We start from the raw sequence: 61,058 nt of genomic DNA on the forward strand, positions 1-61,058 counted from the left end.
GAAAACCTAATATAATGATTTTCTAGGTCCAATTAGATTCAGTCACAATGTAGCTGGTTACTCATGTTTAGTTAGTGAGAACTGTAAGTTCTCCAGGGGGATGACTGTGTCATACAGTTTTTTAATTCTCCATACTTAATCCTAGTACTGGCACTTAGTGCTTAATAAATAATAAAAAATGAGGTTATATTCCATCTTTTGCACACTTGATTCATACTCAGGGACAACTTCTATACATACATTATTCCCTCTTAGTCTTATACCACTATATTTTTACCACAATATTATTTACTTTTACCACGATATTAGAGAGATTTAATAACGTGCTAAAATCCCAAGTTAGTATGACTGAACCCCAAAAGTCTTTCTCTAGAACCCATGCTATCAACCACCTCACTTAATACCTCTATTGTTGCCAAGTGAACAACAAAAATAATAATGTTTCTTATTTGTCAATTGCTTCCTAGGCCAAACTCTTCATATGTTATTACCTATTACATAATAATTAGGCAGCTTGAGTTTGTAATCCCTGGGCTCTTTGGGGCTTCCCTTGTGGCTCAGCTGGTAAAGAATCTGCCTGCAATGCAGCAGACCTGGGTTTGATCCCTGGGTTGGGAAGATCCCCTAGAGAAGGGAGAAGCGACCCACTCCAATATTCTGGCCTGGAGAATTCCATGGAATATACAGTCCATGGGGTCCCAGAGAGTCAGACACAACTGAGTGACTTTCACTTTCACTTTCTTTCACTCGGGCTCTTTTGATTGAGGACTTTCTTGGGATTTTGACTTATTCTTTTCATGGCCTTCCAGCTGTTTAAAGGCCTCTGTGCTCTACATCAGGAGGTCTAAGCCAGGATTCCCCAAAAGTCATTCTACTGAACAGTGAGCTCTGCAATGTTTCTTGATAAAAATATTTCATGTCCAAATAAGTTGGAGAAATATCTTGTTCCCCTGTTAGTGCTTTACCAGTAACAGAAAAGAGCAGAGGGAGGGAGAGAGGGAGGGATGAAGTGTTCTATGACTTATTTCTCACGTAATCCTTTTTCTGCTTCAAGTAACTGATGTTTCTGTATACTGCTCTGTGTTGATTCATATAATCTTGCCTCAATGTTCAATCCATTTTCTGAGTTTAATTGTTTGAGTGGTTTCATTACTCTTTTCACACTACCAAGGTCTCGCTTATTAATCTGATTGTAGGCACCTGGGAAGAGCAATTTTTCTACTGTCTTTGAAAGTACCTAGCAAAGTTCTCAGCACATAGATGATGCACAAACACTTTTGATATAACAACAGATGATTGAAAAACAGTGGCACCTAAATGTAATCAAATCCATACTATGCACCAAACTTTGTTCCATGCATTTGGTATTGGTATTAGAAAGAGGAAATGTAGAAATATAAGCAAAGTACTAGATCTGTCCCCATTTTACAGATGATAAAACCTGAGGCTCTCAGAGACTGTGAATTGTCAGAAGTCCTAGACTGCTGCTGCTAAGTCGCTTCAGTCGTGTCCGACTCTGTGCGACCCCATAGACGGCAGCCCACCAGGCTCCCACATTCCTGGGATTCTCCAGGCAAGAACACTGGAGCGGGTTGCCATTTCCTTCTCCAACGCATGAGGGTGAAAAGTGAAAGTAAACGTGAATTTGGACCTGAATTTGAAGCCATCTAGCTCTGACTTTGAAGCCAGTGCTCTTTCTATTAATGTATAGTTTAAGGCTCATAACAATACTTTAGATATGGAGTACTTATTATCCCCATATTTAATGAGGAAAAAGAGTCAGAGGGTAAGAAATATGTCAGCCTAAATATTCTTGTGTACTTTAAAATATACCCTTCATATGCTGGGTACAGTGTTCTATGGATATTCAATAGATATTCAATAGAACTTAACAGAACTCAGTGGAATTCCTTTCTTTGCTCTTCATTCCATTCTGTGTCTCCAAATTTCCATCTAGCAATATATACAAATAAATAGTAATATAATATGAATAAAACTTTTCACCTGAAAAATTACCTTCTATTTAGTTGAAGAGAGAGTTAAATAATAAACTACTAAATGGCAAAGATTAGAATCAGTGGGAATAGGAAGAGCAAGTGTGGACAGAACAAATTGTAATGCTAACGCTCTGGTGGATGCTCATTTAAAATATTTTCTCAGACTTATGCCTCAACTGAGAGCTTGAGGACCAGCCAGTAATCATTTAAATTTTTATTTTTACTTTATTTTACTTTACAATACTGTATTGGTTTTGCCATACATTGACATGAATCCACCACAGGTGTAATGCGTTCCCAAACATGAACCCCCCTCCCACCTCCCTCCCCATAACATGTCTCTGGGTCATCACCGTGCACCAGCCCCAAGCATGCTGTATCCTGCATCGGACATAGACTGGCGATTCAATTCTTACATGATAGTATACATGTTACAATGCCATTCTCCCAAATCATTCCACCCTCTCCCTCTCCCTCTGAGTCCAAAAGTCCGTTATACACATCTGTGTCTTTTTGCTGTCTTGCATACAGGGTCGTCATTGCCATCTTTCTAAATTCCATATATATGTGTTAGTATACTGTATTGGTGTTTTTCTTTCTGGCTTACTTCACTCTGTATACTCGGCTCCAGTTTCATCCATCTCATCAGAACTGATTCAAATGTATTCTTTTTAACTGCTGAGTAATACTCCATTGTGTATATGTACCACAGCTTTCTTATCCATTCATCTGCTCCAGTAATCATTTAAAACTGGCAGAAATGACGATTTTTAAATGAATGGTCCTAGGCCAATGAATAACCACAAGGAAAAGTGGGAAAATGACTTCCATGTCATACCATGCAGAAAAAGTTATTCCAGAAAGATCGTACAATTCAACATAAAAGGGAAAACAATAGCCTTTGGAAAATAGTATGAAAGAATAGTTTCAAGTATTTGAGGACAGGAAAGGTATTTTTAGGGCATAAAATGTGTGAAACAGTTGTAAAGATTAACAAATTTGACTATATAAAAATTAAGATATATTGTTTATCAAAAGACACCCTTAATAAAAGGAAAAAGTAAACTGCATATGAGAAGACATAAATAAGTGATGAATGACCATATATAAACATATAAATAACTTCTAGAAAGATAGATACTCAATAGAAAATTGAAAATAATAAATCAGCTCTTCAAAAAGAAGGTATCCAAATGATCATAACATTTGAAAAAGATCTAACAGCATAAATCATAAGATAAATCAAGTTAACACCACTAGCATATTGTAGCACACACCTATTACAATGGCCTAAATGTGGCTCAGACAGTAAAGCATCTGCCTACAATGTGGGAGACCAGGGTTCGAACCCTGTGTTGTGAAGATCTGGAGAAGGAAACGGCAACCCACTCCAGTATTCTTGCTTGGAAAATCCCATGGACGGAGGAGCCTGGTAGGCTACAGTCCATGGGGTCGCAAAGAATCAGACACGACTGAGCGACTTCACTTCACTTCAAATGGACAATACTGACAAATGGAAATGTAGACTAAGACAGGGAGCTACTAGAATTCTCAGAGTCCCTGAGTAAATCTAGTGCAACCACTCAGGTAGGCTTGGTATTGACATTGGTGGCACCAGAAGTCTCCTAGTACTTATGCCCTGTGTAGTCCCCTCCACATCAAGTTCATGGTTAGCCATGTGACTTGACAATGATATGTCAGCAAACATGACCCAGGGGTGAGAAGTATTCCTGCAACTTTCACTTCCTATTAATATAAGTGAAACTGAATGTGAAAGCAGGACAGGGCTGAAATGGGATTAATGCTGAGAAATCACCTGTTGCTTCTCCAGACCAGTGAAATCTGTCGCTTATATCAGGCACCAAGAACTAATTCCGGAAACAGTTTAGTCTTCCTGTGAATTACATGTAATGAGAGTGTGCTTATAAACTGGAAAAAGTTCATTTCCCTATCCCCTCTTCAGAGGTTCTCTTTTCTTCAGAAATTAATAGACAGTTTCTTTTCTCTAAACTTCTAAATGTAGATAAAAGTCTAGGGTCAAAATAAAATTACTGGCAGCTTTACCACTCAGAGAAGTCTCCAAGTGTCTAGGCTTCACCCCTATTGAAAAATGACCACCCAGAAAGCTAATGCTTCAGGCTCCCTAACACTTTGGGAGTTTAACCTAGGTTCAGTCTTGGCTAAAGCTATTTCTACTTAGGGAGATAAGAAAAGTTTTATATTATTCTTTCAGATGAGAGAAATTAACTGGTAGCTACCTCAATTGTCCAGCGAGATTAGGGTGAACTCTGTAAAGGAAGGCATGGGAAGTTCTGGACGTCATCGCAAATGGTGCTGCCCCGCACTCACTGGAAAACGGGATGCTGTTGACCCAGGGAAACATGTCACATACCAACTAAAACAGTGCAAAAGAATCTTACCTGTTCGGCTGTAGGAAAAGTGTAATATTTCATGCTACTTACTAGTCACTTTCAGTCTACTTATATGCATGTACTTAATTCTTTTTACCCTAAAATGAGATAGTCTTCTTTCTTCTGCCCCATTTCTGTAGTGTAGTGGTTATCAGGTTCGCCTCACTTTCATAAATTTTTAAATGTGAATCCAAACAGAAGATTTCAATGGTAAATTAAGTGGAAGATTTTGTTCATGAGGGTGATTGTATGTTGATAAGTCACTGTCATATCAATATGTTTAATGAGCTACTTTGATAACACTTCTCCAGTTTTCAAAAGGAAACAGATTTTACCTCATATATCTCACTGTTGACATAAATGGCCAGGGTTTTTCGTGACTGGCCAAAAAATCACCAGATGCATTAGGATCATCTTTCTCTTTGCTGATGTTAACTGTGTTAACTAGGCACACAGTTATATTGTGGGGATTTTGACATTCCTCCTTCTGAACGCAAAATACCCTGATGAAAACTCTTCATCTGTTTAGACTGGAAATTCTAATTCATCCCATCTCTTCCCTTGCAGGCAAGGCAACATGGCCTCAGAGGCCCAGATGCCAGGCCCAGAATGTCTCATTGAGAACATTAATGGGTGACTGCTGGTGAATCCAGAAGCTCTGAAGATCCTGTGCCATCAGGTAGCCTGTTGTGGTGGTGGCTATCGTGGGCCTCTACTGCACAGGCAAGTCCTACCTGATGAACAAGCTGGCTGGGAAGAAAAAGGGTGAGTGACATGGGCAGAGCCCAGCCAAGTCCTTTCTGTCCACCCACACCCCCAGCGTGAAGCACAGTGATGTGAGGAGAGGACATGAGAGACCTGGGAGGGATATTGAAAGCTACCTTTCAGTCCACAGCTATGTTCTTATCGTCACTATGACCTGTATCAGATCACAGCTCTTTGCACTTTGTCTTCGTTTCTTTTTCAAAATCACAATTTTTTCCTTTCCTAGAAAGACAGATGTGATAATAAAAAATAAGTGATGTATGTAATAATAAACCACAAGACATTTACAAAAATATTCATGTAGTGGGAGCATTTGTATTGATCTTTAAGATTTAAAACATTTTAAATCTGTATTGTTTATTCTTATTTCTTTTCTTATTTTTAACTGTTGTTAAGTTATACATGGGCTTCCCCAATGGCTCAGCAGGTAAAGAATCTGCCTGCAATGCAGAGATGCCAGAGACCCAGGTCTGATCCCTGGGTAGGGAAGACGCCTGGAGGAGGGCCTGGCAACCCATGCCAGTATCCTTGCTGGGAAAATCTCATGGTCAGGGGAACCTGGTGGGTTATGGTCCATGGAGTTGCAAAGAGTCAGACACAGCCGAAACGACTGCACATGCCCTCATGCAGGATACACATACATAAAATTTACCACAAAATTTACCATTGTAACATTTTTTAAAGTTCTGTGGTATTAAGTAAATTCACACTGTTGTGTAAACATCACTAACATCCATCTCCATAAATTTCCCCCAACAGTAATTCTATATCCTAATAAACAAAATGCCCCAGCCTTTGACAACCACAATTCTATATTATCTATAAATTTGACCAGTCTTGGAATCTCATGTAAAGAATCATATATTATTTGTCCTTTAGTGATAGGTTTATTTCACTGAGTGTGATATCTTCAAGGTCAAACAATGTTGTACCATGTATCAAATTCTCTTCCTTTTTAAGGCTAAGTAATTGTATGTGATACCTGTTTGCTTATCCAGTCATCCAGTTTATGGACATTTGGACTGTTTCCTCATTTTGGCTACTGTGAATAATGTTACTAAGAGCATGGGTGTTCAAATATCTGTTCTATCCCTGCTTTCACTTCTTTTGGGTATACACCAAGAAGTGGAATTGCTGGATTATATGATAATTCTATGCTAAGCTTTTTAAAGAACTCACCATATTATTTTCCACAGAAACTCTACCATTTTACATTCCCACCAGAAACACACAATGGTTCTAATTTCTGCACATTTTTGCCAACATTTGCTATAGTTCTTTTGATAAAGGCCATCCTAATGGGTATGAAGTAGTATCTCATTGTGGTTTTTTAAAGTAAAATATTTTTTAATATTATCAAATTCATTCAGTGTCAAATTTTCCAACTTCATTATAAATATCAATTAATTTTCATGATTCACATAAGCTGTATGCTATGTTTTGTTGCCCTTTTTTTGAAACACAGTTGATTTACAATATTGTGTTAGTTTTAAGCGTACAGCAAAGTGATTCAGCTATATACACATATATATTTTTTCAGGTTATTTTCCATTGCAGGTTGTTTTAATACATTGTGGTTTTGCTTAGTACTTCCCTAATGACTAGTAATGTTGAGGATCTTTTCATGTGTTCATTGGTCTTTTGAACAATTTCTCAGGAGAAATGTCTATCAAGTCATTTGCTCATTTTTTAATTGGGTTGACCTTTAATTTATTTGTGTTAAATTGTAAGACATTTATATATTCTGCACATGAATCCTTTATCAGATTTATGACTAGCAAATATTTCCTCCCAATTTGTGTGTTATCTATTGAACTCTCAATAGTGTCCTTTGATCGGAGAAGGCAATGGCACCCCACTCCAGTACTCTTGCCTGGAAAATCCCATGGGCGGAGGAGCCTGGTGGACTGCAATCCATGGGGTCGCTAAGAGTCGAACACGATTGAGTGACTTCACTTTCACTTGTCACTTTCATGCATTGGAGAAGAAAATGGCAATCCACTCCAGTGCTCTTGCCTGGAGAATCCCAAGGATGGGGGAGCCTGTTGGGCTGCCATCTATGAGGTCGCACAGAGTCGAACACGACTGAAGCAACTTAGCAGCAGCAGCAGCAGCAGCAGCAGCAGCAGCAATGTCCTTTGATACATAAGTGTTTTAATTTGGGTGAAGTCCAACTTATATATTTTTATTGTTATTTATATTTTTGGTATTATTTCCAAGAAATCTTTGCTGAATGCAATATTGTGAAGTTTTTCTCCTGTATTCTCTTCTATGACCTTCATAGATTTATTAATAGCTCTTAAGGTCTTTGATCCATTTGGGTTAAATTTTGTAGAAGGAAAGCTTTCTCTCTTTCATTGTTGAATATTATGTTGGCTGTGTTTTTTTTATATGACTACTATTATGTTGAGATTTTCCTTAAATTTCTAGTTTGTTGATTGTTTTCCTCATGAAAAGGTTTTGCATCTTTTTAAGTATTTGATATTCTAATTTCCCTGTTTCTCTGATTGTAAATAAGATTAATACTTGTTGTGGTTTCAGTTCTCCTAAACTTGATTCTGTTAACTTGCATTCCAACTTCCAGAACCACCTGATAGTAGAATTCCACCCTCTCTTTTCCCCATGCCCCCTTGAAGGCTTCTCTCTGGGCTCCACACTGCAGTCTCACACAAAGGGCATCTGGATGTGGTGTGTGCTTCATCCCGAGAAGCCAGACCGTACTCTAGTTCTACTTGATACTGAGGGCCTGGGGGATGTGGAGAAGGTAAGGAATGAGGTTCCAGTTTGGACTAAGCCCTCGTGTCTGAATGTCCTCTACACTTTTAATTTTCCTTTAAATAAGACCTTTGTTTAACCATGTTTTTTCATTTCTGTTTATATGCTATGAAACCAAGCTAGGAACCAGGGGTTAGGAAAATATTCATAAGGCAGAATCCTAGAGGAAGAGCATAGTGGTCAGTAGACAGTATCCTAATTAATAAAAAGCTATAAGCTAAGCCAGTTAACACAGATGCATAAAGGGAGTACAGATAAACTCAAAGGGATGAATTTTATCCTGCAAAGAACTTTAGTTAAGGATTTAGGTTCCAAAGCCCCATACCCTTGGCTTTAAATTTAAAGTCGGTCAGTAACTCAGTGACTTTTGTAAATTATTTGACCTTTTTAACCTCAGCTTTCTGATCCGTAAAACAGGTGTATTAGATCTACATTTGCCTCATAGTATTGTCTGGAATATTTATAAGATAAGAAACGGGAAGTGTTAGGTGAACAACAATATCCAACTGAGATAGAAACAAGTATTAGTACCCTAATAGTAAGACAATTTTTCTGTAAAAGTAAAGAGAAAAATTAAATTTAAATTACATTTAAGACCTTTGACTGCCCACCCACAATGACTATTTGCTTTGCAATTATCTACCAATGATCATAAGAGGGTCTAGTGAGAATCAGGGTAAAACAAAACACATCAGAAAACTATTCAGTCATTTTTGCTTGGATTTGGTTTTCTTTGTCACCAGTCTTGAAAGAAAGAAAAAAAAAACCTCAAGTTAAATGAGCATCCTTTTACTACTGCTGATCAGGAAAGTGCCATTAAGAATGAAACACAGTCCTGGTAAAATATGTTCTGATTTCCAGGGTGACAACCAGAATGACTCCTGGATCTTTGCCCTAGCGATACTCTTGAGCAGCACTTTTGTGTACAATAGTATGGGAACTATCAACCAGCAGGCCATGGACCAACTGCAGTATCCTTTTGGGATCCAAACCACATCAAAGTCAGAGGGGAGACCAAACTTTAAAAAACAGCTGACTAACCATGAATCCTGGTGAAACAAACACGAGAAATATAAAAAAGAATTCAATGGCAAGGGGAAAATCCTATAACCTACCGAAGAATTGATACTTGGGATATTTGGGTTAAGAACAAAGGAGAAACAAGGCTTTGTATGTGGAACTAATATAGGATGAGGGGGGTACTCTTTATTCATGCGAGTTTTCCTTATTTTGCTACTCAGCTATGTGACAGAGCTGACAGATAGGATCAGGGCAAGATCCTCACCTGATGTGGATGAGGTTGAGGATTCAGCTGACTTTGTGAGCTTCTTTCCAGACTTCATATGGACACTGAGGGATTTCTCCCTAAACTTGGAAGCAGATGGACAGTCCATCACAGCAGACGAGTACCCAGAGAATTCCCTCAAGCTTAGGAAAGGTAAAGGGGACTTAGAATTGGTAAACAGATGACAAAACACTAAAAACTATTGTTCCTTAGTTTTCTGTCAACAGTCGTCTTCTACTTACAGTTTCTATTTCTTCTCAAGGGGTGGTTACTAAGAAGTAATGCTTGTTTCAGTTCAGTTCAGTTGCTAGGTCGGTCCAACTCTTTGCGACCCCATGAACTGCAGCATGCCAGGCCTCCCTGTCCATCACCAACTCCCGGAGTTCACCCAGACTCACGTCCATTGAGTCAGTGATGCCATCCAGCCATCTCATCCTCGGTCTTCCCTTTCTCCTCCTGCCTCTAATCCCTCCCAGCATCAAAGTCTTTTCCAATGAGTCAACTCTTCACATGAGGTTGCCAAAGTCCTGGAGTTTCAGCTTTAGCATCATTCCTTCCAAAGAAATCTGAGGGCTGACCTCCTTCAGAATGGACTGGTTGTCTTCTCCAACACCACAGTTTAAACGCATCAATTCTCCAGCACTCAACCTTCTTCACAGTCCAACTCTCACATCCATACATGACTACTGGAAAAACCATAGCTTTGACTAGACGGACCTTAGTTGGCAAAGTAATGTCTCTGCTTTTGAATATGCTATCTATATGAATAATAGATTTGGCTTTAGATTATTTTTCTCCCTGTTCTAAGAATAAATTTCTTTGCCTTTCACCTTGCCCTGTGCTGTGATTAGATTGATATCTCCATGCTTAGGGCTTGTGGTGCTGTAACTAGCCAAAGAGTAGGAGTAGAATGGTCATTTATTTGAAGAAAAGAAATTCAAGCATGATCCATGCACAGTTCAGGGCTGGTAAAGGATTGCCACAGGCAAATATTGTCCAATCTAGCCTTCCAGCTGGTTTTTTAAATATGATTTTATTGAAACAATGTCATACCCATTCATTTAAAGTTTCTCTATGACAGTTTTAGGCTACAATAGGAGACTTAAGTACTCAGAAAAGAGACCATCTGGCTTGCAAAGTCTAAAATATTTACTGTTTGCCCTTTACAGGAAATGTTTGCAAGACCCTACATTAGGCAAACTCCTTTTTCCTTCCTCCAGGTACCAGCCCAAAAGATAAAACTTTTAATCTGCCTCAACTCTGTATCTGAAAGTTCTTCCCAAAGAAGAAATGCTTCATCTTTGATTGGCCCACTGATAGGAAGAAATTGGGCCAGCTTGAGGAACTGTGTGACGATGAGCTGGACTCTGAATTTGTGCAACAAGCTGCAGTCTTCTGTTCCTACATTTTTAGCAGTTCCAAAACTAAAACTCTCAGGAGGCATCAAGGTGGATGGATCTCATGAGTCCTCTTAAAGTATTCACTCTCACTATTAAGACTAGAGGATGGTGTGATAACATCCATGTAGCTTCAACTTTGAAAAGTGCACATCTACTGCTATTATCGTGATAAATTCTAGGTGGCACCAACACTTCTGATAGGTTTTATTAGTCAGACTTCATAGTTGAGAAAAGACACAAAAGGCAAAGAATAAAAGCTTTAAGAGCTGACAATTGTCCTAGTAAACTGGATCTGCCTTGTCCAACATGGCTGTCCCTAGACAGGTATGCCTATCTAAATTTAAATGTAGCTAATAAAAAAATATAGAAATTTAACATTCTGATCACAGAGCTATGTCTTAAGGGCTCATACCTACTGAGGCTAGTGGCTCCCACCCTGGACAGCACACACAGAATACTTCCAACACCACAGAAATTTCTCCTATAATGCTCTGCTAGAATAAGCAAAATGGAGGGCTCATTTTGATTTGCTCCACAAATATTAATTAAATGTTTTCCATGGACTTACTAGGGCTGATAATACAGACATAAATGAGAGAGATATGGTTTCTGGCCTAACAGTACCTGCAGGTGAAGTAAATGTACTCAATAAACACAAAAGTTTCTCAACTGTTGATGTATATATACCTACTGAGGATCTTGCCAAAGAGGAGGGTCCTAAGTCAGTCAAACTGGGGCAGAGGCTGAGAGTCTGAATTTTTAGTAAGTTTTCAGGTGATGCTGTAAAATAAATGGTTGGTAATAAACAACATTAGAATTAGACAGAATAGAAAGTTTCCTCACTCTGCCTACAGTAAACATCATTATAGTTCTCTGTCGTAGGTTTAGAGACCCTGGTGCAGACCTATGTCAATGCCATCAACAGTGGGGATCTGCCCTGCATGGAGAATGCAGTCCTGGCCTTGGCTGAGATTGAGAACTCGGCTGCAGTACAAAAGGCCATTGCCCACTATGACCAGCAGATGAGCCAGAAGCTCTAGCTGCCCTCAGAAACCCTCCAGGAACTGCTGGACCTGCACAGGGCCAGTGAGAAAGAGGCCACTGAAGTCTTCATGAAGAGTTCCTTCAAAGACATAGACCAATATTTCAAAAAGAATTAGTGGTAATTTTTTTCTCAAGTTTACACATGTTAGACTCTTGGAAAGTAAAGTATTACTAGAAAATGAAATAGGTGTTTATTTTGTGAAAAGCAATTTTTCTAGACAAACATTATTTGTTATCATAAGAGGAACCAATTTTATTTATGATATATTTTATTATGAAGCATTGAAACTTTTTTCTTTCATGAATAAACTAATAATCTTCCCTATAATTTCATTACATGCATACAGGTAATAATCAGAACTTCTAATCAAATCACAGACTCATTTTTATCAGGCCGATTGGATATTTTGGCCAAAAGCAAAGAATATTTTATTCTTAGTTATCATGAGCAGGTTTATATTGAGCTACATTTATTTCACATGCAATCATTTGTCCAGTTGGAAAATTAGGAGTTTTCTCCAAAGGTGAAGCATGTAGCTAGTAATCTCTGCTCCAAAGGTTACCCTCATGGAGAAAGAGGCCTCTGTAGAAAGTCAGGATCAGGAGGAAGGATATGATTTTGTTGCATTTCTGTGAGTTCTTCTAGTGATCACAGACATTTTTTGCTTTTATTTGTTTGAGAAGCTTTTCCAGAAATTTGGAGGTCAAGCTAACCTCTTTAAATTCTTCTGTTTATTAATACTTATATTTTACATTAAAGGCCAAGCTGGATAAAAAGCAAGATGACTTTTGTAACCAGAATCTTAAAGCATCAGAAGATCATTGCTCTGCTTTACTGAAGGATATTTTCAGTCCTTTAGAAGAAGATGTGAAACAGGGGATTTATTTGAAACCAGGGGGCTATCACCTCTTAATGGAGAAGAGGCAAGAGCTGAAGAAGAAGTATGTTCAGGAGCCCAGAAAGGGCATACAGGTAACCAAGTTTGATTCTGGGAAGCTACTGATGCCTTCTTGAGGTGACAGTGTGACCATGTGTGTTGTACACAGATGCGCAATTATAGGACCAACGTCATTCAGGCTCTCATTCTATAAACACGTACAGGGAGCCTGTTACACCAGGTATAACCAATGTGCTTATACAAGAGCATACCCTAAGTTAGCAATTGAGTTATCAACTGGATTACCAGATGTATCCAAAATTTCAAATAATGTCATCATGTATCTCTCTGCCTGTGGCTGCCCCCAGCCCTACACTTCCCTCCCTCCCATTCTCCCTCTACCCACTTTATTCAGATCCACTTTCTCCATGATGCCTTTATTCTCCAACAAGCTCACCCCATAAGGGACCACAGCACCAACAGCTCCAAAATCAGAGCCCTCAGTTTACAAGCACAGAGAATCACTATTTACATGTATATCAACGTCTTAAAAAGGATTCTGCTTGGGAGGGCGCCTTGCTTGGCCAGTCTGGAGCATGTGCTCAGCCCAGTGACAGGGAATCTGATCATCAGGCACACCAGGGCCAAGAGGAGCAGTTCCTAGAGGGAAAGGTGGAAAACATGAATAAGTGTTTACAGTCATTTCCTACTACTAACCCCATTATGTCCGGGTCCCAGGCTGAGGAGATTCTTCAGGAATATTTGAAGTCCAGGGAGTCTGTGACTGATGTAATTCTACAGACAGACCAGATGCTCTCAGAGAAGGAAAAGTTGATTGAAGGTGAGGAGCAAGTCAAGAGACTAGACAGCCTCAAAAGCTCTTTAAAGTTCTAACTAATTCAGCTAGGTGAACTGAGGAGCCTTAAACTATAGCAACATGAGAAAAGATGTCTCTTATTCACTAATATCTTTTCTGAGTAGGGTGTATGCAGCCAATAGCAACAGTGATAGATAACTTTAGATGGAAGTAAGAGGCAACTTGGTCTCCACATACATTTTTATTTTCCCCCTTCCTCCTGACAGTGGAACGTGTGAAAGCTGAATCTGCACGGGCTGCAGCAACTATGCTGGAGGAAATGCAAATAAGGAACCAGCAGATGATGGAAGAGAAAGAAAAGAGCCATCAGGAACATGTGAAACAACTGACTGAGAAGATGGAGAGGGAGAGGGCCCAGTTACTGGAAGAGCAGGAGAGAACTCTTGCTCTCAAACTGCAGGTATTTAAGTGCAACACCGTGAGGTTCCTGTTATTCTGTTTTCCCTCCACACTCCCTGGTCACAAAGGTGGCCCCGCAGTGAGAACTTGAAGCCCAGAAGAAGGACCTTGCATGCTTACTTGTCCTTTTCAATCCCTGTTTGTCTGCCTGAACTGGCCCCTGCAGTGTCTCGTTACTAAAAGACTTTACTTGCAGTTATGTCGCACCTAGTCTTTTATCACTGTATCTGTCAATCATGGTAGCTGTTATCTGCTAGGCATTAAAAAAAAAAGGTCTTATCCATATCAAAGCAAGACCTGTCATGTCCCTAATACTTAGGAGATGAAAGAGAGGTTCACACAACACTAAATAACTTTTATAGGGTCACAATGCATGGGAAGATATCTGAACTGTCTTCACCACTTAGAGAGATTCATGATTTTTTTTTTCTGTCACAACTGGTATGACCTTTAGCTATAAGAAATCCTTCATAAGCAGAAGGACTCCTTAACTCACACTGCTGTGTCTATCTGTCACTCCTACTGGTTTCCTATGTCCTGCTCCTAGTATGTGTTGAGCTGTGCAGAAATCCAGTATGGTCAAGTCTGGGACCCTGATTCCCTCACCTATATTTTGGTTCTTCTGCCACCAAGTTGTGGAAGCTTAGGCCAAATTTCCTGATCTAAGATTCAGACAATGTATCAGATTTTGGAAATCCTTCTATTTCTATGTTATGTGTGTATGCGTGTGTTATAAAAAATAAAAATGCATAGATAAGACTCAAAGACTCAAACATGTCATTAGGTTGTCCACAAAGGTTGTATACAAACAATGGGAGAAAAAATTAAGACTGCTAATTGAGATTTATCAACATATCAGGATGAGCTTATGTCAGGAGATACAAGTCAAAAATCTTTCTTAACTCAAGGAGACTCAGGAAAAGCAATCACAGAGATAGAAGACTTAAGAGAAAGTATAATGAAAATTAATGATAGAGAAAATTTCAAGAAGAAGTTCAATATTTTTGAATAACCTAGAAACTTACATTACCATATTTAAAATAGATGGCCAATGGGAATCTGCTGTATGGCTCAGGAAACTCAAACAGGGGCTCTGTATCAACGTAGAGGGGTGAGACAGGGAGGGAGATGGAAGGGAGTTTCAAAAGGGGGGGATATGTGTATACCTATGGCTGATTCATATTGAGATTGGACAGAAAACAGCAAAATTCTGTAAAGCAATTATCCTTCAATAAAAACTAAATAAATGAAAAGTAAAAAAACCAACTTCTTGAATGTGGAAACTAGACAGTAGGGAGAGATTCACTTAATGATATGCACTGCTCAATTCCCGTGTGTTTTTAGGAGCAGTCCTGACTACTGCAGGAAGAGTGCCCAGAGGAGAGCAGACGGCTCCATAGCGAAATACAGAACCTCCAGAAGGAGATGAACAAACCAAAGAAGGGGTGTGTCCTAGGCTAAAGAGTTAAAGAATAGGGCTTTCCTGGTCACTCTTATTCAAGGCACTACTCAAGAAGTTTAAAACTAAGAAAAGCATCACCATACTTTATAATATTTAGGTTTCACATTTTCACTACACTAAAATTTGCAAAGACATGCAGTTCTATAATTGAAGTCATGTGCTTCTTCCTCACAATATTGTAAACTGTGTAACAAGACACACTTTACCTCTGTGCCAGCACAGGAAGTATCATAAGCTGGTACCACCCAGGAACTTCTTCTTCCAGATGACCACTAGTTAGACAAGTGGATACTGAGCAAAGTCTTAGGTCAAAGTCTTGGGATAGTTGGTCATGAGTTTGACCAAATGCACAAGAGGTTGGGAAGAACCATTCTAGCTTCTAGTAAAGGCAGTATATGGTGTCCCATTGTTTCAAGACTGCACCATCTGTGAGTAGTGATGTGACTCCTGGATACCTGGAATGGGCAGTGCTTACTGGTGAATCCCAAGCTAAGGCAAATCACCTTGTATATTGATCTAGAAGGTCTACAGAATTTCCACAGGAAGATGGAAGAAACCATTAGCATGATTATAACCTGGATCATAAATAAATGGGCTGAAAAAGGAAACTTTTCAGTTCAGTTCAGTCGCTCAGTCGTGTCCGACTCTTTGCCACTCCATGAATCGCAGCACGCCAGGCCTCCCTGTCCATCACCAACTCTGGGAGTTCACTCAGACTCACATCCATCAGGTCAGTGATGCCATCCAGCCATCTCATCCTTGGTCGTCCCCTTCTCCTCCTGCCCCCAATCCCTCCCAGCATCAGAGTCTTTTCCAATGAGTCAACTCTTCGCATGAGGTGGCCAAAGTACTGGAGTTTCAGCTTTAGCAGCATTCCTTCCAAATAAATCCCAGGGTTGGTCTCCTTCAGAATGGACTGGATGGATATTATTTCAGTTTGGAAGTAAAACTGTAAAATGTTGAACTTTACGTTTCTGATTTTTTATAGTTTTTCACCAAAAAAGTATAATGTTTTAGTTTATATAGCCATGATTGGCTAATGTTTTCGTAAAATCTGCGATAGTAACTATTCATGAGTATGTCCTCAACTCTGCCATAAAGCAACCACAGATGATACACAAATGGATGGTATGCCTGTTTTCCAAGAAACCATTGTTTTAAAATACAGCTGGCACTCAGAAGCCATAATTTGCAGACTCTTGCTTTATATAATAGAAACATTCATCAAAGTTTTTCACATCTGCTTTATGTTCCTTGCGTTTGTAAGGAATATAGGGATTACATCACATATGTTAGCACTGTGAAAAAGATTATACAGTGTTTCAAAATATTACATGATGAGAGAAAAGCAGGGAAGGAGCTAATGCCACTGAATCTACATTAATAAACCTGCTTGTTCTGGTTGCCTTGGGACCCTTTTTTCCACAGAATCTTTCCTTCGTTTCCCATCTGCATGGAGAATGCCTCCTTCCACAGTTAGGCAAGTGCTGATAAGTAGTAGTTTTTTACTCAAACTGCAGTTTCATAGGGGACCACGTGAGACTCAAGCATATTAAGTGGAGTATTTATGTAAATTCACTCTGTAGTTCCCACACTGCACTGCAACAAAGGAGTAAACCAAATACATTTTTATTAGTTAAACTTCATTGTAGAAAAGAATAACTCTGCATTCAAAACCTAGTAGTGGTTTCTTTGTTAATCATTTAAAAATAAGAAAATTAAAGCTAAACAAAAGTAACTCCCTTTCTAATTTTGTAACATGAGTTTCTATACCAGATTATAAGCTATACCATTAAATAAACTAAACTCCATAATTGCAGAATTAATGTAACCCTTATTAACCTATGGGCTTCCCTGGTGGCTCAGAGGTTAAAGCATCTGCCTGGAATGAGGGAGAACCAGGTTCGATCCCTGGGTTGGGAAGATCCCCTGGAGAAGGAAATGGCAACCCACTCCAGTACTCTTGCTTGGAAAATCCCATGGAAGGAGGAGCCTGGTAGGATACAGTCCATGGGGTCGCAAAGAGTAGGACACGACTGAGCAACTTCACTTCACTTCACTTCTATTAACCTATACATTTTTATCTGCCTCTAGAAGATCAAGCAGGTATTCACAAGCAGAATTTATGAGAAGGCTGAGATGAGAAATCTATATTCCTATTTGCCATCATGCAGCACTTCCTTTTCCTTATTTGTGTCCATGTTAAGAGGAGGCCAATGAAATGGAGAAGCTGGCACCATACGATGGTGAACACTGAGTCATCACCTGAGTCCATTTCTGAAACAGCTTTCCAGTAGCATAGCAGTGAAGACTGTCTTGAAACCTCGTTTCAGAACCCATAATGAGGTCATGAATGCCCACACAAATAGACAGGATTTGTTAGACAAAAGAATTGTTTCTGTTTTAGTGATGTCCCTGTGATGCATAAGGGCTTCCTACGTGGTAAACAACCTGATTCCCTAATGAAGGAGACAAGAGCTCCATCTCTGGGTCAGGAAGATCCTCTGGAGAGGGGCATGGCAACCCACTCCAGTATTCTTGCTGGAAGAATCTCATGGACAGAGGAGCCCGGCGGGCTACACAGTCTACAGGGTCACACAGAGTCGGACACAACTGAAGCGACTTAGAATGCACACACGCACGTGTGATGCATCAAATGAAAGACTGAGAAAGCAAAGGACATACAGTGGAGGCGTGAGAACACTAACATGTTGGGGGTGAGCAGAGAAACCATACAGGTTTCTCAAGAGGCAGGTCAGGTGGTCTAGTATTCCCATCTCTTGGTGAAATTAGATGATCAGTGTTTTCTTTTTTTAAAAAAACTTTACAACATGTATGAAGTAAAGATAATTTTCTATTTCAACATTACCATTATTTCATCTTTTGACATTAGTCCACTCAGAGTCTGAAAGGACTTTGGGAATTCTGTTAGTTTTCTTTAGCTGCAGTTTATTTATCTCTAAATTAATTTAGCTAATCTCTAGTATTTGTTTGTACTTTTCCAATTTATGATATTAAAATCAATGCAGATTTTCAATCACTTAGCTCTAATTTGGCAATAAAAATATTTACTCAATATGTACCTCAAAGGGTTGCTACATATATAAGCTATTATAATGAATCTTCCAAGCAGTAATTGACATTAAACTGAAAGCTGTATTTCTTTTTTTAAAAACTATTTTAACACTTGGTATATGGTTTTTCCAGTAGTCATGTATGGATGTGAGAGTTGGACTGTGAAGAAGGCTGAGCACTGAAGAATTGATGCTTTTGAACTGTGGTGTTGGAGAAGACTCCTGAGAGTCCCTTGGACTGCAAGGAGATCCAACCAGTCCATTCTGAAGGAGATCAGCCCTGGGATTTCTTTGGAAGGAATGATGCTAAAGCTGAAACTCCAGTACTTTGGCCACCTCATGAGAAGAGTTGACTCATTGGAAAAGACTTTGATGCTGGGAGGGATTGGGGGCAGGAGGAGAAGGGGACAACTGAGGATGAGATGGCTGGATGGCATCACGGACTCGATGGACCTGAGTCTGAGTGAACTCCGGGAGTTGGTGATGGACATAGAGGCCTGGCGTGCTGCGATTCATGGGGTCGCAAAGAGTCGGACACGACTGAGTGACTGAACTGAACTGAACTGAACTGATGTACCCACAAAGATGGACTCTTTAATCTTTTAGTCAGTTTTTAAAAATCAGCACAAGTAAATGAGTAACAAATGTGATTGATTCTATATTGATTCAGTTCAATTTGACAGACATTTAATTGTGTAATTTTTATATGCTTATCCCTGCAATAGGTATAGACTGTGACATGGTCCTAGATATTGAAGTGTTTACAATCTTGAAAGGTGAGAGTTTTATAAGAAAAACATACAAAGGAAATCTGGTGGTGGTTTAGTTGCTAAGTCACGTCTGATACTAATTCAAATAATTAGTATATGAATATGTATGTGTTAACATGAATGTATACACATGAATGAGTATATGCATATAAAATTTCAGGAGAAAATTAAGAATGGTAACAAGTATATGGGTAATGGCCGTAGGAGGTAGCTATTCTAGCTGTGTTAGTCAGAAAAGGATTCTCTGAGGAGGTAACATATATAAAAGTTGTAAATAAAGGGACGGGGTAAGCCGTTTGAAGAGGTAGTGGAATAGTGTTGCAGGCAGGAGATTGGCAGGTTGCTGAGGTGAAAACAAGCTTGGTGTGCTCAGGAAACCATGAGATGGCCTGTGTGGCTGCCACGCTGATTAGTGTTTTCAATTGTCTTTATTTGGAATTATTAAAATTGAGCAATGCTATCTTTTGCCAGCAACACCTAAACTCTCATTTTACTGGTACATGTAACCCTGTGAGACCCTCATTGTCACTGGATATTTAAAGCAAATTTCTCACTCTTGGCAAACCTATACCTTGAAGGGGGCACATAGTATAAAATATGGTAGAAAGATAGCAGTGCTAACATAATGCTACAAATGAAATATTTGAATCTGTTTCAGAGCAATAGTTATATTTGGAAAGGTTATAGATGGTTTCAAAAGGAGGTGTACTTTCTTCTGGATCTTGAAGGGTGACTCAGATTTCATCAAAGGGAGATGAGAGGAAACGTGTTTTAAAGGAAGAGAATGAGCAAATATACAATGGCAATGAATAATGGCTACACGTTAGCCAGAGTCCACTGTAGCCAAAGGCTCATTGAAGATGAACTTGAAACATCAGTTGTGGCCTAGATCACAGACTTTCTTCCAAAGTCAGGTAGTCTTTGTAGATTATCACACATGCTCAGAATTGTGCTTGCTACATCACTCTGATGGCAGGAAAACAGGGAGAAAGAACTCACTTGGAGAAAGAGCTCATTTAGGCGGCAGTTGCTACAGCTTAGAAGACATGTTATAGTCCCTTCACTATTGGCTTGAGTGGGAATTTTGCTCCATGAGATCATTCAGGGATGCAGCTCCCTTGCATACTGTGTTCTCTGCCTATCAAGTCATTGTATTCATCTGCAAGATTAAAGCTTGACTGCTGCCACACCTGTGACCCAGGCAGTAGGAAGGAAAAAAAGGATTCACGGAGTCCAAGTTCAGAGTTCTCTCGCCAGACGCAGTAGTGATATACATACGTAATGCAACGTAACGTAACGTAACGTAACGTAACGTAACGTAATGTAATGTAATATGTGTGTGCTCAGTTGTTTCCGACTCTTCGCAGTCCCATGAACTGTAGCCTGCCAGGCTCCTCTGTACATGGAATTTTCAGGCAAGAATACTGGAGTGGGTTGCTATTTCCTTCTCAGGGGATCTTCACGACACAGGTATTGAACCCACATCTCTTGCATCTCTTGAGTCTCTTGCATCGGAATGTGAACTCATTACCACTGTGCCACCTGGGAAACCCTGACATGCATCTACTTTTGTTTATATGTCATGTGACGCTTAATCACTTGTCCATACCAAGCTGCAAGCGTAGCTAGAAAAATATAGTCTTAGTTGGATTGCATGAACTCATCTTGTGAAATACAATCATACAACATTAAGGGGTGAAAATTTTGTTACAACACTAAAAATATATGCAACAGTATATCAGAGACAAATTTCTTTAATGAATCCTGAAACAGTCTTGGCCATTTTGAGAGCTGAACCCAAGCTGGGCTAAGTATAGTGGCCCTGTACTTCCTGAGACACAGACATTAATGTAGAAGGAGGGTGGACACATGACTCAGACCTGAATAATAATCCTTTATCTCCTCACTGGATCCAAGAAGTCCTCCTTTCTCTCTTACGTTTTTGGCTTTATTTTTAATATGGCTTATTGAGACTATAAAGATGGGTTTCTAGAGAAGAATAGTCTAAGGAGAGGTAGTTGTTTTTGAATGTAAACAAGATATTTTTAATATTTAATAATGGAGGAAAAAATAAATTCAGATTATTTCTTCCAGATTCCGTGATTTTTAAATGTTCCAAAGAATATTTTTCCAAATTACACTTTAAAATTCAGTTATAAGAGTATAATATTGGTAAAGGAAATTTTTTTTAAATGGCTTATTAAACTGGTAGGATTTAATGGGGCTGCATTTAAGTGATATGAAATTTTTCATATTCTATTAGTGAATTCCAGAAAAAATGGTCTAGCATCTTGTTTTAGAAATTGTGGGGTTCTTTGAAACCTAGGGTACTCAACTATTGGGCCTAATAAAAATATTCAGATAGGAACAATCTCATTATTTAACATCCTGCTACACAAAGTTCGAGAAAGATGAAGAAGCTGACCTCCATCAGGTGCTCACAGAAAATATTAAGTGTAGGGCAGGAGGCATGAGGGAGCTGCCTTGGTGGGGCAGGCAGGCTGGACATTTCATGGTTTGAGGTTATGCATCTGTACCTAGAGAAGAGAAATGACTGATATTGTCACCAGGAGACTTGAGCTGAATTTCAGGTAATTGCAGCCCACCAATGGGATAGAAATAAGATCATAAAAAAATAAAAGACCCATATGATGCAGGTGTTCAGAGTCTGCTAAAACTGGGAGTGGAACAGTGATACTGAGAAAAACCTTTTGGCATTCCAGGTTTTACATAAAGAACCATATAATTGCAGAACTCCACTGGAGGAATTTGAGGCTTTATTCACTTAAATTAGCTACAGAACAAATAAAACCCATGTCCACCTGAACTACAACTATACTGAATCATCTTAACAGAAAAGAGATGTACCCATTTCTAAGCATAAATACTATTTCATTCCCAACTACTTTTTACACAGTCACCAGCATTCAGTAAAAAATTATGAGACACAGAAAAAAAAAAATGAAGTAAAAGCTATCCATTGTGAAGACATAAAGCAAGCAGCAGAAATAGAGATAGACCAAGTGCTGGAACCATCAGACAGCCCTTTTAAAATCACTATAATTATTATGTTAAAGGATCTAGTGGGAAGATAAACACAGTAGACAAATGTGAATTTTCAGTGGAGAACTGGAAACTATTAATAGAGTCAGATAGAAATACTGTAAGTGACAATTAAGGTGTCCTTTATAGCCTTGTGGGCTATAGTCCAGGGGGTCACAAAGAATCAGACACGACTGAGCAACTAACACACACTTTAATGGGTTTAGCAGATGACCGAATGGGTACACAGTGGAGGAAAGAATCAGAGAACTTTAGATAGGTCAATAGAATTTAAACTGAACCGTGAAGTTACTCAAGGAATGAAAGAACTGAGCATCCAGTAGCTATAAAACAATATCAAAAGATTTGCTATACATGTAATATTAAAAAATCAAAAGGAAAGAGAACCTTCCAAAATTACTGAAAGACAGCACACCACAGGTTCAGAAGTTCAGAGAAACCCAAGGATAAATACAAAGAAAAGCACAACATAGGCAGAGTAATGAGATCTAAACAAAAAGATCTTGAAGGCTATCAGAAAAACAGATGCTATATACAGGGAAACAAGGGTAAGAATATGAACAACTTCTTTCTGGAAACTGCAAGTTAGGGAAAGTGGAAAAACATTTCTAAAGTACTGAATAAAACAATATTAATTCAGATTTCTTTGCTCAGTAAAACAGTCTCTAATGGATATAAAAATACAGAGATTTCATAGCAAAGCTGATAGAAATATATTTTAATGGACTCAGTGTAAATCCAATGAAAATTTATACTATTGTTGGTGGAATAAGAAAGTGAAGTCACTCAGTCATGTCCAACTCTTTGCGACCCTATGGACTGTAGCCTACCAAGCTCCTCAGTCCATGGAATTTTCCAGGCAAGAGTACTGGAGTGGGTTGCCATTTCCTTCTCCAGGGGATCTTCCCAACCCAGGGATCGAACCCGGGTCTCCCGCACTGCAAGCAGATGCTTTACTGTCTGAGCCACCAGGGAAGCCCTGGTGGAATAAAGGTGACTTTAAAATTTATATGAAGATTTCTTATTTGTAGGATAAATACAAGAAAGTATCCTTCTAAATATGGCATCACATATTTGTGAATGTGAGAAAGACAAAAGGCTCTCTTCTATCACTCCTTGAGAGGCACTGATGTTCCTTCTGTCCCTTTTCCTTCAACATGGGTTCAGCTGTTCTTTTCTAAGGCTAACTGAGTCTATTCCCTTTAATCCACATCATCGATGGTGACTGTAAGCACTACTGCAGCTACAGCCCTGGAGTCTTGACTGTTCCTCATTTGCCCTAACACCATTCCACAGGAACAGATTTGGTGCCTCTCAACTGAGGCCAATTGGAAATAGTATCTTCACCTCTTGGTCTTAAGATCCAATCTGTGAAATTAAAACAACAGTTATATAATTTGACATCTTTTGTTACTTGTGACATTTATTTCCAAAGGTGAAGATGTATATGAGAAGATTATCATAAATGTGAAAGTGTCCATTATACATTTCTAACGCATTTCAAGGCTACTTCCTTTTAGGTTAAGAAATTTTCAAATTTGTGACTTGGGCCTCATGTCAATCAAACTTCACTGTCAAAAGCAATTGATTTGCATCTTGCCTATATGTCATTATTATAGCTCCAGTGCCATCAAAAAATAGACACAGCATAGTCTAGTGCTGTGTCTTAAGAGCAGTAAGTATACTGGAAATCTGACAGTTTGTAATATGTACTACGTTAACAGTACCAAGCTTGTAACTTTCGATAAGTGACTTAATTTTACCCCGTCTCATCTTTTAAAAATCTCTATAAGAGAAGTAATAATGAAATCAGTATTGATTTTGAAGATACTGTTCTTTTCAACCAAGACAGTTCCTTGGATATTAAATTGTACGTTATCATTTTCCTTTATGAATTGTACAGCTTGCAAAGGCAGTTATAAAGTATTATTAGTAAGTGCTCCAGCAAAATAGGCTGCGGTCTTTGGTACCTTTGAAAGTTCAGTTCAAGTCTGGAAGTAAGCTGAACAGTAAGAATGAGACCCTATCTGATTATTGGAAATTCAGCATAATAAAACTCTGCAAAGAACAGGTAAAAAGACAGATGGTAAAATATTTGCTTTTTTTCCTTTAATAATAAATCATATTTTGAGCAACTAAAAAATTTCAAACTCCTATAATGTAACCCAATTGGGTAATTCATATAAAACCCCACCAGGGCTTCCCTGGTGGCTCAGTGGTAAAGAATCTGCTTGCAATGCAGGGGACACTGGTTCAACCCCCGAGTCAGAAAGATCACCTGGAGAAGGGAATGACAACCCACTTCGGTATTCTTGCACGGAGAATTCCATGGACAGAGGAGCCTGGTGGGCTACAGTCTGTAGGGTAGCAAAGAGTCTGGACACACTGAGCTATTAAGTTTCACTTTTTGTGTAATGCTTCTATAGGCTTCCCAGGTGGTGCTAGTGGTAAAGAACCTGCCTGCCAATCCAGTAGACATAAGAAATGCGGGTTCCATCCCTGCGTTGGGAAGATCCCCTGGAAGAGGGCACAGCAACCCACTCCAGTATTCTTGCCTGGGAAATCTGTGGGCTAAGAAGTCTGATGGACTACAGTCCAAAGGGTTGCAGAGTCAGATATGACTGAAGTGACTTAGCACACACACACCATAATATTTCTATCATTTTTAAGACCTATTTTGCTGGAACTCCTTTTTTCATGAAATTCTTATTACAAAATTCAGACTTAAATTTAAGAAAGTAGGGAAAACCACCAGACAATTCAGGTATGACCTAAATGAAATACCTTACGATTATACAGCGGAAGTGACAAATAGATTCAAGGGATTAGATCTGATAGAGTGCCTGAAGAACTATGGACGGAGGTTTGTGACATTGTACAGGAGGCAGTGATCAAGATCATCCCCAAGAAAAAGAAATGCAAAAAGGCAAAATGGTTGTCTGAGGAGGGCTTACAGAGCTGAGAAGAGAAGCAAAAAGTACAGGAGAAAAGGAAAGATATATCCATTTGAATGCAGAGTTCCAAAGAATAGCACACAGAGATAAGAAAGACTTCCTCAGTGATCAATGCAAAGAAATAGAGGAAAACAATACAATGGGAATGATTAGAGATCTCTTCAAGAAAATTAGAGATACCAAGGGAAATTTTCATGCAAAGATGGGCACAATAGAAGACAGAAATGGTATGGACCTAACAGAAGCAGAAGATAGTAAGAAGAGGTGGCAAGAATACACAGAAGAACAATACAAAAAAAAGATTTCATGACCCAGATAAACATGATGGTGTGATCACTCACCTAGAGTCAGATATCCTGAAATGCAAAGTCAAGTGGGCCTTCAGAAGCATCATTATGAGCTAGTGGAGGTGATGGAATTCCAGCTGAGCTATTTCAAATCCTAAAAGATGATGCTGTGAAAGTGCTACACTCAATCTGTCAGCAAATTTGGAAAACTCAGCAGTGGCCCCAGGACTGGAAAAGGTCAGTTTTCATTGAAGTCACAAAGAAAGGCAATGCCAAAGAATGTTCAAACTACTGCACAATTTCACTCATCTCACTCGCTAGCAAGATAAGTTCAGTTCAGTTGCTCAGCTGGCTCTGACTCCTTGCGATCCCATGGACTGCAACACACCAGGCTTCCCTGTCCATCACCAACTCCTGGAGCCTACTCAAATTCATGTCCATTGCATCGGTGCTGCCATCCAACCATCTCATCCTCTGTCATCCCCTTCTCCTCCCGCTTTCAATCTTTCCCAGCATCAGGGTCTTTTTCAATGAGTCAGTTCTCTGCATCAGGTGCCCAAAGTATTGAAGTTTCAGATTCAGCATCAGTCCTTCCAATGAATATTCAGGACTCATTTCCTTTAGGATTGACAGGTTGGATCTCCTTGCAGTCCAAGGGATTCTCAAGAGTCTTCTCCAACACCACAGTTCAAAAGTATCAATAATTCAGCACTGAGCTTTCTTTATGGTCCAACTCTCACATCCATACACATGACCACTGGAAAAACCATAGCATTGACTAGATGGACCTTTGCTGGTAAAGCAATGTCTCTGCTTTTTAATATGCTATCTAGGTTGGTCATAACTTTTCTTCCAAGGAGTAAGCATCTTTTAATTTCATGGCTGCAATCACCACCGGCAGTGATTTTGGAGCCCCCCAAAATAAAATCTTTCACTGTTTCCACTGTTTCCCCATCTATTTGCATGAAGTGATGGGACCGGATGCCATGATCTTAGTTTTCTGAATGTTGAGTATTAAGTCAATTTTTTCACTCTCCTCTTTCACCTTCATCAAGAGGCTCTTTAGTTCTTCTTCATTGCCATAAGTGTGGTGTCATTTGTGTGTCTGAGATTATTGATATTTCTCCTAGCAATCTTGATTCCAGCTTGTGCTTCATCCAGCCTGGCATTTCACATGATGTAGTCTGTGTAGCAGTTAAATAAACAGGATAACAATATATAGCCTTGAAGTACTCTTTTCCCAACTTGGAACCAGGCTGTTGATCCATGTCCAGTTCTAACTATTGCTTCTTGACCTGTATACAGATTTCTCAGGAGGCAGGTCAGGTGGTCTGGTATTCCCATCTCTTGAAGAATTTTCCAGTTTGTTGTGATCCACACAATCAAAAGCTTTGGCATACTGAGTAAGATTTTTTTCTGGAACTCTCTTGCTTTTGCGATGATCCATAGATGTTGGCAATTTGATCTCTGGCTCCTCTGCCTTTTTAAAATCCAGATTAAACATCTGGAAGTTCATGATTCTTGTATTATTGATGCCTGGCTTGGAGAATTTTGAGCATTACTTTGCTAGCATGTGAGATGAATGCAATTGTGTGGTAGTTTGAACATTCTTTAGACTTCCCTGGTGGCTGAGATGGTAAAGTGTCTGTCTACAAAGCGGGAGACCTGCTGGAGAGGGAAATGGCAATCCACTCCAGTACTATTGCCTGGAAAATCCCATGGACAGAGGAGCTTGGTAGGCTACAGTCCATGGGGTTGCAAAGAGTCATACGCAACTGAGTGACTTAATCATTTCATTTGAACATTCTTTGGCATTGCCTTTCTTTGGGATTGGAATGAAAATTGACCTTTTCCAGCCCTGTGGCCACTGCTGAGTTTTCCAGATTTGCTGGCATATTGAGTGTAGCACTTTCACAGCATCATCTTTTAGGATTTGAAATAGCTCGACTGAAATTATATCACCTCCACTAGCTTTGTTTGTAGTGATGCTTCATAAGGCCCACTTGACTTTGCATTTCAGGATATCTGACTCTAGGTGAGTGATCACACCATTATGGTTACCTGGGTCATGAAGAACTTTTTTGTATAGTTCTTCTGTGTATTCTTGCCACCTCTTCTTAGTATCTTCTGCTTCTGTTAGGTCCATACCATTTCTGTCTTCTATTGTGCCCATCTTTGCATGAAAATTTCCCTTGGTATCTCTAATTTTCTTGAAGAGATCTCTAATCATTCCCATTGTATTGTTTTCCTCTATTTCTTTGCATTGATCACTGAGGAAGTCTTTCTTATCTCTGTGTGCTATTCTTTGGAACTCTGCATTCAAATGGTTATATCTTTCCATTTACCTTTAGTGCTAGCAAAGTAATGCTCAAAATTCTGCAAGCCAGGCTTCAACAGTATGTGAACTGTGAACTTCCAGATGTTCAAGGTGTACTTAGAAAAGGCAGAGGAACCAGAGATCAAATTATGAACATCCGTTGGATCATCAAAAAAGCAAGAGTTCCAGAAAAACATCCACTTCTGCTTTCTTGACTACACTAAAACCTTTGACTGTGTGGATCACAACAAAATGTGAAAAATTCTTCAAGAGATGGGCATACCAGATCACCTGACCTGCCTCTTGAGAAATCTGTATGCAGGTCAAGAAGCAAAATTAGAACTGGACATGGAACAACAGACTGCTTCCAAATTGGGAAAGGAGTACGTCAAGGCTGTATATTGTCATTTTACTTATTTAACTTATATGCAGAGTACATCATAAGAAACACTGCACTGGATAAAGCACAAGCTGGAATCAAGATTGCCGGGAGAAATATCAATAACCTCAGATATGCAGATGACACCACGCTTATGGCAGAAAGTGAAGAGAAACTGAAAGCCTCTTGATGAAGGTGAAAGAGGAGAGTGAAAAAGTTAGCTTAAAACTCGACATTCAGAAAACTAAGATCATGGCATCTGGTCCCATAACTTCATGCAAATAGATGGGGAAACAGTGGAAATAGTGAAAGATTTTATTTTGGGTGGGGGGCTCCAAAATCACTGCCCGTGGTGATTGCAGCCATGAAATTAAAAGATGCTTGCTCCTTGGAAGAAAAAATATGACCAACCTAGATAGCATATTAAAAAGCAGAGACATTGCTTTACTAGCAAAGGTCCATGTAATCAAAGCTATGGTTTTTCCAGTGGTCATGTATGGATGTGACAGTTGGACTCTAAAGAAAGCTGAGCGCCGAAGAATTGATGCTTTTGATCTGTGGTATTGGAGAAGACTCTTGAGAGTCCCTTGGACTGCAAGGAGATCCAACCTGTCAATCCTAATAGTCCTGAATATTCATTGGAAGAAATGATGCCTAAGCTGAAACTCCAGTATTTTGACCACCTGATGTGAAGAACCAGCTCGTTGGAAAAGACCCTGATGCTGAGAAAGATTGAAGGTTGGAGGAGAAGGAGATGACAGAGAATGAGAATGAGATGGTTGGATGGCATCACTAGTTGATGGACATGAGTTTGAATAAGCTCCGGAGTTGGTGATAGACAGGAAAGCCTGGCATGCCACAGACCATGGATCACAAAGAACTGGACATGACTGATGACTGTACTGAGCTGATTTTACTGGAGATAAACAAAAAGGAAATAAAATGTATAAGAAATATTTAATTTTTTACTATTAAAATAATTTTCAGTCATTTTAGGGAAATATAGAAATCCCTGAAGATATAACTATTGGGAGAAGAAAGGCCAAAGTGGTAGAATTATTTTTAAAAATTTTATGGGTATTTACATTTTTTATATATATATATTATATATATATACATATATTTTTATAACCTATAGTTTTTAATAAAAATCAGTAGGCTTTCATATATGATTGCAAGCAATTACACTCATTTAATTTTAGTACTGTAAGCAAGGCTCAAAATTAAATGCCAACATTTGGGGCTTAAAATTAAATGAGCCCCATCATTTGTTTGTCAGATTATGTTGCATTCCTTATACTATTTATTTATAGGTTTAAAGGATTATAAACAAAATCCAATAGAAATTGGTTCATAATATAAAATACCCTATTTAAGTTATGCCCTTGGTGAGGACAGAAGGAAGGTTAGACTTCTTTAGCTTTTCAGCTTTTGACATAATTTCCATGCTGGTGGTTCTTTCCATCTTCTAGAGTACTTCTGTTTCATTATGATGTTATTTACTTACAGCTTAGAATAATCTAAGTAGATCGTCTTCTAACTATGAGCAGGAATCATATAATTGCCTATAAACTGAGTATCCTCCATCCAGTTGGGAACCATACACTGTAGACTGTCTGCGCTAAGAAACCAGGTTAGTTTTTGTTTGTTTGTTTGTTTGTTTGTTTTTTTAAATTTAAAAATCTTTAATTCTTACATGCGTTCCCAAACATGAACCCCCCCTCCCACCTCCCTCCCCATAACATCTTTCTGGGTCATCCCCATGCACCAGCCCTAAGCATGCTGCATCCTGCGTCAGACATAGACTGGCGATTCAATTCTTACATGATAGTATACATGTTAGAATGTCATTCTCCCAAATCATCCCACCCTCTCCCTCTCCCTCTGAGTCCAAAAGTCCGTTATACACATCTGTGTCTCTTTCCCTGTCTTGCATACAGGGTCGTCATTGCCATCTTCCTAAATTCCATATATATGTGTTAGTATACTGTATTGGTGTTTTTCTTTCTGGCTTACTTCACTCTGTATAATCGGCTCCAGTTTCATCCATCTCATCAGAACTGATTCAAATGAATTCTTTTTTACTGCTGAGTAATACTCCATTGTGTATATGTACCACAGCTTTATTATCCATTCATCTGCTGATGGACATCTAGGTTGTTTCCATGTCCTGGCTATTATAAACAGTGCTGCGATGAACATTGGGGTACATGTGTCTCTTTCAATTCTGGTTTCCTCGGTGTGTATGCCCAGCAGTGGGATTACCATTTGGCAAGAGTGATGTCCACCTGAGTTCAATCAAGATCCATGTGACTTGGGTTATTATAGAAATATTCCCCACTCCAGGTCACTTCCAATCCCCACTGAGAAAAATGTGGAAAATTAGAGGTACAAGAGAAAGTTTCCCTGATAGAACCTGCCCAATATCAGTGCCAAGAGGCAATGATAAAATGTCCCTTATAACAAAAGTCATAATCTTTTTAAGGAAGCAATCAATACTTAAACTATTGGTGCATTTACCAAGAAATTAATGCACCAATGCACGTTTTACCCATTGAGTATCATAACAATAATTCAATACAAAAGTTCAGTATAATTATCATGAAGTTTATTTAAATGATAATTGTGTCAAGTTCTATAGTTTCTTATTTCTTTGTGTCTTCAGTGAAAATGAACAAGTAAATGAGATTCTAATGTTTAGCTCTTTAGAGTAAGATGCATGCATCATCTGGTGAGTCATTCCTCAGAAGATTCTGGAGTTTGTCGTGAAGTTTTCTGTTCTCAGCTTGGATTATCTCCTTGAGCCTTTTAACCTCTTCCTAAAGAGTGATACATAAAACGAAAGAGCTGAGCAAAAAGTGGTGTCCAGATCACTGTTTAGGAAAAGTCCCAGTCACTGACTTTCCCCTTACTTATTTTAAACAATCAGTAATAAAAGACAGTCCCTAATTCCTCCTTTCCATTCATATCTATTTTACCTCTTACTCTTGGTTTCCTACTTGTGTAATTCTTCTTCCCAGTCTGTTCCTATTGCTGCAGAAACATCATCTCTCAGTCCCTGAAATATTGGTATCCCAAGAATTATATCCTAAGGCCCCTTCTCCCTTTGTCCTTAAGCAATGTGAATCACATTTTGACTTCAGTTCTCATGTACACACAAAAAAACATCAGATCTAGTATTACAGGGAGAGGTTAAAATTAGTAAAATGCACATTTTATCCATTATGAATGTCATAACTTTAAAGCTCAATACAAAAGTTCAACTGGGTGGTCTAGGTGATATCCTAGTCTGAGCCTTTGATAAGGGAATTTGTTCCATGTCTCCACAGTCACAGGGTTAACATAGAAGGAAAGAATGAGTTCAGAAACCCTAGATTGAAAATACTGCCCTTCAGTGCGGGTCTGTAATCTCAAAATTGTCTTGAAACAGTTCTTGGAAAACAAGAACCTACAGGTAGATCAGCCATGATAGGGAGGATGCCCTTCGTCTCCTAAGGGTGCTCACAGAAGAATGAAAGGCTAGGTTTGTAGATATGAAAGCACTGCAGATCCCACTCACTGGGAAGGCTGTTTTGATAATTTGCTAGGCTGTGTGATAGTGGCATTAATTATCTCTTTGGAACTTAATTTTTTCTAATCAGAAAGATGGGGACATAATGGCCCTGATTCACTGAATAGACTAGGTTAAAGAATGTATGTATGGTGCTTTGTACAGTGCTTGGTAGATAGGAACTACTGCCAACTGAGTGATAATAATAGCAGAGGACTGGATGAAACAAACTCTGCAAGTTAAAGGCCTTCAGAACCAGCAACAATTAAGGTAAAGACAGGGGCATGGACATAGTAATATGAGATTAATTTAACAAGGTAATCTATGACCAAAGGAAAAGACTAGCTAGAAAAATGAACAAAATAACAAGACTAATTACTGTGGGTTAGAAATGTCCTTGGATTTTGCTTAACAAATTATAGTGCTTATGCTGTGCCAAGCACCATTCTAAACTCAAATATTGACTCATTTAAGCTTCAAAATAGCCGTATAAAATAAGTAATATTAATATAAATATCTCCAAACAATAGATTTAGTAAGAGATGGAGCTGGGTTTCTCACCCACACTATTTGATTCCAGAGTCTTTGCCCTAGGCCACAGTCTTACGCTGCCTCTTCCACGTTGTTGGTGCTTTGTATTCTCACTGATACAGAGAGGGGAGTGTGATTAAAATCCCGAGATGAAATAATTGATGAGTACCTGGAGCTGACCTTCCATGGCCCTCTGTTGCAGTGCCTGCTGGTATACTCTGTTTCTCTCCATTAGTCTCACTTGTTCCTGATGGAATATCTTCCTCTGCTCCATCATTTGCTGATGCTGAGTTAGACTTTCCATCAACCTTCGTGCTTCAGCCTTCATAAACTCTTCTGTTATACCTACCTCAGAGAGGAAGGAAATGACAAACCTCTCTAGGATTAAAGTACCCTTCCTTCTGCCCCCACTCCCTTATTTGTTATTGCTGCTACTTCATAGATAAAATTTCCTTGGTCACTTTTCCTCCCTGCAAGTAATCATATGGTAGCTGAGGGTATATGCCCTATTCAGGTATAGACTGAGGAGCTAAGAATGGTACATGTTTGCCATTCTACCTCTAGTTTAATGATCCCAGGTTTAACCAGGTCAAATTAACATAAAATGTGTAGAATTTCTGTGTTGCATTTTTTCCCCCATTTTTTTTCTCACCTTCGATCTCCTTTTCCCTTGCTGTGAGAGCCAGGTCTATCTGAAAAATGGTAACACTCACAGACTCCTTGGACTCTAAATATTTCTGAAGAGCTTCCTCAGCCTAAAAACCCAAAAATATATAGTCAGAAGTAAAAAATGATTCAGTTCACTTCAGTTGCTCAGTCATGTCCGACTCTTTGTGATCCCATGAATTGCAGCACGCCAGGCCTCCCTGTCCATCACAACTCCCGGAGTTCACTCAAACTCGCATCCATCGAGTCAGTGATGCCATCCAGCCATCTCATCCTCTGTCGTCCCCTTCTCCTCCTGCCCCCAATCCCTCCCAGCATCAGAGTCTTTTCCAATGAGTCAGCTCTTCGCATGAGGTGGTCAAAGTATTGGAGTTTCAGCTTCAGCATCAGTCCTTCCAATGAATATTCAGGACTGATCTCCTTTAGGATAGACTGGTTGGATCTCCTTGCAGTCCAAGGGACTCTCAAGAGTCTTCTCCAACCCCACAGTTCAAAAGCATCAATTCTTCGCCGCTCAGCTTTCTTCACACTCCAACTCTCACATCCATACATGACCACTGGAAAAACCATAGCCTTGACTAGACGGACCTTTGTTGGCAAAGTAATATCTCTGCTTTTCAATATGCTAACTAGGTTGGTCATAACTTTCCTTCCAAGGAGTAAGCATCTTTTAATTTCATGGCTGCAATCACCATCTGCATTGATTTTGGAGACTCCAAAAATAAAGTCTGTTACTGTTTCCCCTGTTTCCCCATCTATTTCCCATGAAGTGATGGGACCAGATGCCATGATCTTAGTTTTCTGAATGTTGAGCTTTAAACCAACTTTTTCACTCTCCTCTTTCACTTTCATCACAAAAGTCTAGTTCAGTTCCACAACTATTATTCTTCCTGTCTGTCGTCATTGATTTTTCAAAGAAGACCCCCCCACACACAAACCCCCCATAATTAATACATAATGCCAAGGATACCTGTATTCCTTTCCTGGGCTCCTGATTGTACTTTGCAATCAGCTCGTCTCTCTGCTGAATGAAGAGACAATGGCCCCCGGGTTTTGAATAAACCCCTTGCTTCACATTTTCTTCTAGAGGATGAAAAATATCCTGAAGTAAAGCTGAGCAACGATTCTGTGATGCCTCCAAGTTGCGTTTATGAAAGTCATTCTGTTTGGCTGCTAGCTGCATCTTTAAGGGGACAAAGGCCCATAGAAAAGATATTACCAACACTTCAGTGTTTTTAGAAATGATTCACAAAGGGAATCTCTGTTTTTTTTTTTTTTTCTGGGAATTCAAAGACTACAAGCAATACTATATTCTTTCTACCAAACCTATTGTAAAAAAGTTCCATGGATAATACACTGCAGAAAAGTGACTTTACTTTTGTATCTGAAGTCTCTGGACACCCGTTTCTTTTGCCTCTTCTACTTTAGATAGAATCTTCAGACTACAGATCTCTATCCTCCAGCCCTAATTTTAAATGCAACCTACTGTGTTACTACTGTTTCAATATTATATCAGGTCTGGGATTTCCAGTGAGGAGGTAGAATGGATGATTGGCCTGAATAATGAGCATATGCTATTAAACATGAGGAGATAATCTTTTAGTAGAGTCTTTGGCAATTCTGTATGCTTGATTAATAAAAAAAGGTAAGTTAATACTTTATGAACACAATTTTTTAAGGGATAAGATTGCTTTGAAAACACTAGTTCATGGGTGTAACATAATAAGATGAGTTATCTGTGTGTGAAACTTTTAGAATCTATAGGGTCTTGGGGTTTCCCTGGTGGCTCAGTAATAAACAATCTACCTGCAATGCAGGAGATGTGGGTTCAATCCCTATGTTGGGAAGAGATCCCCTGGAGGAGGAAATAGCAACCCACTCCAGTACTGTTGTCTGGGAAAACCAATGGACAGAGGAGCCAGGAGGGCTACAGTCCATGGGGCTGCAAAGAGTCGGACATGAGTTAAGACTAAATAATGACAACAACAGTTGGGTCCAGGGTAGTTATATGCTTTTTGTTGTTACTTGTCTTCAGAATAATAGTGAAATCTTGGTCACATAAGTGATAGTCATTATCTCTCAGTCTAGTAAGAATTGTTTTAGTTAAGTCCACATTTTGTATTGCATAGCAACATTTTGCCTTTTATTGCCCCTAAGTCCCATCCACTATAGCAAAAAACTTAATTACCTCTAATTTTTTCTGGTACCCTTGGTCCTCATCCTTGAAAGAGTTCTTCATGAAGACTTCAATGGTCTCTTTCTCACTGGCCCTGTGCAGGTCCAGAAGTTCCTGAAGGGTTTCTGTGGGCAGCTGCAGCTTCTGGCCCATCTCCTGGTCATAATGGGCAATGGCCTTTTGCACCGCAACCGAGTTCTTAATCCGGGCCAAGGTCAGGACTTCACTTTCCATGCAGGGCAGATTCCCACTGTTGATGGCATTGACATAGGTCTGCACTAGGTTCTCTAGATCTTAACAGGGGGAAGAGATGCTTGAATTATTTGCAGAGAAAAAGGACATGCTCTGAACTAATTCTGAGAATGTTAATTTAGCATATTCAGCCTTCTGCACAGTGTTCAAATGGACCAAGTAAGCTCCTTTGGGAAATTATGTGATCAAGAAGACAGATCTTTCATTCTCTGAGAAAAGAAAGTGTTCAAAGGAGAAAACTGAAGATTTGTGTGATGACCTACATTTCATCACTTTCTAATTGAGCAGTGAGGAGATGGTTACACAAAGTTGTGTGTATTCATTTATTTAGAATACTACAGACCTTTTGCCTGTTTACTCTTCGCTTTCTTTCTCTCTTCCTCAGATGTCTATTCCCTTCCTTTTCTCATCCACTTGAACATGTAAAGCTGGTGTGAGTGTTACCCTCACCTGAAAAAGCACAAAGTAGGCAAATTGGACCAGGTCACTTTACTCTTTGTTGGAACTTTCCTGTTTGTCCTCCTCATCCTTTGCCTACTTGTGTTTGCACTCATCTTCCCTTTAGATTGTAGCAATAATTTACAACACAGACTTCCTTAGCTCAAACTGCAAAGCATCTGCCTACAGTGCAGGAGACCTGGGTTCAATCCCTGGGTTGGGAAGATGCTCTGGAGAAGGAAATGGCAACCCACTCCAGTATCCTTGTCTGGTAAATTCCATGGACAGGGGAGCCTGGTGGGCTATAGTCCTTGGGGTCGCAAAGAGTTGGACACGACTGAGTGACTAACACACAACAATTTACAAAGTTCCAAGACTTAGAGTATTTAGGAACAATTGGATTGAGAAGGCTGCTTAGATTTCTTGAAGGGTTTTAGACAATCTGGGCATCTGTTTGTTTAATGTTTATGTTAAGTATGTTCCATTTCTACAATGTATGTCTTCCCATTTTCTGCCTATCTAAGGCTGTGGCACTTAACAAGTACTCACTGTATTGGTGGAACAAGTGCTGCCAACCCATGTGGGTTAGTCTAGTTCAACAGTGGATCATTTATAGGCAGAACTTTTTTAACTTGACATTTTCTTCAGATTATTCTTCCTATTTTATCTTATTTTGCAAACATTACTAAAAACATTTAGATATATTTTTGTAAGTATTTAATAAATATGATACCTATGATTTTCTTGGTAGTATCTAACTATGCATTTTTAGCCTTGACAGTGGAAGGAAAAATTACAATAGTGCTCTCATTCTCTATTTTGAATTGAAGGAAAACCTCTGAAAAGGTACTCACGAGATCCACTGGCCTTGATGCCTCCTGAAAGAGTTTTAGTCTTGGAATGGCTAAAGACGTAGGAACAGAATTCTGCCACTTGTTGTACAAACTTAGGATCCAGATCATCATTATGCAGTGTCTCAAGCTGGGCAAGCTTCTTCTGGTGAGTGGGCAAGTCAAAAATGAAGCATTTCTTTACTGGAAAGAATTTCTGTATACACAGACGGGGCAGATTAAAATTTTGAAGATGTTGGTTGGGGCCTGTGGAGGGAAAAATAAGATTTATTTAGTATCAAATTAACATTCACTTTGATCTATTTCCCACAAATAAATATGGCCTCTGCCTGATGCTGGGCTTCCCTTGTGGCTCAGCTGGTAAAGAATCTGCCTGCAATGTAGGATACCTGGGCTCAATCCCGGGTTACAAAGATCACCTGAAGAAGGGAAAGGCCACCCACTCCAGTATTCTGGCCTGGAGAATCCCACTGACTGTACAGTCCAAGGGGTCACAAAGAGTCGAACACAACTGAACGACTTTCACTTAACCTCCCTGACGTTATTTACTTCACTACATTTTCACAAACCCAAAGCAAAAGCTCAAAAGGTGATCAACCAGGGAAAGGAAAATAGAAAAGTAATTTGCTTCAAGAACAGGGAATAATATAATTTAATATGGACTCTATTAATTCATTTAAATTAATAGTATTATTAATAATTAATACTATTAATAGTATTAATACCATGTATTGTTAATAGTATTATAAACTAGCAAATATTATTGATTGATTTTAATTAATCAATCAAAATAATTTAATTTAATTAATTAAAATAGTTAATTATTAATTAACAATTATTAATTATTAATGCTATGTAGTCATTTAGTCGGCTGAGTAACTATAGGAAACTATAAGTTTAACCAGCGACATACAAGAGATAACTTCTTGTGCTATTTTTCTCCCTCTTTCCAAAGTTGGAGTCCGTTACCTTGCTTTGGCCTCAGTGAATTCTCCAGATATTCATCTGCTGTGATGAGTTGCCCATTTGCTTCCAGGTCAAGGTAGAAATCTCTCAGAGTCCACACTAAGTCTGGACAGATTCTCACAAAGTCAGCTGTGTCGTCTACCCTGTTAAGATTAGGTGAGGTATCTATTCTTAGCAGATGTGACAGTTCTGTCACATAGCTGAGATGCAATTAAGGAAAACTTTTGGAAATAGGACTGCATCTGGGCCATATTTAATTCCATGCCTTTATATGCTTTTATATTCTCTTTGGGTTGTAACCAAGTCCTCCTTTCATTCAGTAAACAAAGGACTTTGTCTTGTTCTTTTAATGTTCACAGTGTTTTCACCTTTGTATTTGATACACAAGGACTCATGAGCTGGTGAATGGAGGAATTCTTTCTGGCTTTGGTACCATCCTGGACCACAAAAGGATACTGCAAGAGGTCGATAGCTCCCTGGTCAATTTTGTTCATGGTGTTGTATACAAAAGTACTACTCAATAATAGTGCCAGTACAGCTATATGGGTGTCATTAGTCTTGTCGCCCTAGAAGTCAGAATAAATTTCAGTCATGTCTCATGGCACTCCCATATGAGCAGTTACTAAAAATAGACCCTTGATCTACAAATGTTAAACAGGAAAAACTAAAATGGTTGTGAGAAACATGGGAAATTTAGTTCTGCCATTAGCATTGATAATTTTATATAAAACCATATTTTATTAACTTATCAGTCCCTTTTATAACTGGCTAGGTATTTGCAAAATCGATAGTCAAAGTTACTGAAGGTAACCAGAATAGTTAAAATCAAGATTTTCAACTGTGTGAAACAAAGTAGGTCTGTAAGCATAATACATGCATCTATTTTATTGAGTAACTTATACACAGGGAAGTTCATATTACTGATCATATTTAATACTCAAAAACAATGCTGTGAGAATAAGGTTTTAACTACTGTCTCTATGTTACAGGTAAGTAAACTAAAGCAAAAATGGGTTGATCATTTTGAATTGTGGTAAATCAAAAGCAAAATGAAGACATGGAAAACAAGAAGTACAAGGGAAAGATCCCGTTTTGTGCTCAAGCCAGCTCATACCAGCTTACAACAGCTGGTTGTGTACACCTTTTCTGAGCCTTGAGTTTAGTGACTTCACTTTGGTAGCTTGGAGGCAGCTATGATGGGAGCACTTAGAAAACTGGAAAGTACTACAAATCAAGGCTTTTTTTTCTTGCCAGTAGAAGCGGAAAAATAACGTGCATCTCCTGTGCAAATGATAAAATGGATGAGACCAAAGGGGAAATAGGAGATTTGAGGAGACTTATTCTTGTTTGTCAAAGTCTTAAGAGCTGCAAGTACTAGGATCCTGATTTGGACTCAAGTTCTGCTGCCCTGAAGCTCACTGCTAACCTCTGTCCTCTGCAGGGTCAGACTCATGACGGTGACTTTTTTGGCACCATCTCTCTCTTCAGTTCAGTTAGCTGCCCAGTCTGCCAATTGTGATTCTGGCTTTCACACCTATTTTTCTCACTTCAGTTTCTAAAATTTAACTATTAAAAACAGAAAGGGGAAAAAATATATACCCTGGTCAAGTAGAAGTAAAAAAAAAAAGTCTCCCCAGGTAAAGAGTGTTCAGGGATGAGGAGGCTGATTAAAAAGAAATTCTTTTTCCTTACCTTCTCTACGTCTCCAAGTCCCTCAGTGTCAAGAAGAACCAGGGTGTGGTTTGGTTTCTTGGGGTGAGGCACACACCACATCCAGATGCCCTTCGTGTGAGACTGCACTGTAGATCCAACTGAGAATCCTACAGCGGGAGTTGAGACGCTGTGATAGAGGAGTGGATCTGGAAACTGGAGACTGTCTTAATAAGTGAGCTACCATTTAAAGAAAGCAAGGCGAGGATATGGCAGAAAATATAACTCTGTATTGATCTGAATTACAATAGAGGAATGCGATAATAAGAATGCCAAGGACCATAGGGCTGGAAATTTGACATTTCTTTTTTTGCAAGAATATTATATTATCAAAATTTAGTCACTTATAAATACATATGTAAAAGTTATTTCATTGATGTCTTCTTATAATTGGAAAGTACTGTAATTTTTCTAAGTAGATACTGAGGAAAAAAATGAGGTGATATGTCAGAAGCAGAACTCTACCTTTCATCTCCCAGAAGATCATTAGCTAGATTTGAGCCAAGCATTAGCTTTCAATATTCCTTCCAGGTCTCTGACTTTCTCTCCTCACATCACTGTGCTGCATGTTGGGAGTGTGGGTAGACAGAAAGGACTTAGCTGGGCTCTGCTGGAGTCACTCACCCTTGTTCTTCCCAGCCAGCTTGTTTATCAGGTAGGATTTGCCTGTGCGGTTGAGGCCCATGATAGCCACCACCACAACAGGCTGCCTGATGTCAGACAGGATCTTCAGAGCTTCTGGATTAACCAGCAGTGGCCCATTAGTGTTCTCAATGAGGCACAAGGGTTCTGGCATGTGAATCAATGGGGCCATGTCCATGGTGTCACCTGATGTTCAAGGAAAGACATGGGAAAGACTGAAGTTTCTATTCATAAAGCAGAAAAAAGTCATTTTACTTCCTCAACCTATAGACATACTTCTCCCCAGATGGTCTAAGTTTCTGAAGAAGTGAATCATAATAAATAAAAAGATAATAAAAAGGGTCATAATAACACAAGTCCAAGCCCTTCAACACAAGAGAAGTCCTAGACCCCACAATACGAGAGAAGACTCTACACATGGACTTGACCAGATGGTCAATACCAAAATCAGATTCATTTTGTTCTTTGAAGCCAAAGATGGAGAAACTCTATACAGTCAGAAAAAAAAAAAGAAAGAAAGAAAGAAAGAAAAAGAGTAGGAGCTGACTGTGGCTCAGATCATGAATTCCTTACTGCAAAATTCAGACTTAAATTGAAGAAAGTAGGGAAACCACGAGACAATTCAAGTATGACCTAAATCAAATTCCTTATGATTATAAGGTGGAAGTGACAAATAGATTCAAGGGATTAGATCTGAGAGTGCTGGAAGAACTATGGATGGAGTTTCATGACATTGTACAGGAGGCAGTGATCAAGACAGTCCCCAAGAAAAAGGAATACAAAAAGGCAAAATGGTTGTCTGAGGAAGGCTTACAGATAGCTGAGAAAAGAAGAGAAGTGAAAGGCAAAGGAGAAAAGGAAAGATATACCCATTTGAATACAGAGTTCCAAAGAATAGCACGGAGAGATATGAAAGCCTTCCTCAGTGATCAGTGCAAAGAAATAGAGGAAAACAATACAATGGGAAAGACTAGATATTTCTTCAAGAAAATTAGAGATACCAAGGGAATATTTCATACAAAGATGGGCACAATAAAGGACTGAAATGATATGGACCTAACAGAAGCAGAAGATATTAGGAAGAGATGGCAAGAATACACAGAAGAACAATACAAAAAAGATCTTCATGACCCAGATAATCACGATGGTGTGATCACTCACCTAGAGACAGACATCCTGGAATATGAAGTTAAGTGGGCCTCAGGAAGCATCAACATGAACGAAGCTAGTGAAGGTGATGGAATTCCAGCTGAGCTATTTCAAATCCTAAAAGATGATGCTGTTAAGATGCTGCATTCAACATGCCAGCAAATCTGGAAAACTCAGCAGTGGCCACACGACTGGAAAAAGGCAGTTTTTATTCCAATCCCAAGAAAAGGCTATGCCAAAGAACATCAAACTACCACACATTTTCACTAATCTCACACGCTAGCAAAGTGATGCTTAAAATTCTCCAAGCCAGGCTTCAACAGTACGTGAACCATGAACTCCTAGAGGTTAAAGCTTCTTTTAGAATAGAAAGAGGAACCAGCGATCAAATTGCCAACATCCTCTGGATCACTGAAAAAGACAGAGGTCCAGAAAAACATCTACTTCTGCTTTATTGACTATGCCAAATCCTTTGACTGCATGGATCACAACAAACTGTGGAAAATTCTTAAAGAGATGGGAATATCAGACCACCTGACCTGCCTCCTGAGAAACCTGTATGCAGGTCAAGAAGCAGCAGTTAGAACTGGACATGGAATAACAGACTAGTTCCAAATGGGGAAAGGAGTACGTCAAGGCTATACCATTGTTACCCTGCTTATTTAACGTCTATGCAGAATACATCATGTGAAATGCCTGTCTGGCTGAAGCACAAGCTGAAATCAAGATTGCTGGAGACGTATCAATAACCTCAGATATGCAGATGACACCACCCTTATGGCAGAAAACAAAGAACTAAAGAGCCTCTTGAGGAAAGTGAAAGAGGACAGTGAAAAAGTTGGCTTAAAACTCAACATACAGAAAACTAAGATCATGGCATCCTGTCCCATCACTTTCTGGCAAATAGATGAGGAAATATTGAGAGACTTTAGTTTTGGGGCTCCAAAATCACTGTAGATGATGACTGCAGCTATGAAATTAAAAGATGCTTGCTCCTGGAAGAAAGAAAAGCTATGACAAACCTAGATAGCATATTAAAAAGCAGAGACATTATTTTGCCAAAAAATATTTGTCTAGTCAAAACTATGGTTTTTCCAGTAGTCATGTATGGATGTAAGAGTTGGACTATAAAGAAAGCTGAGCACTGAAGAATTAATGTTTTTGAACTAGAGTGTTGGAGAAGACTCTTGAGAGTCCCTTGGACTGCAAGGAGATCAAACCAGTCAATGCTAAAGGAAATGAGTCCTGAATATTCACTGGAAGGACTGATGCTGAAGCTCTAACTCCAATACTTTGGACACCTGATGGGAAGACTGACTCACTGGAAAAGACCCTAATGCTGAAAAAGATTGAAGGCAGGAGGAGAAGGTGGCGACAGAGGATGAGATGGTTGGACATCACCAACTCAATGGACATGAGTTTGAGCAAGCTCCTGGAGTTAGTGATGGACAAGGAAGCCTGCCGTTTTGCAGTCCATGGGGCTGCAAAGAGTTGTATATGATTGAGCTACTGAACTGAAATGAGGCCCTTCAAAGTTCTACTAGAGGCTGCCCTACTGGTTCTTAAGTATTTGGTGAATGTATAGAAAAGCATTTTCTGAGTCTAAACTACTGCTCCTTTGAGTCTCGTTTTTTATTCCATCGGCTTTTGTCTTGCTTATGTTTCTTAGTTTGTATCTCCCTGAATCCCCAGTTTGAATCTTTATGACCGCTATTTGTTCTAGTACACTTTTTTTCCTTTACCCAATATCAACCTGCTTTTCTCTAATTTAGGACTATGTCCGGCCAAAGTGCATTAAAGCAACTCCTGCCAGGTCCTTAGGTACCATTTTCTCAGTTCAGTTCAGTCGCTCAGTCGTGTCCGACTCTTTGCGACCCCATGAATCGCGGCACGCCAGGCGTCCCTGTCCATCACCAACTCCCGGAGTTCACTCAGACTCGCGTCCATCAAGTCAGTGATGTGATCCAGCCATCTCATCCTCTGTTGTCCCATTCTCCTCCTGCCCCCAATCCCTCCCAGCATCAAAGTCTTTTCCAATGAGTCAACTCTTCACATGAGGGGGCTAAAGCACTGGAGCTTCAGCTTTAGCATCATTCCTTCCAAAGAACTCCCAGGGCTGATCTCCTTCAGAATGGACTGGTTGGATCTCCTTGCAGTCCAAGGGACTCTCAAGAGTCTTTTCCAACACCACAGTCCAAAAGCATCAATTCTTCAGTGCTCAGCCTTTTTCACAGTCCAATTATCACATCCATACGTGACCACAGGAAAAACCAGACTTGGCTAAACGGACCTTAGTTGGCAAAGTAATGTCTCTACTTTTGAATATGCTATCTAGGTTGGTCATAACTTTCCTCCCAAGGATTAAGTGTCTTTTAATTTCATGGCTGCAATCACCATCTGCAGTGATTTTGGAGCCCCCTCAAAATAAAGTCTGACACTGTTTCCACTGTTTCCCCATCTATTTCCCATGAAGTGATGGGACTGGATGCCATGATCTTCATTTTCTGAATGTTGAGCTTTAAGCCAACTTTTTCACTCTCCTCTTTCACTTTCATCAAGAGGCTTTTAGTTCCTCTTCACTTTCTGCCATAAGTGCTGTCATCTGCATATCTGAGGTGATTGATCCTGGCAATCTTGATTCCAGCTTGTGTTTCTTCCAGTCCAGCATTTCTCATAATGTACTCTGCATAGAAGTTAAATAAGCAGGGTGACAATATACAGCCTTGACGAACTCCTTTTCCTATTTGGAACCAGTCTGTTGTTCCATGTCCAGTTCTAACTGTTGCTTCCTAACCTTCATACAGATTTCTCAAGAGGCAGGTCAGGTGGTCTGGTATTCCTATCTCTTTCAGAATCTTCCACAGTTTCTTGTGATCCACACAGGCAAAAGCTTTGGCATAGTCAATAAAGCAGAAATGGATGTTTTTCTGGAAGTCTCTTGCTTTTTCCATAATCCAGCGGATGTTGGCAATTTGATCTCTGGTTCCTCTGCCTTTTCTAAAACCAGCTTGAACATCAGGAAGTTCACTGTTCACGGATTGCTGAAGCCTGGCTTGGAGAATTTTGAGCATTAATTTACTAGCATTTGAGATGAGTGCAATTGTGCGGTAGTTTGAGCATTCTTTGGCGTTGCCTTTCCTTGGGATTGGAATGAAAACTGACTTTTCCAGTCCTGTGGCCACTGCTGAGTTTTCCAAATTTGCTGGCATATTGAGTGCAGCACTTTCACAGCATCATCTTTCTGGATTTGAAATAGCTCAACAGGAATTCCATCACCTCCACTAGCTTTGTTGGTAGTGATGCTTTCTAAGGCCCGCTTGACTTCACATTCCAGGATGTCTGGCTCTAGATTAGTGATCACACCATTGTTTACTTCTTAAAGCTTTACTTTTAAAGAATTTTTATGTAACTATTAATATGTGTTATTCAATCAAAACTTCAATGAGTGATCATTTTATGAATGAGATAGTGAGTAAAAATATTTTAACACTTAACCATTATAAGATTCAGATTATGGAATAAAATGTATAAAAACCTAAATATGCGTGAGATTCCTTTAATTCTATTATTCATAATTTTGATCTTGGTTGCTAAAATAAAGCCTTTTTTCCCATTCACTCAGGGTACTTTTTATAATTTGAAAAGGTATATTTGAATATATATATGTGTATATACATATACATATACATATATATATATATATATATATATATATATATATATATGTTTGATTCCATTTTAGCAGTTGAGAACTCTTATAGCAGTGTTTTCTTTTGTTTAGTATGTCTGGACTTAATAGCTCTTCAGAATGGTCCATTGAAAATCATCAATTGGTATCCCTGACACCTCAACTGGTTCCCCAAACTGCCTTCACTGTAACAGCTATTTTCTAGTTTCTTAATGTTAATTCTTGTAACCTAAAGAATCCCCGATAAAATAGATCTAAAGCTATCTGAAATGTAAACAATTGCTTGCTTTTCTGCCTTGCCATATTATAAAGAATGATTATCTTCCATTTTAGAAGCAATTATTTACAACAGAAGCTAAAAATCTCACCATCTGCTTGCCTTTTTTTAAAGGGATATCCTACAATAAAAAGGTCTGGATTCCCTTGTTAGCTAATGTAAAAATTCCTTTTTTGAAAGTGTGAGGACCCATTTCCCCCTTTCCTTAATTGCCAAAACCCCAGAGATTATCCAGGTGACAGATAAATAGAAACTGCTTGGGAGCAGATAAGAGATCCATTGCAAATGACATAGCCCCAGGACATGGGAGCCAGAAATGCCCAGTCCAAGCCAGATCCAAAAAGGGAGGATTCCACATGATTTTACATTCCCAAACGCCAAATCTCTTTTTACTTTAATCCATTTCCAAAGCAGTATTGGCATCTTATGTTTGTTGAGTCCTATTGTCTGATTTGTTTATGGCAGGAACCACAATCATTTTTAGATTAGAAAGATATGGAGATCTGACTCACAACAATTAGCTAGAAAAACAGAAGATAAACAATCAAAATTTATTTGTAGATTTTGAGAGCTTACCAGATCTCTTGCTATGGGATGATGTCACTAGTGAAAAAGGAAATGAATTTGTCTGAATTTTCAGGCCACTTAATAAACAACATCAGGGCCATGTATTTATACTAGCGGAAGCATTTTATATATTGTCACCAGATGTTATCTGGGTAGCATCTTTCATGTTAATCGAATAACCCAGCCTCCAAAACATCTTTGCAGGTTCATTGTGTTCGAGCCTCATGCGTAACTGTCACTCTGCTATTGTAACCCAGTTTATGATGTGTGCTTTTGTTATTGTTGTTTGCCTTCACTTTGCTTTGTGTAGTTTTTGGTTTGAATTTGTAGAGGAAAAGCTCTTACAAAGGAGAAAAATGGAAATCAAACAAGAAGGAGATGTGCAAAATATGTGCCATGATAATGAAGGAGGAAATAGACAGAACAGGCTCTATCTTGAAAGCGAGACTCCATCTTGGGCCGGACTGTGGACTCTGAGCTATGTAGACTAGGAATAAAATGTATAGCCAATTTCGTGAAGCCTTGCTTCATTGTACATTCTGGGATTCAACTTTTTTCCTTTTTTCTCTTTTGTTCTTAATGGAAGCAAGCCATTTACATTACATCTCATTCGATGTTGTTTCTCATGAAAATAAATATAATAAAAATAAGAAATATACATAGTTCTTGAAAACTTCAGGCTGCAATTTGAAGGGTCTTAATCAGATTTTATCAAAGACAAAGATAATTTAAGTGGCAGTTACAATTCCCATGGGTCATAAGGTGGCAAAGAAAGAAAAACAGGGTGAAGACATTTCACACCCTCTGTCCCTGCACATGCTCCTGTCTAATTCAACCATAAACGAAAGGAACTGACAGTGAATTCTACTGCCTGGGTGACATCACCACAATTTACCTTTAACAGGGCTCTGACAGTCCACATCGAGCTCAGCTGCATCACACCATGAACAAACTATTTTTAAATGGAGGAAGATTGCTTTACAATGTTGTGTTGGTTTCTGTTATACAATAATGCTAATCAGTCATAATTTTATATATATTTATATATAGCCCCTTCCAGTGGAGCCTCCCTCCCCTCCCCTCATCCCACTCCTCTAGGTTGTCACAGAGAGCCAGGCTGGGCTCCCTGTGTTATACAGCAATTTCCCACTAGCTATCTATTTTACACACGATATTATATATATGTCATGCTACTTTCTCAATTCGTCCCACCCTCTCTTTCTCCTACTGTTTCGCAAATCCATGAATGGCTTTTTAAAAACATCCTGACACTTGCAAACATCTTCCCACCCTTCGCCAGGTATTACCTTAACTGTAAATTCAGTAGCAGAAATCTTCTGGAGCTGTTAAGAAAGCTGCTTCATTGAAAACTTGAGTTCTTGCTCCTTCTCTTAGTTTATTTGTGTTGGTTTCGGATATCTTTTTTTCCTTACCAATCCTAGGGATTTCTTTTCTCTTCACCCCATGCTGCCAGAGGACAAAGGATTAGAATATGAAACAGAAACTCATCGTGAAAGGGGTTTTTGAAATGTCGCTGAAGGAAACTGAAACCAAAAGCCGAACTCAGAGACTAAATGATTCCAGGCGGAGTTTCTTGGTTTGAATATATTTGGACTGACTTCCCAGAAACTGCATATTGTCCATGGAAGAGAACTTTGAAATCATTTGCATTTTTTCCTACTCCAAACTGTCTTCAAGGCTGTAAGAAACCACAGTAAGTCTACAATAACAGTGATTATAACCCCAAAATAAGGAAGCAGCCATCCTATACAATTCAGGTCCTCTCTTGCTAAATATTTAGGAATTTTGATAGAATTTTTTTCTGAGAAAACCTAAGTTTGACACACAGAATAAACTGCTATATAATTTCAATGAAAAAAAATCTTCTTAAATAGATAAACCTTGCTAAACAGTTTTAAAGAATTTTTAAAATAATCTGTCATTAAATGGTCAACAAATGAATTTTTGCAACTGTGTCTTTCATCAGTCAGACAAATATTCAAAGCAAACAGTTTGCTTCATGAACTGAAATGTCAAGTTCCTTCCTCAGGCTTAAGAAGTTCTCAGCGATCATTTCTTTAAATAAGTTGCTCCCTTCTGCTCTTTTCCTTCTGGGAAACCCATTACCCTAATACCTTTCCTAAAGGAGTCAGATACTTCTTATAGAATTTCCTCACTTTTTAATTCTTTTTCCTCTTTTGCCTCTATTATTTCTAGATTTCTATCTTCAGACTGACTAATTCTCTCTGACATGTGGTCTGCTCTATTTCTAATAATTTCTAATGCACTCTTTATTCTGTTTATTGAGTCCTTCAGCGGCAGAATTTCTATTTGATTCTTTTTTAGTGTTTCAGTCTCTTTGGCAAAGTATTCCTTTTGTTCATTTATTTCATTCCTGAGTTCATTGAACTGCCTTTCTGAATTCCTGGAGCACTGTCATTTTCTTTGTGTGATACAGTATTACTGTTCTTCATGTAGTGAAGGGTCATTGGTTCTGTGCTGATGCATTTGAAGTGGTGAACATCTTTCTTCTGTGTTTAAAGCTCGTGTGTGTGTCTCTGGTTCCACGTTTGTTTTTTTTCTTTTTTAAAAGAAAACTATTAATTTTCACAGATATTCATGCTTCTTCAGATTCTTTTCCCATATAGGTTAATACAGAATATTGAGTAGAATTCCCTGTGCTATATATCCTTGTTTAGTAGTGTATATATGTTAATTGCAAACTCCTAATTTATCCCCCCTACTTGTCCCCTTTGGTAACTATAAATTTGTTTTTGAAGTTTGTGTGTCTGTTTTTGTCCTGTAAATAAGTTTATTTGTATCCTTTTTTTTCAAATTCTACGTATGCCATAATATTTTTATCTGTGGGACTTACTTCACTTAGTGTGATAATCTCTAGGTTCATCCATGTTGCTACAAATGGCATTATTTCATTCTTTCCTATGGCTGAGTAATATTCCATTTTATTTATGTACCACATCTCCTTTGCCAGTTCCTCTGTTAGTGGACATTTAGATTCTTTAGAAATAGGAGCCCATCTTTTGTTTCCCCATAGCTGGCACTATGGAAAACAGCACTAGCTAAAGTTTTTTATTTATCTGAGCTGCCTCTGGTTATACTTGAGGGTTAGCACTTTCCACCTTCCACTGCCTCTGGCAGAGTTGCCGCTTGGTGTCTACATGTCCAGACGTGTGTCTCTGGGATTGCTGGGCCTTGCTGCTGGCTGGTATACCTGATATCACCATCTGGGGCACCAAAGTGGCAGATCCTTCTCTAGAGACCCTAACATACATCCCTTAAAGGAAAAATCAACTAAGAATGACTCTATTTTATTCCTACAATATCACATTTGATTGGTTTTCTACTGCAAGCTGAGACCATACTGGGTCATTGTCTGATCTATTGTAGCATGAATTTTTAGTCACAGTGATGAACACTCAGTTTTTGGACTGAAATTTATCTGAGGTGGAATTGGAAATATCAGCTCCTATAAACTCCACTCCCAAATGCAGGCTCTATAAAAGTCATATGTGAGTATAGTAGATTCTATTAAAGATGGACTGTAGGAGGCATCTCTTTTCCTAAGACTTCTTTGCTCATCACAACTTTGATGGGCATACAAGCCTTACACTCCACCAAAACTCATCTCATTCTACATTGATGACTCTGCACTCCGTTCTTACTCTGTCTGCTTTCCTCTACTCACTACCTTGAGTTTTAGAGCGAACATTTCTGCTAAAACTTACATCCTTGTATTTACGACCTCTGCTCTAACAGATATGTGAATAGATTTTTATGAACATGCATATTTCCCCATCTATCATGAATTTTGGGGTAAAGTGTTCAAATATAAAACGTGTGTTTCACCTTTTTATCATATATTATCCCAGCAACATATGTTACACTGCTAGAGAGTAGAGGGCTGAGTTTAAAATTTGAGGCATTATAACTTGTGCACAGACACCCTTGCTCTGAAAACCATGTGCAAAAATGTCTTACAGGAGTGTAGAGGCATGTAGCTTAAAATTAATTACATTTTGAGGGCTCTGAGTCTTTGGCGATGTTTCCAGACAAGCAGCAGCTGCTTGTGAAATTTTTCTAGCCAGTGAAAAACCGGTGGGCACAGTGGAAGAACGAGGTATTTAGAAACCATCTTCAAAGGCAACCTCACGAACAGTGGCTCTGTTGCCCTTTGAACAATTTTAATGCAATCTGGTATAAGTTTAAATATTTTAAAAATCACATTCTTGTTTTGCTAGAACAGAAAACCCACTGATTTCCTAGAATTGAGCCTATTATACAAGTAGCTGCTTGTTAATTTCTGTTTCAATCTGATTTCTGTTCCAGCAAATGCTGTTTCATAGCCTTGAATTGATATGAGGGATTGTTTTCCTGTCTGGAAAGCATTTATGCTAGGTAAATAAAAGCATAATATCTGGAAATGCCTGTAATTTATGGTGATAAAAAGAGTTCCAGCACTTCCTTTTTTATTGTTGCTTCTCAGGACCAAGTGTGAGGCATTTAGAAATTTTAATTCTCTACAAAAACAGGCTGGTCAACATAGGGAGCTGCAGGTGGGACTATTGCCAGGACTGATGTCATGACATTACTTTTTATTGTTTTTAATTCATACTCCACTCAGTAGGCAGTGAATTTAAAAAACAAAACAAAACAAAACAAAAACAAAAACATAACATCTCAAGGAATCATGTCATTTTCATGTCCAAAAGTTTTAAAAAGTTGAAAGCTTCCTGTTGCAGTGAGTGTAACATCCAGTCTCTTCTGTGGCCTGCAAGAATCTACAGAGTATGGCTCCTGCCCGCCCATCTCTAAACCCTAACTATCTCTACCACATGGACCTGCATTCAGGACCAAACGTACCACACTGCTGCTCAATGAAGAGTTTTGAACAAAGTTTCCATATGCTTGGAAATCCATTCTTTCATTCCTTTCCTGACTCAATTTTCTCTTAGTAAAAATTCATCTTACATGGAAGCAGTCTAAATAGCCATCCACAGAGGAATGCATAAAGATGTGGCATATATATCTATGCCATATATATATGAACTTTCATATATTATATGAACTTCCCTGGTGGCTCAGTGGTAAAAAAAAATCCACATGCCTATGCAGGAGATGCAGAAACATGAGTCCTATCCCTGAGTCAGGAAGATCCCTTGGTAAAGAAAATGACAAGCCCCTCCAGTACACTTGCCAGGAAAATCCCATGGACAGAGGAGCCTGGAGGGCTACAGTTCGTGGTGTTTCAAAGAGTCAGACATGACTGAGCACACACACACACACACACACACACACAAACACATATACACACACAATGGAATATTACTCAGCTATAAAAAGAATGAAATAATGCCATTTGCAGCAACATGGATGGACCTAGAGATTATCATTCTAAGTGAAGTAAGTCAGAAAAAGGATAAATACGATGTGATACTACTTGTATGAGGAATCTAAAAAATGATACAATTTATTTACAAAACAGAAAGGGACTCATAGACATAGAAAACAAACTATGATTACTGAAGGGGAAAGGCAGAGGAGGAGAAATAAATTAGGAGTTCAGGATTAGCAGATAGAAACTAATGTATATGAAACAGATAAACAATAATATCCTACTGTATAACACAGAGTACTATATTCAATATTTTGTAATAAACTATAATGGAAAGGAATCTGAAAAACATTATATGTATTCTGAATCTAAGTAAATATATATATATATATGTATATATATATATATATATAAATATGTAAACTGAATTTCTCAGGGAAACATTTCCGACCAACTCATGTACTTTGGGTTATCCCTTTACCCTCATGCATCCTAGTCCTTTTCAGTGCTTATCAGAAATTAAAATATTACACTTGTTGGGATGCCAATTTGTTGATGTCTTACTTATGAACTAAAAACCTGTATCTACATGGGGACCAAACTGTTTTACTGACCATAGTATTCCTGCTGCCTTCCCCAATGCTTTCCACAGTGTCCATGACATGGTCAGCAGTCAATACCTGTTTACTGTATAACTAAATACAATCATGTTTAAAAGTACCTGCGCTTTATCAGTCAGGTCTACATTTGAGTTTGGTTTACAGCATCTTGAGTGTTTGACCTGGTAGAACAAAATGTGGGAAATCCATCCCATTCTGTTCAAACATGACTTCATGAATGTGAGCCCTTCTACCACTGTATTTGTTATTGTAATTGTCTTTATCATCACCATTATCATCTCATGTAGATTTAGCTTCATGGTTCTATAACCCCAAAAAAACCCTTGTCTCTGTGAAATAAGTATATTGTACAAGAGGCAATAACCTTAGAAGTTAGATTTGTCTTATCATCATTTTAATGATGATGTTGGATTTTATTCTGATACCAGTTTTTTTTTTTAATATTTACTTTCTTACATATTTATTTATAAAGCTGTGCCAGGTCTTTGTTGCACCTCTTGGGATCTTTGATCTTCATTTTGGCATGGGGGATCTGTAGTTGAAGAGTTGCTACTTGCGAACTTTTTAGTTGTAGCATGTGGGATTAAGTTCCATGATCAGAGATAGAACCTAGGCCCACCCCCTGCATTGGGAGTGTGGAATCTTAGCCACTGGGCCATCAGAGAAGTCCTGCAGTTCTTTATTTAATATTATTCTGAGTAGAGATAAAAAGAATTACAAGAGACTTTTGATACTGACAATATTTTCTTTTTAAAATTAATGTTTATTTTATATTGGGCTTCCCTGGTGGCTCAGACAGTAAAGAATCCACCTGCAATGTAGGAGACCTGGGTTCAATCCCTGGGTCAGGAAGATCCCCTGGAGAAGGGAATGGCAACCCACTTCAGTATTCTTGCCTGAGAAATCCCATGGACAGAGAAGCCTGGCAGGCTACAGTCCATGGTGTTGCAAAGAATCAGACATGACTGAGTGAATAACACTTTCACTTTTCTTTACTTTGGAGTATAGTTGATTGACAATATTGTATTAATTTCAGGTATACAGTAAAGAAATTCAGTTATACACATATGCATATCTATTCTTTTTCAGATTCTTTTCCCAAATAGGTCACTGGAGAATGTTGAGTAAAATTCCCTGTATTATACAATAGGACCTTGTTGATCATCTATTTTGTATATAGTAGTGTATATATGGGAGAAGGCAATGGCACCCCACTCCAGTACTTTTGCCTGGAAAATCCCATGGATGGAGGAGCCTGGTGGGCTGCAGTCCATGGGGTCACGACTGAGTGACTTCACTTTCACTTTTCACTTTCATGCATCGGAGAAGGAAACGGCAATCCACTCCAGTGTTCTTGCCTGGAGAATCCCAGGGACGACAGAGCCTGATGGGCTGCCGTCTATGGGGTTGTACAGAGTCGGACACGACTGAAGCGACTTAGCAGCAGCAGCAGCAGTGTGTATATATTAGTCCCAAACTCCTAATTTGTCCCTCCCCCACATTTCCCTTTGGTAACCATAAGTTTGTTTTCTAAAAGTATGTTGAACAAAAGTGGTGAGAATGGACATCCTTGTCTTGTTTCTGATCTTAGAGGAAATGCTTTCAGCTTTTCACCATGAATATAATATTAGCTGTGAGTTTGTCATATATAGCCTTTGTTATGATAAAGTATTTTCTCTCTATGCCCACTTTCTGGAGAGCTTTTATCATAAACGGATGTTGAATTTCATCAAAAGATTTTTTTGCCTCTATTGAGATGACTGTATGATTTTTATTCTTCAATTTGTTAATGTGATGTATCACACACATTGATTGTGGATATTAAAAAGCCTTGTATCCCTGGAATAAATCCCACTTGATCATGGTATATGATTCTTTCAATGTATTGTTGAATTTGTTTTGCTAGTATTTTGTTGAGGATTTTTGCATCTTTGTTCATCAGTGATATGGCTTATAATTTGTGTGTGTGTGTGTGTTTGTGTGTGTGTGTGTGTGTGGTATTTTTACTACCTCCTTTTAGAACTCAAAATCTAGTAGTCTGGAGAGGTGTGTCTCATTGGTTTTCTTTCAGGGGATTTCTCTTGCTCTTTTAGTTGGGAATGGTCACTCTGCTTCTTTATTTTACATATTTTTCTCTTACTTTGTGAATTTAGGAGTAATAGTTATCTAGTCTGGTTTTAAAGGGCTGTTTATATGTGAGAGTGTCCCTGTGTAGCCTGCCTCAGTGTATGTTGGCTGTTATCCCCTTGAGAGCAAGTGTGATTAGTGATATGGTGTCCAGAGCCTGCACTGGATGTTGAGTGGAAACTCCTCTTTGCTTTGTGGATGTCACAGCCCGGTAGGGGGCCAAGTCATTGGAGTTGTTGTTGAGTCCCTAAGTTGTATCTGACTCTTTGTGACCTCATGGACTATAGCATGCCATAGGGTTTTCCAGGCAAGAGTACTGGAGTGGTTTGCTGCTTCCTTCTCCAGTGGACCACATTTTGTTAGAACTCCAACAAATGACAATCTGTTATTTGTTAGAACAGACCATCACTATTCGTCCATCTTGGGTGGCCCTGCCTGGCATGGCTCATAGCTTCATTGAGTTACACAAGGCTTTAATCCACAGATACTGGAATAGAAGTCTCCAGGTCCATTTCTGAGCTGCAGTGTTGGGTAGGCCAGACTGGAGTGCTTCTGTTGGGAGAGGAGCTGCTGAGAATTACTACACAGGACCTGTCCACCAGGAATCGCACTCCGTGGTGTCTCTTGTCACCTACTGCATGGGTAACAAATGGGTAACTGTTGCTGGCTCTGCTGTCGGTCCCACCTTAGCCATCCATGGGGATGCAGGCAGTCAGCCTGGATGTCCCTCAGATGCTTTCATAAAGCCACCAGCACAGATCCACTGAAGTCAGACACCAGGATCCACCATGGAAACTATGGAATCAGCCCAGACCCTGGCCCCACCCTTGTGTGCCTACATTGCAAAGCCCATAGCAGCCACTGCCAGACCAACCATGCACCAGTATTCTGCTTGGATGGTCCATGGGCACTGGCAGTGTAAATCTGCATCACAGCTAGGATTTCAGCCTGCCTCCACCTGGGGGCAATCTGCCTGTGCTTGAGAGCTCTCAGACCTTGTGGAGGCAGAGCCACACCCTCTGTGAACAAGCCAAGAGAATTGGGGCTGCTGTGGTGGGCCCCTCCCCTCCCTTTGGGGGTGTGTTGACTGTGGGGTTTTGGTGGTGGACTTGGGCTCTGTTGCACACACTCCTGGTCGGGAGTACCACTCTCCTGTACCACACACTAGCTACCTTGGGCTGTTTCTGTGCATCCAACCCCAGTCCTCTCCCCAGGTCTGTCCTCTGAAACCTGAGTTTCAGCACCCAGCCACCCCCCCCATCCTGCCCCCTGACCCCTGCCCTCTGTCCCCATACATTAGCAGACACATGTCCCAGGCTAAGCAAAGCAGCCAGGTGACATGGACCCTCTGTGCTGGTCTCTCTCTATTCTGCCTGTTGCAGTCTGGCTACCGCATTCTTCTTTTAGCCTCTGAAGCTCCCTGTCTGTCCCAGAGCTGATCTCCCAGCTGTTGAAGGGAGTTCCAGGGTCCAGGATGAGGGACTGCTCCTCTTTCACAGCTCCCTCCCAGGGAAACAGGTCCTGTCCTGATTCTCTCTCTCTCTCTTTTTTTTTTTTTTTTTTGGCCTACCCAGTTACATGGTGATCTTTCTTGTAGTCCTGACTGCATGAGATCTTCTGAGTTCAATAAGTATTCCATGAGAATTGTTCCACATGTGGATGTATTTTTGATGTATTTGTAGGAAATGTGCTCCATGCCCTTCTATTCTCCCATCTTGATCTCTCTAGATAGACATTCCTATTAGTATTATATAATTTTGCTCTCATTTATCCAAGTGTGAACTTACCAATTTTTTCTACTTAGATTCAGTGTACTTCTTGCATCTACAAATAATTTCATCATTTCTAGAAAATCATATGACCTTTGCCCCAGTCCCCTGTTTCCTCACTTATATCTACTGATTATGTATAAATTGAACCTCTTGTTTTATCTTTTCTATTAACTATCTTCTCCTTCACCCTGAAACCATTTCTCTTAATTTGTATTCCAGGTCATTACATCTCTTTTCAGTTAAGTCTAGTCTGCTTTGAAATTGATCTTTTGACTTTTAAAATTCAACTATGCTTATGTTTGTTTTTAGATATTCTATAGTTTTACTTTATAATGCATTATATCATTTTTGTAGATTACTAATTCCTGCAGATATTTTAAAGCTAATTTTTTATTACCATAAGCATAGAAAATGCATAAAATTGCTACCTCTTCCACAGCATCGTTGTCTAACATCTTTGGCACTTGTGGTTTATAAAGCAGCATTCTCCAGAGCAAGATTGATAGCTAGATCGATCTAAAAACTACCTTAACAGTGACATCTAGACTAGTATTTTAGCATGCAGCTGGGCACCATAGAGGGCCTTTGCTGGTGGTGCTAGAGGTAAAGAACCTGCCTGTCAATGCAGGAGATGTAAGAGATCTTGGGTCAGGAAGATCCCTGAGTCAGGAAGATCCCTGGGTCAGGAAGATCTGCTGGAGGAGGGCATGGCAACCCACTCCAGTACTTTTGCCAGGAGAATCCCATGGACAGGGGAGCCTGGCAGGTTACAGTCCATAGGATTCCACAGAGTCAGATATGATTGAAATGGCTTAGCATGCATGGCACCATAGCCTAATCAAGTTTTCACATAAAATTAATGCCAAAAAAGGACACTGTGACACTTATTACCCCTTACACTGTTACCAGTGGGCGGAGTCCCATTGAGTAGAGGATAGCAAAAGCCTAACCACTGGGAGCAGCTGTTCCAGGATGTCAACCCAGGTGTTAGGGTCTTCATAAAAAGATAAAACTCAGAGAAGAGATTGAGCACAATCGAATACAATAGTATCAGTCTCCCTATGACCAGCAGGTCCTGCTCTGCAGCTAATGCAGGAATGTGGTTTGCACACATCCCACTTTTGCTGCAGGTGAAGGACCCTCTTCCCTTTTCTCCAGGAAAACAGATGGCAGTGGGGATGGCCAGGTGACATATGACATCAGCACTTTCAGGAAAACAAAGATGCCCCCAGCAAGCCCCAAACAGAGAAGGATATTCCCACAAAGACAACAAGTAAGCACAGGCTTTCAACACCTTAAAACTTTAATTTGTGTTGGAAAGAAGATACACAAGCTGGTATTCCAGACACATAATACTTCATGCTTTATTTTCAGATAATTTAAGAAGGTATTAATAGAAGTCAACTACATTATACAAACAAGATTAGGATATAAATTTTTTTTTTTCCAGTATCTGGACCACTGTATTAGAACTCTTTTCTAGCTGGTTGATTCTTTCCTGGAAATACAAAATTCCCTATAACCATCACCATGATCATTGCCATTATCACCATTATCATCATCATCTTCATCATTTATTTCTTCTCTTATACTTCTAAGCAAGTATTATGTAGTCACTAAAAAGTTCCAAAGATATAAAAGGATATGTGGAAGTAAGTACATATTCCTCTCATTGTTGATCTCAGCAACCTAGTTTTCTCAGGAGGCAAGTTCTAGTTGTCCATGTATTATTCCAGAAAACATCTAAATGTATTCATACATGTATATGTGAATTGCATGTTTTTGCAGAAATAGAACACTATTCCTACTGATTTTTACCCTCACTTTTCCCACATTACAATGTACCTAGTAAATTATTCTATATTATTACAGAAAGAACAATGTCTCTCAACTTTCTGGATAAACAGTATTCCATTATATGAGTGTGCTAAAATTTATATTACCAATCTCATATAGGTAGGCATGGAAAAGCAGTTATCAATCTTTAAAATTATTAATTAAATAATATAATTTCTACGTGTGTGTATGTCCTAAAACTGAATGTGCGGCCAAGTTAACATGTTAACATTTAAGAAGTATATACCATGTTCATGGATCAGAAGAATCAATATAGTGAAAATGAGAATACTACCCAAAGTAATCTACAGATTCAATGCAATCCCTATCAAGCTACCAGTGGTATTTTTCACAGAGCTAGAACAAATAATTTCACAATTTGTATGGAAATACAAAAAAACCTTGAATAGCCAAAGCAATCTTGAGAAAGAAGAATGGAACTGGAGGAATCAACTTGCCTGACTTCAGGCTCTACTACAAACCACAGTCATCAAGACAGTATGGTACTGGCACAAAGACAGAAATATAGATCAATGGAACAAAATAGAAAGCCCAGAGATAAATCCACACACCTATGGACACCTTATCTTTGACAAAGGAGGTAAGAATATATAATGGATTAAAGACAACTGGTCAACCACTTGTAAAAGAATGAAACTAAAACACTTTCTAACATCATACACAAAAATAAACTCAAAATGGATTAAAGATCTAAATGTAAGATCAGAAACTATAAAATTCCTAGAAGAGAACATAGGCAAAACACTCTCTGACATAAATCACAGTAGGATCCTCCATGATCCAGCTCTCAGAATACTGGAAATAAAAGTAAAAATAAACAAATGGGACCTAATTAAAATTAAAAGCTTCTGCACAACAAAGGAAACTATAAGCAAGGTGAAAAGACAGCCTTCTGAATGGGAGAAAATAATAGCAAATGAAACAACTGACAAACAACTAATCTCAAAAATATACAAGCAACTTATGCAGCTCAATTCCAGAAAATAAACGACCCAATCAAAAAATGGGCCAAAGAACTAAATAGACATTTCTCCAAAGAAGACATATGGATGGCTAACAAACACATGAAAAGATGCTCAACATCACTCATTATCAGAGAAATGCAAATCAAGACCACAATGAGGTACCATTTCACACCAGTCAGAATGGTTGATATCCAAAAGTCTACAAGCAATAAATGCTGGAGAGGGTGTGGAGAAAAGGGAACCCTCTTACACTGTTGGTGGGAATGCAAACTAGTACAGCCACTATGGAGAACAGTGTGGAGATTCCTTAAAAAATTGCAAATAGAACTGCCTTATGACCCAGCAATCCCACTGCTGGGCATACACACCGAGGAAACCAGAATTGAAAGAGACACGTGTATCCCAATGTTCATCGCAGCACTGTTTACAATAGCCACAACATGGAACCAAACTAGATGTCCATCAGCAGATGAATGGATAAGAAAGCTGTGGTACATATACACAATGGAGTATTACTCAGCCATTAAAAAGAATACATTTGAATCAGTTCTAATGAGATGGATGAAACTGGAGCTGATTATACGGAGTGAAGTAAGCCAGAAAGAAAAACACCAATACAGTATACTAACACATATATATGGAAGTTAGAAAAATGGTAATGATAACCCTGTATGCGAAACAGCAAAAGAAACACAGATGTATAGAACAGACTTTTGGACTCTGAGGAAGAGGGAGAGGGTGGGATGATTTGGGAGAATGGCATTGAAACATGTATACTATCATGTTAGAAATGAATCGCCAGTCTATGTTCGATACAGGATACAGGATGCTTGGGGCTGGTGCACGGGGAAGATCCAGAGAGATGATATGCAGTGGGAGGTGGGAGGGGGGTTCAGGATTGGGAACTCATATACACCCGTGGTGGATTCATGTCAATGTATGGCAAAACCAATACAGTATTGTAAAGCAAAATAAAATAAAAATAAACATTAAATAAAAAGAAGTATTTAAACATGATTTTCAATAGATACTATACAATTTGTACTGCAAAAATAATGTACATGTTTTCAAACACATTGGGAACAAACTTTGACAACATGTGAAGCGAAACACTGCGTCTCATTGCTTTCATCTCATTTCTCTTATTCTGAATGATTTGACTATCTTACTTTTTATAAGCTCTCTACCCAAAGTTAGCACATTTTCAGTGATTTTGGAGCCAAAAAAATAAAGTCTGTCACTGCTTCCATTGCTTCCCCACCTAATTGCCGTGAAGTGATGGGACCAGATACCACGATCTTAGTTTTCTGAATGTTGAGTTTTAAGCCAACTCTTTTGCTCTCCTCTTTCATTTTCATTAAGAGGCTCTTTAGTTCTTCTCCACTTTCAGCCATAAGGGTGGTGTCATCTGTGTATGTGAGGTTGTTGATATTTCTCCCAGCAATCTTGATTCCAGCTTGTGCTTCATCCATCCTGACATTTTGCATGATATAATCTGCCATCCAACCATCCAACCATCTCATCCTCTGTTGTCCCCGTCTCCTCCTGCCTTCAATCTTTCCCAGCATCAGGGTCTTTTCCACTGAGTCGGTTCTTTGCATCAAGTGGCCAAAGTACTAGAGTTTCAGCTTCAGCATTAGTTCTTCTCCAAAATCGTTTGCTCCTTGGAGGAAAAGTTATGACCAACCTGGACAACATATTAAAAAGCAGAGACATTACTTTGCCAACAAAGGTCCATCTAGTTAAGGCTATGGTTTTTCCAATAGTTATGTATGGATGTGAGAGTTGGACCATAAAGAAAGCTGAATGCCAAAGAATTGATGCTTTCGAACTGTGGTGTTGGAGAAGACTCTTGAGAGTCCCTTGGATTGCAAAGAGATCCAACCAGTCCATCCTAAAGGAAATCAGTCCTGACTATTCATTGGAAGGACAGATGTTGAAGCTGAAACTCCAATACTTTGGGCACCTCATGTGAAGAACTGACTCATTGGAAAAGACCCTGATGATGGGAAAGGTGAAGGTGGGAGGAGAAGGGGATGACACAGGATGAGATGGTTGGATGGCATCACTGACTCAATGGACATGAGTTTGAGTAAACTCTAGGAGTTGGTGATGGACAGGGAGGGCTGGCATGCTGCAGTCCATGGGGTGGCAAAGAGTCGGACATGACTGAGTGACTGAATTGAACTGAACTGTGCATAAGCAGGGTAACAATATACAACCTTGACGTACTCTTTCCCTATTTGGAAACAGTCTATTGTTCCATGTCCAGCCCTAACTATTGCTTTTTGACCTGCATACAGATTTCTCAAGACTTAGGTCAGGTTGTATGGTATTTCCATCTCTTAAAGAATTTCCCACAGTTTGTTGTGATCCACACAGTCAAAAGCTTTAGCATAGTCAATGAAGCAAAAGTAGATGTTTTTCTGGAATTCTCTTTATTTTTTGATGATCCAATGGATGTTAGCAATTTGATCTCTGGTTCTTCTGTTTTTTTCTAAATCCATTTTGAACATCTGGAAGTTCTAAGTTCACTTACTGTTGAAGCCTGGCTTGGAGAATTTTGAGCTTTACTTTGCTAGCATGTGAGATGAGTGCAACTGTGCGGTAGTTTGAGCACTCTTTGGCATTGCCTTTCTTTGGGATTGGAATGAAAACTGACCTTTTCCAGTCCTGTGGCCACTGCTGAGTTTTCCAGATTTGCTGGTATATTGAGTGCAATGCTTTCACAGCATCGTCTCTTAGGATTTGAAATAACTTGGCT

General features: G+C 39.1%; 1 protein-coding gene and 1 pseudogene across 9 annotated transcripts; one reads left to right on the forward strand and one right to left on the reverse strand.

The window, feature by feature from the left end:
- The first annotated feature begins 4,985 nt into the window (after window positions 1-4,985).
- LOC101113817 (guanylate-binding protein 1-like) lies at window positions 4,986-15,292 on the forward strand (annotated as a pseudogene).
- A 15,431-nt stretch (window positions 15,293-30,723) lies between these two features.
- On the reverse strand, window positions 30,724-47,099 carry LOC101120367 (guanylate-binding protein 5). Of its 9 annotated transcripts, none has more exons than XM_060400659.1 (12): window positions 46,908-47,099; window positions 41,081-41,185; window positions 39,902-40,105; window positions 39,260-39,387; window positions 38,024-38,133; window positions 37,571-37,767; window positions 36,605-36,847; window positions 35,073-35,353; window positions 33,855-34,067; window positions 32,871-32,973; window positions 32,388-32,563; window positions 30,724-30,956 (listed from the first exon to the last, which is right to left on the reverse strand). In XM_060400659.1, the coding sequence occupies exons 3-12, from the start codon at window positions 40,095-40,097 to the stop codon at window positions 30,843-30,845; spliced, it is 1,761 nt and encodes a 586-aa protein (XP_060256642.1). In that variant the 5' UTR covers window positions 40,098-40,105; window positions 41,081-41,185; window positions 46,908-47,099; the 3' UTR covers window positions 30,724-30,842. The 9 variants fall into 9 exon arrangements, with proteins under 9 accessions (XP_060256642.1, XP_042096170.1, XP_060256645.1 ...); XM_042240236.1 differs by lacking the exon at window positions 41,081-41,185 and adding an exon at window positions 46,496-46,552; XM_060400662.1 differs by lacking the exons at window positions 33,855-34,067; window positions 41,081-41,185 and adding an exon at window positions 46,496-46,552.
- Window positions 47,100-61,058: the final 13,959 nt, after the last annotated feature.

Source organism: Ovis aries, chromosome 1 (genome assembly GCF_016772045.2).
Source record: "Ovis aries strain OAR_USU_Benz2616 breed Rambouillet chromosome 1, ARS-UI_Ramb_v3.0, whole genome shotgun sequence".
Classification (NCBI taxonomy): domain Eukaryota; kingdom Metazoa; phylum Chordata; class Mammalia; order Artiodactyla; family Bovidae; genus Ovis; species Ovis aries.

Bases quoted from the DNA above. Each gene is read 5' to 3' on its own strand.
- LOC101120367 (XM_060400659.1), bottom strand. From the start codon at position 40,097: ATGGACATGGCCCCATTGATTCACATGCCAGAACCCTTGTGCCTCATT. The intron at 38,134-39,259 runs GTAAGGAAAAAG...TCTGACTTCTAG, and splicing joins GACTTGGAGACGTAGAGAAG to GGCGACAAGACTAATGACAC. The intron at 34,068-35,072 runs GTAATTAAGTTT...GTCCCCTTAAAG, and splicing joins GGTACCAGAAAAAATTAGAG to ATGCAGCTAGCAGCCAAACA.